Here is a 67,144-nt window from a genome sequence, read left to right on the forward strand (position 1 = left end):
CTTTGATCATCCTGGAGGTGATCATTGGCTGAGCCTTTGCCATTCTGGTTATTCTTCTATCCATTTTGATGGTTGTCTTCCGTTTTCTTCCACGTCTCTCTGGTTTTGCTCTCCATTTTAAGGCATTGGAGATCATTTTAGCTGAACAGCCTATCATTTTTTGCACATCTTTATAGGTTTTCCCCTCTCTAATCAACTTTTTAATCAAAGTACGCTGTTCTTCTGAACAATGTCTTGAACGACCCATTTTCCTCAGCTTTCAAATGCATGTTCAACAAGTGTTGGCTTCATCCTTAAATAGGGGCCACCTGATTCACACCTGTTTCTTCACAAAATTGATGACCTCAGTGATTGAATGCCACACTGCTATTTTTTTTGAACACACCCCTTTCAACTAATTGCCCAATTGCACAGCCTTAAGAGCGTGCATATCATGAATGCTGGGTCTTGTTTGTTTTCTGAGAATCTACTGAACCTACTGGTAACTTGTTTGCCACGTAGCAATAAAAAAATATACGAAAAACCTTGATTATTCTGGTTAGTCACATTGTACTGCTATTATTTTGAACAATACTGTATATATATATAACTACTGCTATTAGTAGAAGTATACATATTGGTATGTATGTGAATACATTTACATATGCATATACTCTAAAAACTTTTACTATGATTTACTTTTTTTTGGTGAAACATTTTAGCTCTTAAAAATATTGATTAAATTTACAAGCAATGAAATCAATTGCATACACCATGTGAAATAAGTAAATGTAAGTAAAATAAAGTTGATCTGAGTTAAATAGGCATAACAAACTTGTAGCCAATCAGCAGGTAAGGGGCGTGTCTATGGTGAGAAGAGAGGCCCAATGCACGTCATTATTCAAAACACACGAGTCACACAGGACGGACATTAGCCAAGAAAGAACGACTATATGCTGCTTTTGCTTGAATATGCTCATGTGTCATGTTCGCTTGTTTGTCCATTTGCGATCGTATTGTCGCTCACTTCAACGATGATAAAGACCCGTTCATTTCCACACCAGATGGAGCATCTAAATCCCTTCAGTGTTTCAAGGTTTCAAGCGTCAGCTCACAAAATTTGTTCGACAGGTAAGATACTATACTCCTTACATACCGGTATGTTTGTTTCCTCTTTACATCTATATTGCCCATCCGGTCATAATTGTAATATATGTCGTTAGCTGGACTATCAAGCTTATATAGCCTACTAACTTTATCGAGTTGTTCATGAGAACTGTTTGTGTTTTTCTGATCGCTATAACTCTAATCTTGTCATAATTGTAATATGTCGTTAGTTGGACTGTCGGCTTGTGTTCTATCGAGTTGTTCATGAGAACTGTTTGTGTTTTGTGATCGCTATAACTCTAATCTTGTCATAATTGTAATATGTCGTTAGTTGGACTGTCGCTTCGTGTTCTATCGAGTTGTTCATGAGAACGGTTTGTGTTTTGTGATCGCTACAACTCTAATCGTGTCATAATTGTAATATGTCGTTAGTTGGACTGTTGGCTCGTGTTCTATCAAGTTGTTCATGAGAACGGTTTGTGTTTTTGTGATGGAAGGGGTTAGCCCGACAAGCCAGACCCACATCAAGATGTTTGGTCTGGAAACTCACCATAGACAGGGCTCAATCCGAGGGGCGGGATAAATGGTTGTCTTTCAAACTCCCTCTGCACGCAATTGGATAGCGCTACCACCAACCAGAGCAACGAAGGTGAAACAGAGCTTGTTGATAGATTAAACATTCACCGTATCCGGTCCGTGAATGACTTCAGTGCCGTTCTTTGTTCTTTTCTCAGAGAAAAACTTAACTCCAAGTCTTCCAGAGTGGTGGTCAAAGCTGATTCGAAAGACCTCCGCAGTTCGCCAGTTTCTGTGTTTACTAGAAGCACCCAAGCGCAACTCGGCCTTCGTCATTATGGCCCCGCCCACCGACTCTATACACATGTGATTGGTCCGGCAAGAGTTAGGCGAATACAGCTCAGAAGGGTATTGAGTTGCTAGACGACACTTGCGGGCAGATTAAATTTTCTGCCGCTAGGGTATGTCTAGATTTCTAGGCTAGGAAGGGGTGACTTTTTCATTGAATATTCGATCTGGATTAGTAACACAGATTCTGCCATAGTCGTTGCCTGAGTTACGTTATGTGTGAGGCGGAGCTATCAATATAGGGCCGAGACCCGGGGGTAGGGGCGTTTGTTTTGGTGATTTGAAATAACAACAACGGTTACCAGATATCACTTATCCCACCTTTAAAGGAACTGTATGTAAGAAATGTATTTCAATTAATCATAAAATGGCCCTGATATGTCACTCTAGAGATTAAGAAATCATGTTAATTTCAAATACTTATATCACTGACAACAGTAGTCCGGCCAGGATATTGTCATTTAAAAGTAGTTTTTGCAGCCCTCAACTGATGTTGATGTTGACATGTGTTTTGGCCTGAAGCTCCGCCCTCCACATATCGACCAATCACGAAGTCAGTAGGTTTTCGGCATCCGGGTTGCCAGCTCTGCTCTATTTACCATAGCTGCAGCTACAAACGTTCCTGCTGATCATGCAGCCTATCTGGCAACCTCGAGTCAGGGGGAGAGGGAATAGTGATTGTAGTACCAGTTTTGGCCAAAAACTTCCTTTAATCTGATCTGATTATAGATCTGATTAAGTAAAACTGCATTTGCTACATTAACAAAATAAAAAATAATTGTGGCGAAACATTAAAAAAACTAAATAATTATGAGTTATATTAACCGTTTTTATTTAAGTAATATTAACTTTTAGAGTATTTTAAACCTTTGTGAAATACTCCACGCAACCACAGGCATACATGACATTGCTCTTTATTGTCGATGAGTACAGCAATACAGCATATTTTATACTGTTTTAACATGTATACAATATTTCCTACATTTAAACTCATGTAAAATCATATTACATGTAAAAAGGAAATATTTAAATGTAGTAATCAATCTGAATCATGGTCAAGTGCCTTCCACGTCACATTGAAGGTACCCCTATAAAGGTACCTACACTAAAGGTACCCCTATAGGCGTCATTTTTCGACGGACAGGGTGCTCCATTGATTTTAATGAGAAACCTTTGAAGAAATGTTATATCATATTTCATAGTGAAATGCTATTGGCTCTCATGTCTTGTGACCAAATTCATCATGCTAGAGAGTCGTGTATCATTTGAATGAAATATGAACGATTGACTGCGTGTGTGTACACGCGTTCACGGAGCGGCGGGATCATCATTTCAGTGTTTAAAACAAAGATCAACTCTGTTCTTTACATGAAGATATCGTATGACTTCAGAAGACTTGGAATGCAACACGAGTTAATACTTTTATACTGTTTTTGGTCAGTTTTTTCAATAAATACCTACGACTGTATTTTTCGTATTTGCCTGTTACGTGTTTTATATTGTTTAGAAGTGGGTAGGTTTAGGGTAGGAGTCGGGTTAGTTGCTCCAAAATATAAAAGTAGCCTATAAATATTCATAAAATCATGTCTGCTTTTACAAATGCAAAGAATTAAATGTGTCTTGATTTGACGTATTAAGCAAACAACTGAAATCAACGGAGTACCCTGCGCGTCGATATAGTGACACCTAAGGGTACCTTTAGTGTCTTCATTATGACGGAGAAGGCACTTTCTTCAGATTTTGACATCTTGGGAATGAGAATGGGTTGAGTAAACTTACTAAATTCTTAAGTGTGTGTTAAAGATTAATAATGTTGATTTAAATTAAGTTATATTTTTGATTCTTGAAACATATCTGTTTAATTAACCATTCTAGAATATTTTGATATAATTTTCACAAATAAGTATATAAAAAATTGCTACTCAAATACTAAATAGTGGGGAAAAAATGGTCAATTATGGTAGTGAGTTGGTATGTTCAACTAAAACAATCAATTAAATGATATTCAGAGATTGTATTAAGTTAATAAAGTTAATTATTACAGTGATATTTACTAAGCCACTGAATTCTTTTTTAGAGTATCGGTATTGAATCTATATAGAGATGGGAATTAAATGGCATTTGAATACCAGGTAAACGGGGGGTTGAAGGGAAAAATACAATGTCAGTTCTCATCGAGCTGACCTCCCTCTGTGGTTCTATTTAGAGCTCTGCGGTTTCATCTTGCTTTTGCAAAAACCCACACCTGCTTATGCACAAGTCAGAGAGATTTGACTTTAATCATATACATTTATCTATTTATCTATCAATATATCAGTCTAGGTAGATTGTTGATCTTTTTAAATATATCATTTGCATCATAACCTGTATGTTATATTGTAAACTATATATTTATGCCCTAAGCTGTGTGGCCCATTTAGAAACTGGTTATAAGGAAAACAAGTAAAACACTGTAAATTAACACTTTTAATTGTTTAACTATTATTTTCTGTCAGACAGGAAATGTGACTTTTTGTGAAATGATGATGATGATGATGATGATGATGATGTTTTTGTGTGTATTCCACTTTTTGATTTATATTATATTTAAAGTCATGTTCTTTTTGCAGAGGTTTAATTTCCAATGTCATAGCGCTCCATAGTTCACCATAAAAAGTACTCACCATCATGTTGTTCCAAACCTGGGTGGAACTTTCGATGTGGAACATGGAAAAAATAACAGTTTTTTTTTTTTTTTTTTTGCAATACGGTTATTATTGTAAACTAAAACGTTTAAAAACATTTCTGTTCATTGAAATAAAGCTGAAATAAGTAAAAACAATAAAAATAAAGTAAACCTAAACAGCAATATTTTAAAAGAAAATGTTCATGTTGTCAGAATCCACTGTCTATTAAACATTTTACTGGACTATAAAATGTCCTAAGAATTTGTTTAATTCTGTTGGTACTTTTGAAAAGGTTAAAGTGAAAATTTAAATTCAGTGGGGTCCTGTAAGTAAAGTCCCTTATAAGTAAGTAAAGAGGTTTGTAACGACATGAAGGTGAGTAAAAGATTACAGAATTTTGATTTGACTGTCACTTTAAAAAGAAGCATACATATTTGAGTAGGCCTTTACAGAGACAGGTAGTCAAATGAGCTCCAAAGTGTATGCATTAAACACCAAAAACACTAAGAACAATGATCCTGAATCAATATGACTTGTTTAGCAAAATGAGTCACTAGATATCCTTCAAAACTGACTACGTAGTGTTTAATATTGTTGTTTGAAACCCACTATATAACTAATTAGTACTTTGTATTTCCATCTTAGATTTCATGCAGAGAAATATTTAATTGTGAAGGCGTTATGTGAGACTTAATGGAAATATAGACATCAGTCATTTTTGGAATATCTCACTTCATGATTATGCTTGATTTAAACTGGTCTACAAAAAGAAAAAGTGCAAGAGTATTCAAGGAGGTGATAAATGTTCGGACAATTAAAAGCGAGTTTAAAAAAAGAGACATTCTGCCCAGAATAGGATGTGTGAGAAGAAAAAAAGGTATGAGAAACAAACAATTTGTAAAAACATAGTAAGAAATAAACAATATTTAGAAAGAAAAATTGTACTCTGTGGTCTTTTTCTTATGTCTGTGGTTTAAGTGATCACAAAAATGATAACACATCGTGATAAAGCATTATGTGGTGTGAACCAAGTGAGTAACTGCTGATATTAAGTGTTCAGATCACACTGTGTGCAGATCTGTTAACCACACTAAACACTTTCAGTACAACCACTTTTCCACCTTCACCGACAAGTAGAGCTCACTATTTCCTGTATTGAGCCCCAGACTCATTTTACACCATGCATGCGTTTGCAAAAAGGGACTTTTTTTGCATTGCACAGCACTTTAGAAAGTTCCTGAGAAGATGCAACATTAAATTGCACATGTAAGACAGGTAATCTGTACATGGGGGGTCCTTATGAGGGTCCTTCGTATGCCAAGACATTTTCTATGGTTTCGATGGAAAAGAAAGAAGAAGGAAAAAATATGATAAACTCAAAACAGCTTAATTTCATAGGTTTCCTTCGTCAGCGATATAGACTACATTCACAGAATTGGGGAAGGGGTACAACAGAAAGTACTACCTCTGCAGACCACACCACGGTTTTCCCCCGTGCATGTGATGTCACTTGTTCCTTGTCAGCTGGAACCTATAGTGGAAAGTACGATCTCACCCCTATATAAAGCAGATAACATCAGTGAGATTATCATCTCCGAGACGATCAGCCACTGATAAAGCGACCAGCGCAGCATCTGACCATCGACCGACCGCTGACCAAACATGAAGCCGCACTGCATCTCCATCGCCTGTCTTGTGCTCTTCGCTTTCTGCTCACTGGCTCGCAGTGAATGTATGTCTTTTTCTTTAATTCTCTCTTTTTTTAAGTTAAACGATAGATTAACAATTGTATGCATATTTGTGATGAATTATCTTAATATCTAAATTTATCCCATTCATATTTTGAACACAGTTTTAATTGAATGTCTTTTTCTTTCATCTCTATTTTTTCCTGCAGTCAGTCAAGGTCCCGATAAGTGCTGCTTTTCTTTTTCGAATGTAAAAATCCCTGTAAAGCAGGTTGAGAGTTATCATATCACACATCTTGAGTGCCACAGGAGTGGTATCATGTAAGTATTTTATAGTAATGTCTTCATTTAATTAAAATGAATGCTATTGTACATGGAAAATAATTAACCATCTTCTCTTTAACATTTCAGTTTCATCACAAAAGCTCAAAGGGAGATCTGTGCTGACCTGACTGAGAAATGGGTTCAGAGACTGAAGGATTTGGTGGACAGGCGCACACTGAAAGACAACGCGTTAGAGATGAGCTCTGGGCAGAGCGCCTGAGATGTGAACGCTCTTCTCTTTTCAAACTGTTGCTCTAAACGGTTTCTAAGCTGTTTTTTATGCACCTTAACAATACTTTTAATCAGTTATTAAGATTGTGATAAATATTCAAAACATATTTAAACTAACATTTTATTATGAATCTGTTTTATTTTTCTAACATTATACACAAATAAAGAATATTGAAAAAAAAGGATATTTTGGTCTCTTTTTTTGGAAGAAAATAATGTGCAAAAGTCTGTAAGCTACTGTAAAATGTTAAAATGTAGGCTACTTATGCTTGTTGTAGTTTTTCTACCTGATCTAATCCTTAAAAATGACATGGACTCTAGTGTGAAAATGTATTTTGGTATAATTATTTTGCCTTATTTACTGGTTATTTATGAAACCAGTTTTATTGTACAGATTCAGTAAAGAGGTGTTGGACTTTAAGAAGAGATATTTTCACAAAAACTGCACCATAAAAAGGTGGTACAGCTAAATTATGAATGATAGTTTTGTTACTGCACTTGTTTTATGACCTGCTTCACGCATCAATTATGTGACCCAAAACGTTTTTGTAGCAACGATGTGTATTTTTGATAGTGTTGCAGTACCTTTAAATAGATTTAACATGTAATGGCTAAAGCACATTTATTCACGTGTTGTAGTTTACTGAAAATGTATCTGTCCACTGCAGTACATGGGCACCATGCATTAATTGTTGTTGTTGTTATTATTAAGAATATTAAGACTAGTGCAAACTTTTTTTAACCTAAACCACTATTGTATGGAAACTTACTGTAGCAATAAGGAGCTATTTTAATTATTATATTATATTATATTATTATTGGCTAGGGATTTATATTTTAGACACAAATACACCTGTGTGTGTGTGTGTGTGTGTGTGTGTGTGTGTGTGTGTGTGTGTGTGTGTGTGTGTGTGTGTGTGTGTGTGTGTGTGTGTGTGTGTGTGTGTGTGTGTGTGTGTGTGTGTGTGAGTGTGAGTGAGAGCTTGTTTATGTGGTTTATGAGGACACAAATTTGTATAACTACATAACACTGGTATTACACTATAAATGTGGTTTATGAGGACATATCAAATGTCCTCATAATTCAAATGGCCTTAAAAACATATTAAATGATGTTTTTTTTTTTGTTGAGAAAGTAAAAATGCAGAATGTTTCCTGTGATGGGTAGGTTTAGGGGCAGGGGCAGTGTAAGGGGATAGAAAATACAGTTTGTACAGTATAAAAACCATTACGCCTATGGAGAGTCCCTGTAAACCATATAGACCAACGTGTGTGTGTGTGTGTGTGTGTGTGTGTGTGTGTGTGTGTGTGTGTGTGTGTGTGTGTGTGTGTGTGTGTGTGTGTGTGTGTGTGTGTGTGTGTGTGTGTGTGTGTGTGTGTGTGTGTGTGTGTGTGTGTGTGTGTGGGGTCTACTTCTTCATGTAAACAAAATAATATAAAGCAAGAAATCTAGACCAATCATATATAATAAGTTCACTTTTAAAGATAAGTTTCATGTTGACTCTTTTGAATCACTGATCATTGCTATTTCATGAACAACCTGTTGGCAGCATTTGTGTGATTGTTTTTTACCACTGTGTGAAACTGTGGGTGTTAAATCTTAGATGCAGGCTTTTGACAAACTATTTTCCTCTCCTTACTGATTCATTATGAATGTATAGTTTATACTATATTATATAAACTGTCATTTTTGGTATTTAAATCTTATTCTATATAAGTACAATTATTCTTGACATCATATCCTTCTTCTTGGCTTGCCGTGCTTCTGTTTGTCTTTTCATCTCCCTCTCTCTCTTTATTACTCTCAGCTTTTGTTTATCTGTCTATATACCGTTTTTATTTTTTTTTATTTTTTTTTGCTGTTCATTTACCAGTTCTGTTTCAATGAAAACATTTTCTGTTAATCTCTTGCAAACTCTTAATCTCTCCTTAATGCTCCTCATTATTTCATTCATTTATTTTATTTTTTTCATGTGCAAGCTCATATGTTCCTCTAGCCTGACGTGGTCATACTCAATTCTAGTCAGAATATGAGTCTGAAACTGCTCCATTGGGCTGTGATTATGGGGCGTTTTTCAACCGAACCAGGAAAGACATCAATTGGATAGAGCTACAAACAATCAGAGCAACGAAGGGACGCATTGTCAAATGTCAACAGAGCTCAACTGCACTGAGTTGCCAAGTCCGCGTTAGTTTTTGCGGGCTGTTTTCTATGTCCGCGGGTTTACGCAACTATTATGTGATATATAGACCCAGTGCGAATTTTAGCAGGCAAACTTGCCAAAATAACACACATTTTACCCGCCAAACACCATTTTTTTCCGGAGAACTTTTTTTCCCTAAAGCCCGCCCTGATTATTTCATTGGTCCGAACAGTTTCTGAGTTAATTACTCCTCTATGGATCGAGGCCAGACCGACCCACCCGAGCTAAAATAAAAATAAAAAGTGGGCGGGGCTAAATTCGGCTGGCATCCAGGCTAATGTTCCTCACCTTTCTCTTCTTCATTTGAATTTCAGACACTAGGCCAAACGACCAGTCGCTCCTCCTCACCACTAGAGGCCGCCATTATATCACAATATATCAAGCACCTTTAGGTCAAAATTTGGAATAATTAAGATTTTTGCTGACCAAGGATGAAATTATTTAATAAAATAAAATAAAAGGTTAATTAAGTATTATTAGTCTGGGGCTCAATGCAGGAAATAGTGAGCTCTACTTGTCGGTGAAGGTGGAAAAGGAGTTGTACTGAAAGTGTTTTGTGTGGTTAACAGATCTGCACACATGTGAAATGAACACAGTTAAAATCAGCAGTTACTCAATACTTATAATTTGTATAAAGTATTATATTATGATATTTGAAATTGAGTTTTCAGCAGTCAAAACAGCCCCTGCGTTCAGCCCCGACAAAACGTTGCAAAACATTTTTAAAAGGCAACAGTGGTGCATTGAACACCCTTCTTCTTACGGGTTGAGTTCAAGACTCAGGCCAGTCAAGTTCCTCCACACCAAACTCGCTCATCAATGTCTTTTTGAGCCTTACTTTGGTCATGTTGGAAGAGGAAAGGTCAGTCACTTGAACTGTTTCCACAAAGTTGGGAGCATGAGATCATCCTAAATGTCTTGGTATGCTGAAGCATTAAAAGAGTTACTTTCACTGGAATTAAGGGGCCAAGCTCAACCCCTGAAAAACAACCCACACCAAAATCCTCACTCCACCAAACTTTACCCTTGGCAGGCAAACCCAGACTCATTCATCGGATTGGCAGACAGAGAATTGTGATTTATCACTTCAGAAAACACATCTCCACTGCTCTAGAGTCCAGTGGTGGTGTGCTTTACAAGTTTGATTCCACTTTGTTATAATACAGTTGACCGTGGAATATTTAGTATTCTTTCACAAATGTTTGTAGAAGCAGTCTGTATGCCTAGGTGCTTGATTGTATACACATGTGGTCTTGGAAGTGATTGCAACAACTTAATTTGATGATTTGGAGGTGTCTCTCAATACGTTTGGCAATATAGTGTAATGTATGCTTTAACAATTAAATTACAGTATGGCTTTTTAGTGCTTTATGGATCTTAGTTGGCACATTCTTGTTGTATGGATTGTAATGAGTGAACTAAAAAAAATATTTCTTACAATAAATGGGATATTATAATTTTTTTTATTTGTTTGTGATTTAGAGTTTGGTGATCAAGTGGTCATTGTTACAAAATCTAATAGAAGAAAAGGCAATTGTAAGAAAGATTTCTCCTGTCTGGCAATAATCTTTAAACTAGCACAAAGGGGGGAGAGCTTCATGAGGCTTTCATCTATATAAGCCTACTCTAACAAAATATGGCATTAGCTCTCATTTAACCTGATTCTTCCAAACCTAAAAAGAAAAATGTGGCCCTATTCAAAATACAAAACCTACAAGGAGTGGCAACTTATAGTGTGATAAAAGATTTAAGTACAGAGGAGCTGCATGGGCAACTAAAGACATACCAACCCCTTTTGATCAATAGAGTTCACTATTTCCATGCATTGAGCCACAGATTCATTTTCCACCATGCATCTGACCTGAAAATGCACACTGTGTGTTAATGGAACTTAGGAACTTTTCAGATTTTGATTAAAGATTACCACAGCAAACTTGCACGGATTAATTGTTCACCTTTATTATTTGTAAAAGACCTTTAATATGTAATAACAAAGTAAATATAGATCAACTTTCTCTAAAGATGCAGTGTAATATTTATGGATATCTATGGACAGAAATGCAACTATGTTTTCAATAGTTTATGAAGAATTTACATAATGTACATTCCACGATACACTCGTAGTATTTATACACATTTTTCGTGAGATCCGGCTGGTTTTTAGAATGAGCCATTTCTACCTCCATACACCGCAGATCCCCTTACAGTGAAATTGACATTTTGTATCTCTAAATGGACAATCTTCTCTACTTCTCCTTTTTGTCCTGTGTCGGTCACCGTAGCTTCTAATGTGCTTTGAAAGGGAGGGGTGTGCGGTGTGTGATTGCAATTCACAACCTCACCACTATAGTAGTGCCGCTATTCTACTAGATAATCTGCGTAAGCACAGGTGTGATTTATATTTATACACACATTTCGTATAATTACAAGCAAGTAGATCCCACACTTTGCCTGAAACTGTTCTTACGCACTCATTACATTCAAATCTGTGCATACACACTGTTGATAAATGAGAGCTGAGGAAACCAGAAACAAAAGCATCTAAAGTGAGATATCTGGGGAAGACTATCAAGAAGAAAACTACAAAGAACTACAAAACATGGCCAAGACAGGACATAACAAAAGTCCTCACACAAGACAATGGAACACAGGCTGGGATCATGACAAAATTAACCAAATCACATTTTCCTGTCCTATAGTCTCTTATAAACTATTAGTACTTTGTAAATGTTTTATATATATATATATATATATATATATATATATATATATATATATATATATATATATATATATATATATATATATATATATATATATATATATATATATATTTATTTATATATATTTATTTATTTATTTATTTATATATATATATATATATATATATATATATATATATATATATATATATATATATATATATATATATATATATATAATTTTTTTTTTTTTTTCAACTAAAGCATATTAGTCGAAAATGTTGGCCGGGCACCTGAAAATTATCCAAAGTCTTCGTGACCGTGGTTAAAATGACATCTATTTTCCTTTCCTACAGAATGGCACTCGGCACAAGAGGAAGAAAAAGACTCCAAACAGCAGATGAATCAGCTGTAGTAGTCCATCTAAAAGAGTAACGGCTTTGACATTTGTGACATTTGAAAAGTATATAGAAAGATGAGGCACTTTGAGAACAAGGGCTTCCCTATTGAATAAAAATAAATACATATCTTCATTATATATTATTAATGACCTTTCTTTTCTCTGTTCCTCATAGGTCAGCTTACTTCTGCATGCAGCCAGAAGGAGAATAACTTATGAACTTCGTATCAACACAGTATAATGAGACATAAAAGACCATGTACTATTTTACCCTGTATCAGCAGGTAACATTTCCATGGATAAATATGTTATAAATTATATTATGTAAATATATAATTACAGTTTTTGTGCACCTGAATTTTTATGACATTTCCTAATTAGAACTGTAAGGAATTTCCGCAACTGAAGCATGCGCCCTCTAGTAGGACACTGAAGTATTGCATTTTAAAACTGCAGTAAGATATTTTAAAGGGATACTTCACTGCTTTTTTCATATTAAACATGTTAATGCACTATGATAGCACTTCTGAGATTACTTTGACTCAGCGCAATAAAAAAGTCCCGGGTGAAAAATCCTCCCTAACATCTCCACCTCCCTCTCTCATTTCTGTCAATAGGGGGGAAGGGGAGATGTGAGGGATGATGTTTCAGCCGAGACTTTTTACTGTGCCAAGCTGAAGGACTCTCAGAAGTGCTATTCCGCCATACATTATAGTTCTCCTTTTTAATCCGCTTGGGAAAGCAGTGCACCACGTTTTATTTTGTATCACAATACTAGGTCATTGAACTATTCGTGTAACTGTATTTAAATAGGGAAAACATGGAGGTGTTTGTTCGCTTCTAACTTAATCTCTGTTTGGTACCATAGTGAATGAACTGGATTTAGTAGGCTAAGTTAAATGCTATCAGATCGTCACCGCGCGTCAGAGAGATTAAGTGCACGCACTCAGACGAGAGAGGGCTGTATCAACTCGTCTTAGTTAAAGGGATAGTTCACTTTAAAATGAAAATTCTGTCATCCTTTACTCACCCTCAAGTTCTTTCAAACCTGTATGAATTTCTTTCTTCAGCTGAACACAAGGGAAGATATTTTGATGAATGTCAGTAACCAAACAGTTAACTGGAGCCATTTTTCCTATGGAAGTCAATGGCTCCAGTTAACTAAAATGAAATATCCCTTTAAATCAACCCAAACAAACAGACCCTTTCCATTGACAAAGAAGGGAAAAAACATGCACTATACAAGAGTATATTTAAAGCTACACTATGTAACTTTTTTAGTTTATTCTTAGCTAAATACACTTAGTTCTTTCAAAAATATATGTGCTCATTAATGTATATTTACTTCTTTCAAGTAATAAAGAATTCTTGTAAGTTTATAATATGCCATTGTAAATACATACGGGTGAGGGGTTCGAATGCAGGTCGCCATGTTGCTCCTCCATCTTGAAAGTACAGTAGCCAAAGAGGGACATACCCATAAATTCAAGCTTCGTCTTTTGCGTTTTAACACTCGATGGCACCGTGTTGAATGTGAAGAGGGGGATTGCCATGTTAATCTTGGACTAATTCGGCCACCGTAGGAGTTAAAACGAAATCAGAATTGAGAGGAACAGAAACTATTATTCACTGGATGGTCATATACCTTTACACCGCTAGATGGGGGAAAATATCACACAGTGTAGCTTTAAGAGTTGGCACACCAGCTCCAGACAACCAATGACACTCAAAACGGTCCTGTTATAATACTGTAGCTATCATAGCAACAACAGCAAATCTTGGCTCTGTGAAACAGAGCTCATTATTCCCGTGTCACACCCTTTTTTTTTATCATTACGATCTTGCATGATCATTCTTTAATTCTGGTTTGCACTGATGTAAAGATTGACAGTGAGTAAAATAATATTTTAATCTGAACGTTGTTTCCAACAAGCATACATTTAAAAGAAAACAATATAAAAATCATATAACATATACAGTATAACAAAAGCATTATGTGATTTAAAAAAAAATATATAATATTATTTCCATGGCAATGTGTCATGCTTGTGACACGATGCACTGCAGCTACAATAGCACTGCATGGCAGAGATTTATCAATTTGATTTAGTTTTTTATTCAAAATATTCTCAAACTTGATGTCATCAACCTGATATCCCGATTCTCAAATACATCAATCAATCAATCAACTTTATTTATATAGCGCTTTTACAATCAAGATTGTGTCAAAGCAGCTTCACAGTGTCAAACAGGACAGTATTGCAACAAAATTAGATTAGAAATTAGAAAACAGTGGTTATCAGCTTTTTTAAATTTATCATAGAGAGACAATGTTGGCAGATCTGTATTATAGTTTATAGAATTAATTAAAACCTAATTCATACATTTTATTTGTATAATTAGTTGAATAACTTTGATCATAGTTTTAGTGTCCCCAACTGAGCAAGCCAAGCCAAAGGCGACAGTGACAAGGAACCAAAACTCCATCAGGGCATGATGGAGAAAAATAAACCTTGGGAGAAACCAGACTCAGTCAGGGGGCTAGTTCTCCTCTGGCCTATTAACACACCGTGTATGATTATGTCACGTTACAGACAAAGGAAATGGTGCGAGGACTCAAGTGCAGAAAAGGATATATATTTATAACAAATAAAACATAAATACAAAACAAACACCCACGAGGGGGCAAAACACATTATAGAACATAAACTAAAACTCAAAACATACCAACAGAAGTCACTGGGGGAACGGGAGACGCAGACATTACACAAGGATCCAACACAGACTGACAAACACAAGGAGCTTATAAAGGGAAGAAATCAAGAGGGAACAGGTGGGAGAAATCAACACTAATCAGATAACAAGGGGGAGGGATCAGACAATGACAGGAGCACATGCAAGACATGACAAAACCCACATGTGCACACAAGACAGGACAGGCATGTGACATTACCCCCTCCTTAAGGAGCAGCTACCAGACGCTCCACTAGGGACGGGCGGGACAGACCAGGGCGGGACGGGAGGGACAGACCAGGGCGGGACGGGAGGGACAGACCAGGGCGGGACGGGAGGGACAGACCAGGGCGGGACGGGAGGGACAGACCAGGGCGGGACGGGAGGGACAGACCAGGGGGGCACGGGAGGGACAGACCAGGGGGGCACGGGAGGGACAGACCAGGGGGGCACGGGAGGGACAGACCAGGGGGGCACGGGAGGGACAGACCAGGGGGGCACGGGAGGGACAGACCAGGGCGGCACGGGAGGGACAGGGCGGCACGGGAGGGACAGGGCGGCACGGGAGGGACAGACCAGGGCGGCACGGGAGGGACAGACCAGGGCGGCACGGGAGGGACAGACCAGGGCGGCACGGGAGGGACAGACCAGGGCGGGACAGGGGAAACAAACAAGGAAGGAACAGACAAGGGAGGGGTCAACAAGGGAAACATGGGGAAAACAAAAAGTTCAGGAGGCCATGGTGGCACACAAAGTTCGAATGACCAGGGCGGCCCGCCGAAGTCGGGAGGCCCACCGAGTTCAGGTGGCCGGGGCGGCCCGCAGAGTTCAGGCGGCCGGGGCGGCATGGGTAGAGCAGGGCGCCAGGGAGGCGCGGTGAGAGCAGGACTCCTGGGTGGTGCGGTCAGTGCAGGGAGCGCCAGGGAGGCGCGGTGAGAGCAGGACGCCTCAGCGTCGCACGGAGAGCAGGACGCCTCAGCGTCGCACGGAGAGCAGGACGCCTCAGCGGCGCACGGAGAGCAGGACGCCTCAGCGGCGCACGGAGAGCAGGACGCCTCAGCGGCGCACGGAGAGCAGGACGCCTCAGCGGCGCACGGAGAGCAGGACGCCTCAGCGGCGCACGGAGAGCAGGACGCCTCAGCGGCGCACGGAGAGCAGGACGCCTCAGCGGCGCACGGAGAGCAGGACGCCTCAGCGGCGCACGGAGAGCAGGACGCCTCAGCGGCGCACGGAGAGCAGGACGCCTCAGGGGCGCACGGAGAGCAGGACGCCTCAGGGGCGCACGGAGAGCAGGACGCCTCAGCGGCGCACGGAGAGCAGGGCGCCTCAGCGGCGCACGGAGAGCAGGGCGCCTCAGCGGCGCACGGAGAGCAGGGCGCCTCAGCGGCGCACGGAGAGCAGGGCGCCTCAGCGGCGCACGGAGAGCAGGGCGCCTCAGCGGCGCACGGAGAGCAGGGCGCCTCAGCGGCGCACGGAGAGCAGGGCGCCTCAGCGGCGCACGGAGAGCAGGACGCCTCAGCGGCGCACGGAGAGCAGGACGCCTCAGGGGCGCAGGGAGAGCAGGACGCCTCAGCGGCGCAGGGAGAGCAGGACGCCTCAGCGGCGCAGGCAGGGCGTTTGGGAAACTTCTCCAGTCCAGCAGTATCCACCAGCACTGGGACCACCGGAATACGATCTGCTGGCATTGGGACCACCGGAACATGATCTGCCGGAACTGGGACCACCGGAACACGATCCACCCGCACAGGGACCACCGGAACACGATCCACCGGCACAGGGACCACCGGAACACGATCCGCCGGAACTGGGACCACCGGAACTGCCTCCGGGGCTTCGGATACAGCCCTGTGCTCCTTCCACGCATGCAGGACTGCCACCACAAAGCATCCCATCACAGCCCTCCAGGCCGTTTCCGGACTCGGGACCACCGGAACGGAGTCCACCGGCACAGGGACCACCGGAAAACGATCCACCGGCACAGGGACCACCGGAACACGATCCACCGGCACAGGGACCACCGGAACACGATCCACCGGCACAGGGACCACCGGAACACGATCCACCGGAACACGATCCACCGGCACAGGGACCACCGGAACTGGGACCACCGGAACACGATCCACCGGAACTGGGACCACCGGAGTTGTGGATGACACCCTGTGCTTCTCCCAAGCATGCAGGACTGCCACCACAAAGCCTCCCATAACAGCCCTCCAGGCCATGTCTGGACTCGGGATTCCCGGACTCGGGACCCCCGGGACTGGCACCGAGGGAGAACTTCTCTGCTGAGTCCTCATTGTATGGTTGGATCCTTCTGTCACGTTACAGACAAAGGAAATGGTGCGAGGACTCAAGTGCAGAAAAGGATATATATTTATAACAAATAAAACATAAATACAAAACAAACACCCACGAGGGGGCAAAACACATTATAGAACATAAACTAAAACTCAAAACATACCAACAGAAGTCACTGGGGGAACGGGAGACGCAGACATTACACAAGGATCCAACACAGACTGACAAACACAAGGAGCTTATAAAGGGAAGAAATCAAGAGGGAACAGGTGGGAGAAATCAACACTAATCAGATAACAAGGGGGAGGGATCAGACAATGACAGGAGCACATGCAAGACATGACAAAACCCACATGTGCACACAAGACAGGACAGGCATGTGACAGATTATTATTCTGGCAACCTTACAGGTCAGAAATCATATTAGATCGTATTACGCAAGAGACAGGTTTATTTAGGATAGTGCGTCGATTACACAAGACATGTAAGTAAATGTGTTTTGTTGTTAAAAAACGTAATAATTAGATTCGATTTATAAAATGTTAGTTAAAGCATGATGGGTGCCGCCATGTTAGTTTGCACCACAGTTCAGAGATTCAGATAGATCTGTCAGATTTATAACACATTAATTCATCATTAAAGTGTGTGACCAGCGAAGAGGGAAAAGAAAAGAGTTAACTTTATGGTTACTACACAATGTGTATGATATAATAAAAACAACTCATCAATTTATATTTTAATGGATCGTTATTGTCACTTCTTTAGACATCACTGTGTATTTTACAATCTCTAAATGTATTGTTTTGCTAGTATTTATGTATTTAAATGTCTGAAACCTAAAATAAATCTCATGTAGTGGAAAACACTGAATAGTTGTGACACTGTCTGTCTCTGGCTCAGCGCCAGACAAAGCCCGATAGTACATTTGAATTTAGCAGTTTGAACGTGATGCACTACACATTATAATCACACTGGTGTGATTGTACACATCAAAGGGTTAACGGAGTACATGTGCCAGCCAGGTACCAAAACAACCTGAACATTATGCACACGCACCAGTGAAATACAGTACCATATAAAAAATACAAACAGTATGAGTATAGGGAAGCAAATGTACTTAAAATCAATAAATAAAACACAAATGAAGAGGCCAACGTCAAAGTGCCAGGAATGTCTAATTTAGGCCTGTTGGTCAATTTATAATAACAGCACTGTTCTTTTTCGTTCCTTGCATTTTTCTTGCATATATATTAACATTTTCTTTCTTCTTCTTTTTTTCCCAAAAAGGGTTTTAAGCCTTTGCTGGCCATTTCAATGTGACATTCTGTGTAATATTTAATAAAAGCTACAAACTATATCCAGCACTGTGCATCAGACAAAGCAAAGATACATTACTAAACGGCTCTTTTGATTCACTAATGATAGCTAATTCAGTAGCACACTGAGGCTGTCAGCAACATTTGTGAGGTTGATTGTTACTACTGTGTGAAACGGTGGGTGTCTGACATGTTAACCCATCCCTTTTATTTCATCTTTTCTTCAGGCATGCTCAAGAAATAGTTCGGATTTTTTTTCTCATACTATCCTTCTCGACTTTTATTTAGTCAAAATGTATTCTTCAATCCCTATAGCAGCATAGACTAGAATATTTGATCATTTAATTGTAACTTCTTTTTTTTTAAAGAAATGAACCACATCATTATTTTGTTCCTTGCCTTTGTTTTCTCTTAATGCTAGCTTGTTTTTTTTTTCATATCAGTCTTAGTTTCTCTCTTCTAATTTCTTCCAATATTTTTCTTTATGTTTTATTTTAAATTTCTTTCTCAGTTTTCCTCAAGCCAGCTTCAAGGGTTCGGTGAGTTAGCATGGTCTTGTTTGCCCCTGCTGTTAGATGCTGTAACTGCACCATCTGGAACCAAAAAAAACAAAAAAAAAACCACACATTTTTGACAGCCTGTCAATTTAAAATTAGACATGTAGGCCTATTCTTTTTTTCTTTTCTTTGTGCAAACAAGCAAGCAAATCGTGAATAATATATAGTCTTTTAAATAAAGGATATATACTGTAAGTCTTTGTCATCCTTCAAAAGTGAGTCATCCTCTAAATCGGCTCTTTTTGATTCCTCATTGTGTAGTTGAAGCTCTTGGATTTCTCTATTCCCCCAGTCCTCTCAAATAACTTCTGGAGCTTCCAGACAGATCGTTCTTCTCTCATGATTATGACATGCTCATTCAGCCTTCAGTCTTCATTTCCCAAAATCTTATTGGATCTGGTCCTCTCTGACCACTAGTGGTCGCCATTACATGATCATTCTTTTGCAATTTTTTTTTTTTTTTTTTTTTGAAGACCTTTTATGTGAAGACAAAACAATTATATAGTCACCCCTTATATAATAGTTAATATTAAGGTTTTCATTTTAACAGTAAAACTCTCTTGTGCAGCACTTTGTTTGACAAAAAAGGTTTGTTTAATTTCATATGATTTAAAGATAAATTAATATTGCATGCCTTCATTTGAAAAAATAAAATACACAACAGAATTTAATATAATTAATATAATTTTTTAATCAATAAATTGTTGTCTTTATGAATTCAGTTAAAATGGAATCCAGAAAACTTAAAACAGAAAACAATTGGTAAAAAGTCAAACAAAATTTGAAAAAAATAAATAAACATATAAACTTAATTTTTGCAAACGTGTAATTATTGTCAAACTTTTAACAAATTGTCAATCAATTTTGTCATGATTTTAATTAATTAGACATTAAATTAATTAGAAAAAATTAAATTTAACCACCAATGAAGTCTTAAAATAATAATCCAGAAAAAAATATTTTAAAAAAACAGAAATTGGAAAAATAAATAAAGCCCCTATTATTATATTATATTATATTATATTATATTATATTATATTATATTATATTATATTATATTATATTATATTATATTATATTAATTATATTATTTTACCCTTGGTTGGTTTTGCAATTTTTGCCTATTATAAGCTTCAATGTGTTTTTTTCACTGAGCAACTGAAAAGGAGACATGTGCTTTTTTATTTGTCTGTCGCAGAGCTGTAAATTGAATATTTCATTCCAGAATAATCAGCAGCCAAGAGCTGAGTTGAGCAGAAGACTGCAAGCAAGCGTCCAACTGAAGGAGACAGCTTTGATGTAGCAGATAAGACATGAGACCAGACAGGTGGTCACAAGCTCTGATGCCAGCCAGTGTCTTTTTTCTATTGCAGATTGTGGACAAAAGGATTTGAAATGTGTTGTATTCAGACTTGACAGTCAAAAAATTACACCAAATAAAATCCTGGATTAATTATCCAGCTTATTCTTCATCCATCATATCTCATAATTCAGAATTGGTGGTGCATTATCGCAATACAATTGAAAAATGAGCATTAAGGGCATTAAGTCAACAGACATTGTGACAAAAGGACAGACTATCATCTAAAAACATAAACAGTTGTTTGTTCCTTTTGCTGGACAAAAGCTAGCCGCAATATATTTTGTGCATGATCTCCACTTTCCCCTTCCCTTTTGCCAGAAGGACCAGAGAAGTATTAAAAATGAGATATGAAGTAATCATTAATATTTAGCCCACAGCCACTCCTGTCCCTTTAGATGGAAGACTATAACATGTTGTCCCATTATTACAATGCATTTGATATTTCTTGTGTCCTGATTTCTAAAACCATGTGGAATACAGAATGCACTTCAACAGACATGCATGACTTTTTACCATGCATTTCATGTTACACTTTTACAGCTGACGTCATAAAAGAAAGATTTTATATTAACCCTGTTCGCCTAGAATACCCTGTTGCTAGGTGACCTGACTTTGGGATGGGGTGGGGGTCAAACTTATGAATATTTATAGCGAAATGTCGAAGGACTAGTTCCCCTTTAAGCTAAAAAATGGAGCATCTAAATCTCACTTTTTCTTGTGGAAATGCTTCAGCCTCCAACGACTGACAGGATATCATTACACAAAGAGTGCATGTGTACTTAAAATGTCAAAACAGCCTGAAGACGATTGGCTGTTGTCATTTGGCTGTTTTTTCACCCTCAGGGACAAGAAATAAAGCAGGAACACATATCCACAGTGCAGGCTATACATTACCTTATGCACCTCACAGCCCTTTTTTAGAACTCTTTACGCTTCAGTGGTTGGGTTGTCATGGTCATGACCACCCTGACAAAAGTCTACTGCAAATAAAAGAGTCTTAGCAGCATACATTCAAATAGTTTCCTTTAGGGTAAAAATCAGGAGAAAGGAATCACAAGCGTAATTCCCGGGGTTTATGGAGTGATTTGGAGATAAATAAATAAAAATCTAGAGACTTCTTATTTTATATTATTGCCTTTACTAAAGTCATAATTTTCAAATTCGGCATTCAATAAAATTATTCTTTATAAAATTAAAAAATATCGCAAATCTGTTAGTCTTGACCAACTTTTTGCCTCAGCCAAACGCGGGCAGCACTCGATGATGCGGCAGGTCAAGGGGAGGAGGAAAGGAAAAAGAAAAAGAAAAAGAAAAAGAAAGCACTCAGCACATTCTCATGACCAGAAAAGAAAAAATGGTGCCGGCGAGTGTGTCCCGTCATAATAAAAGTCCTGCTGCCCGTGAACCATGTGTTTGTGTAACAATCACTCCAGCGGCCTTGCTCAGCTCCTTCAACACTCTGTCCTGCTCTGCTTCATACTATAGTAAAATTAATAATCACATTCACGGACATGATTTCTGCCTGAGTCCTATCCCGATTATTTTTCACTGGTTGTGAGGTGAAAACCATATGTCCCAAGATTCTGCGCTCAAACCTGGCATCATCAAACTACGCCTTTGTTTTAAATAGGCACCCTCTAGCACAGTGGTTCCCAAACCTGTCCTGGAGGATCTGTCTCCCTCATCAGACACACCCACTTCAGGTCTTGCCATCTCTGCTAATGAGCTGATGAGTTTGATCGGGTGAGTCTGATGAGGGAAAAATACAAAATGTGCAGTGCTGGGAGTCCTCCAGGACAGGTTTTGGGAACCACTGCTCTAGCAGACGGAAAAGTTAAATAGTGAAGCTTTAAAGGGTCTTTGGTGTTTCCATGGTTTCTACAAAATACAACCGGAAATCGATGGTAATGTGGGTATGATGTCATTGATAGGCGACACATGGTTGGACACAGTCTATGTCCCGGTTAAAATTGCTTCTGTCTCTGGATTTAAACATTCTTGGAAACATTTGGGATACTGTAACAAGTCAACAAAATATATAACAGGTGGTGCTTGGGTATTTTAATCCAAAAATCTTACATATTGTGCCTTTAAATAAAGGTTCCAAAAGAGGTTTTTGCTGGGATATCATAGAAGAGCCACTTTTAGGTTCCCCTAAAATAACCTTTTTTCCTATTGTATTTTAAATAAACTAAAGAACCCCTTTTCCCACTATAACGAACCTTTTAATGGTAAGGCTCTATAAACGTTTAAGGTACTTCATGGAACCATCAATGTCTGAGAGAGAGATATTCTGAAATAGACTTACCAATGGTAATTTGAATACTTTATGAAATTACATTAAAATGAATCAAAATATCTTCATAATATCATTTTCTCACTTTTTTAAGCCAAAACATCAAGTTGTCTGCATATTCAAATAATGGCACAAGAAAAATCCACTGAACTGATGTACTGCATATATTATGCAGACTGGCGACAGTCTGCGGGCTGGGAAATGGCAAGTGTTCTAGTGTGAGCCACTGCTTCAGATCCACAGCTGTTGACACAACAGGCCCAGATGGTTTTGATTTGCTGTTTGGTTCATTGTGACAGCTCTGGCTTTGGATGGCCTTTTCAGTCAAGTTGCAACCCATCAGCATGTTCAAAGACTGCAATGGCCATGGCTCACCTCGGAGTATCCTGATATAAATACAGCAGGTGCATTTTCCCAGAGGCTAAACAAATCTGAAAAAATACATAAATTATATTTTGAAATATATTATCTAATAATGCCTAGTAATACTGTTCAAGATTAATAAAGTTTCCGATGGTCTATTTGCCCTCTCTGAGATCATTGTGTTCTCAACTGACCTCTTACCATAAATTTGAGACTTGTTGACTAAGGTTTCAAAAAAGGTGACTATGTATTGTATTTATAGTTACTAATTATTTTAAGAAACATGTTAAAAAATGCAAGAGAAATTCAAGCATATAAAGGTATGTATAGAAAAGGGATAGTTCACCAAAACTGATGTTGATGAATGTTGATATGTGAATAAAAGCCTAAATTAAATCTGTTCATCATATAAAGTGAGCATACCTCTTCAGAAAATTAAGACTAAACGGTTCAATTAATATGGATTAGTTTCACAATCTCTTCATTAGAATGGTAGGAGAACGCTCTCAGATTTCAAAAAGAAAAGATCTTCATTTGTTTTCCGAAGATGGACGAAAATCGTATGTGTTTGGAAAGACATGAGGGTGAGGAATTAATGACAGAATTTACATTTTTTGTGAACTATCCCTTTAAGGCTTTGTTCGTTATTATTATTTATTTATCGTCGTGGAAAAGCCTTTCTTTAAAAGTTCACCTTTTACGTTTATGAAAAGGACAAAAGTCACAGCCTAGGTTGAATTAATTAGCTAATTTTGTTAAATTTGTGATGAACAAACAATGCTTTTAAATTGATTTGAAATACTGACAACAAAACAATCGTGATAATCCATCAATAATCGGTCGTTTAGACTCCTAAAAGTCACCACTGTGACTTTAAATCTATTTTGTAACGACCTTCTCATCTACTATGGCTCACTGACACAGTAGTAAGTGTGACGCCTACCGTTCACTGCGCGCACTCGCTTCAACATAAAGCTTACGCTCGCGCTGGAGCTGCGCCTGTTAGTTTCCAGTACACACCAAAACAAGGATTTCGAGGTTTGTAATTAATTTAAAATTTGGGAAATGGACCAGAAAGACACAGAAATGAACGAAAAAGGAGTTTCTTCTTCTACCAGCGGAGTTGTTGTTCAAGTCAGGGAGAAGAAAGGAGCTTTACGCGCTGCAATCCCATATATGCCTTTCCCAGTAGCTGTCATCTGCTTGTTTCTCAACACATTTGTGCCCGGACTGGGTGAGTACGAGTGGATGATTCGCTCCATTCACCACAACCACCTGTGAGAAATTCCGTATTTACACCCGAACAAAACTATCCATTTTATCAACAAGTACTTTACAATGTGCACTTGAAGTCATTTAAATTTGCTTTTCATCTTACATACATATACAGCATAAGTACCTATAAGGTATATTGTATTGTTTATACTTCAAAACTATTGCAATTGGAATGTCTACATACTTTGAGCAACGCTTATTTTCTATTATCTTAGTTTCTATATATATATATATATATATATATATATATATATATATATATATATATATATATATATATATATATATATATACAGATCTATTACTTGGCACCACAAAACGTAATATGCAGTTCATACAGGGTACACCTACAATGAACATGTTTTTAATTTTCTGAATTAAAAGCTATTTTTATGTTTTTGTGGGGCATGAAGTCAAACGTGGGTGGTACAATGATGATGAAGAAGAAAAGTCTCATCAAAAGGCTGAAATTCTCAAAAAGATAACCCCTTGAGTAGGTTGGTTAAACTTGTGTTTTTATTATTTCTTAGGACAATAAATAGTGAATCATTTTTGTTTGTATAAAAGTGATAAAAGTAACATAAAGAAAGCCATTTTGTTGTCATGTGACACAAACAATAAACAGGAAATGGTTAGTTCAAGTTGTCTGGTAAAACCCAAATAAAATACTATATTATGCTTGTAATTAAAAAAATGCATGGTATTTGAAAAATAAGCGGACATCCTTAATTTCATTTATAAAGCACCATGCACTTGGGGTATCTGGACACAGATTAGATCAAGTTTCTTGCTGACATTTAGTTCAAAATTCAACCAGAGCTGTTTTTATTTCAGCTCATGTATATTTTTTTACTGTGTTGTAACAGATCCATCATGTGCATCCGCAATCATACCAGAACACATAATCAAAACGATCATAAATAATTGCATCCAGTCCATTACCCTGATTGATAACTTGACCTTTTCTCCTTCCTAGCTGGTCCATTTATCCATCTCGGCATTGCCATTTCGGACTTGATTCTCAGTCATGTTCTATTGGTCTAAGTAATTGTTAGTCTTTGGTATTTGGTCATGTGTGTAATCTGCCTGCGACCATCTCCTTTCATCCTGTTTTAATTGTCTATAGATTGTGCTTTGATGCCATCTTCAAAGAGCAAATGGATTGTCTTATTTCTTTTTAAGGATTCTAGTAGCACTGCATTTGACACATTAAAAGCATAACCTGTTTTGTAGGATACTTTACAAAGCATAAAAGCATACATGGCAGAAGAATATTGATCTCCTTTGTGTCTAATAAGGCTGGGAAGCATGGCCTCAGGGAGAAGACACACAGTATCTTTAAAATATACTATATAGTAACAAAATAAATACTCTTGGTTATTTTTCAGCAATGTATGGAAGCTTCGTTCTGAAGCTTCACATAATAAAAAATAAAAAAGGTAAATGAGAGTTTCTCACAATTCTACCTTTTTTGCAGAATTGCAAGTTATAGTCAGAAGTGCAAGTTATAAAGTCAGAGCTGCAAGATATGAACAATTCTGAGAAAAAATGTTGTATTTTTTCCCTCAGAATACAGTTATAAAGTCAGAATTGTTATTTATAATCTTGCAATTGCGATTAAAGTCAGAATTGCGAGTTGTATATATAATTCCATGATATACTAAACTACGAATTGCAAGAAAAAAGGTCTATTGCAAGTTTATATCTTTATTTCGCACAGTTGCGAGTTTATATTACATAACAGAAACAAGCTCCGATAGCAAAGTCTTTGGTAACACTTTATAATAACGTTTTAATTTGTTAACATTAGAAAACGTAGCCAGACCTTCGGACTGACGGCAGAATGTCTGGACTCCAGCACAGCTTTCATTGGCCAACGACCGCCCAAGAAGACTTCTGACAGACATGTAAAGCAACCAATCACAGTTCATTTTATTCCTCGTCATGTTTAAGGGTGTGAAAATGTAAAGTCGATGTCCCTACGAAAAAAGGACTGGCCTAAATACAATAACTTATGAATTCAAGAACATTGTGCAAGTTTACTGTAACAATGGCGCAGTGAACTTCACATACTTTTGAAATTCCGGCGTTTAGATGATCCTGATTATCATTTGTCACAGTTGTAAAAAAGATGAGGGGGTTTCTTTTTCCATGAGGGGGTTTGCCATCATTATGGCTTTGTTTCCAGACAAACCGTTGAAGAACGCATTACACACGTCTTCCAGAAATCTTCCAGAATTAAAGCAATCAGATGACAACTTAAAAATTCCTTAAAGCTGCACTATGCAACTTTCCGTCTGCTAGAGGGCGCCTATTCTAAACAAAGTCGTAGTTTGATGACGCCAAGTTTCTTCACCTCAGAACCGGTGGAAAAGAATCAGGATAGGATTTAGGCAGATATCGTTTTAATGGATGCGGTATTAACGTGACTGTAGTATGAAGCAGAGCAGGACAGTGTGTTGTGGAGCTGAGCAAGGCCGCTAAAGCAATTGTTACACAAACACTTTTATTATGATAGGACGCAGTCGCCAGGAGCTATTTCTGCTTTTCCGGTCCTGAGTTTGAGGTAATACAGCTCTGTTCATAATATTAGATACATTTAAGTTTGTTTAAAATGATGTTATGATGATACTCTGAGTTCGCTCAGCGGCTGCTGTGATACTTGTTCACACTGCTAAGAGTAAAGCGTTTCTACCAAATAAAACCAAAAACCGAGGGTAACGCAGATATGACGCAATTGACAGGCGACTCCTCCCAATGCTGAGATGTCTGAGTCCTTGGTTAAAATAGCAATTTTCTCACATTTTACAAATAGTTGGAAACATTTGGCATATTGTAAGAACTCAACTGAACAAAATATATAACACTGGTTTAGTGGTTTTGGGATATTTTACTGCAAAAATACTACATAGTGCACCTTTAAGTGTTTCCCATTTTGTGTGACTTTTGTGTGATATGTTTGTTGTCTGCGCCGACTCGCGCATATTATCCATGCTGCGGTCTGTAGTCTAAATTTAGACCAGAGCCGTTGGTGTGTGTGCACCGCTGTGGTGCGTGAAACTAATGTGAAAACAGACTTCATTCGCCTCAACTGAAAGCTCTTTACACTGAATCGTTTTCTATCGCATATATAGTGTGCTATGTGCCTTTCAGCATGTAGAAATGTGTGTTAACAACTGACCGATTTCAGCCGCAGCTTCAGCAGCGTAGGGGGCGGGCTTTAGATTCTAGAGAGCATTTTGATTGGACAGAAGATTTGACGAGAAAGTGAAGTCTGCGATGATGTCACCAAAATCTGAGATTCGTTTTAACGGAAGTGAGAGACTGAATGCTCATATCTCCTAAATGCAAATTTTGTCATTTTTTTGGAACAACATACCAGCTTATTCATAACTTTAAGGCTAACACAGTCATACTAAAAGCTAAAAAACTTCAATTTTGATTTCAGTGGACCTTTAAAAACTTAATTTTTTTTGCAACTGAAGAAAGCAAGACATGAACATCTTGGATGAGATGTGGGTGAGTAAATTATCAGGAAATTGTCGTTCTGACATGAACTAATCCTTTAACAATGTATTAACTAATGTTAAAGGAACTGTAAGAAATGTTTTTCAATTAATCATAAAATGGCCCTGATATGTCACTAGACATTAAGAAATCATGTTAATTTCAAATACTTATATCACTGTCAACAGTAGTCTGGCCAGGATATTGTCATTTAAAAGCTGTTGTTGCAGCCCTCAACTGATGATGATGTTGACATGTTGATGTTTTGGCGTGAAACTCCGCCCCTCCACATATCTACCAATCACGAAGTCAGTAGTGTTTCGGCATTCGGATTGTCAACTCTGCTCCATTGTTACAGCTGTTACCACGCCTGTTCCTGCTGGATACTGCCGCCTATCTGGCAACCTTGAGTCAGAGGGGAGGGGGAGAGGGGATACACCGCTCTACAGTCATTTGAAAGTGATTGCAGTACCAGTTTTAGCCACAATCTTACATATACTTCATTTTAACTAATGAAGTGTTACGAAGTCTTTTAATACAAAAACTGAAACTTTACCCTGAATGCTTCTAATGTGTGCCAAGTTTATTGTCTTGGCAGGTCTGTGAGCTGGTTTTGGCTCCCTCGTCTTCTATGGATCATGCTGATATCTCTCCTTTTTAACCCCAGCCATAGGGATATTTACTCCCTTTTGTGTGCTGATACCACGGCATCAGGAATACGCCGTTCCTCTATGGCAACTTAGTCCAGACTCTTGCAGAGCTTGGAATACATCTCTAACAGTAGCCGTTAGATTGAACATACAGTAATCAACCCTGTGACCGCATCACTCAGCCACTCGTGGCCCTCTGGTGTTTATGTCAATATTGGTTTCATCCATCAGGATACCCCCACTGGACCTGTGCCTCAAGTCATCTAATCTTGCAGTCCACTTCAGCATAGCATTTCCTCCTCAAGTTTCAGCCAGTCCCTTTGGCGTCTGGAGGTCACGGAGTGCTTTTGGAGAATGCATTCCTTGGGTCCGCATGCATTCAGCATAAATCAGTGCATACACTATATAAATACTTACAGAACGATGATGCATTTTACAGGCAGTAATGTGCCTGTCTCATATCATCTCTGCATGTGGGCACGGTTTGCCGAACACCTGTCTGCTGCGGAGTTGCTCATACATAAACTACAGCAGAATATTATGACAAGAGAGCCTATGTTTGGATGACGACGATACAAGGGAAAATGCCATGAGCCAAATGGGGCTCTCTTGAGCTCACAGTCTGTGCTCAGGTTGTCAGAGACCATTACCACTCTAGTTAGTGAGTCATGCTTGACAACCTGCTCTCCTCACCTTTAATTGCAGATACTTTGCAGGGCATGTGCTGGGTGCCAGATCTAATCAAATCATGCCCATTTGGATGTGCACCAATTGAGGGTCTTATTAGTAGATTTAATTTAAAATCAAATGACAAAGAGCTTGGTACCTGAGTGCTTGCTTATGTAGGGATGTTGAAATGGTTGTTTGACACTAATAGTAAGCACATTTTTTATCTCTTTCCCCGCCAGCATTTACTCAAAAAGCTGCCAGCTAACACCACCAAAGCTTGCACAGTCCTATACCTCTTTGTGGGTTCAATATTTTTCTCTGTAACGTTAGGCAGTTTTGATTGATATGCTGTTGAATATTAGATGATCATTTTAGCTTTTTTGTGCATAAGCTTCTATTCGCTCCTTTTGGTTTTCACAGATCTTATTTGCTTTTTTGGGGGGATCTGGTAAAACTGTACTATTTCAGAAGATCCGTAACAGCGCTCCCGTACAACAGTGAAGGCATGAATTGCACAAAAACTCATCAATGGCATGGGAGTATTGTTCCATAAATGATGGAAAATGGCAGGGAAAAAAGAGTTAAGTTTCTTCAGAAGCTGTGATTACTTTTAATCTTCAATTCAGTTCCTGAATTTAAATTGAGGTAGCAAAAACAAGATGGAATGGAATGGATGGAATTTAAATGATTTGTTGAAGTGAAACTAGAAATTTAAAGGTACACTATGTAACTTGTGGCCTTCTAGTGTTTAAAAACAAAACTGCATGCATTTTGCAGAAGAACATTGCTTTGGTTGTGCTTCAGATCAGCGTGACTGTACAGATGAATATGGTTATGCTTATAAAACAAATGACCCTTCACAATAGATAATGCATTACAATGAATTATTAGAGAGTTATAATTGACAATTTATCTTTTCAATCAAATTACTCACCTGTAGAGTATTAAAAACACCATATTCACGTCACTTTTAAAACATTTCAAATCCCTTAGTTTTCACCATCTCAGAAAACCCGCAGCTATGTTGATTCACATTTTATTACGAGCTCTGTCGTGTTCTCTTTTTGCAGCAGATTCTCCTCTGTTCTGCGTTTGTTTAAAATGAGTGATTTCCCCGGAGGTTGGAGATTTAGAGTTCCCCAGGGCAGTAACCACCATAGACATTGAGGGGGATAAGTCCCCCCCAATAATTAGAAATGGCCAAATTGTGGCCAGAATTTTCTCTCAGCAACCCCCCCACTTTTACATGAACAAATACGTGAACACGACACCCGTGGCATCATAAAGTAATGATGCGTAGGGCATCGATGCGGCCAGCGGTGGTACTGCTGGTTTGCATCAGGTCTATCGTCGCTAGTCAATGTCAAAGTGACTGAGATTGCCTATCAAGTAGGTAAGTAGGCGGGGTTTACGTTCAATTTTGGCTCGTGCACACAGTCTTCACACACAGACGAGCGTGTCAATCTATTGCTTAATGCCATTGCGGAGAGAGACGTGATGAACATGTTTGATTTTAACGACGAAAACAGAAAAGTATATGAGAGCGGATTAGAACCCGGAACCTTTGTTTATGAAAATTCCACCACCAGACCCCTAGGGAATTTAAATGTCAACAGAAGATTTATCTATTTATTCTATTAATGTGAAGAATCTTGGAATGCGGAACCTCTCTCTCTCTCTCTCTCTCTCTCTCTCTCTCTCTCTCTCTCTCTCTCTCTCTCTCTCCCTCCCTCTCTCTCTCTCTCTCTCTCTCTCTCTCTCTCTCTCTCTCTCTCTCTCTCCCTCCCTCCCTCCCTCCCCCCTCTTAGTTTATTGTACCTTAAACTAAAACCGCAATGTTTGAATGTTGGCCTGTTTGAACGTTTTGATAGATAGATGGATTGATAAATGAACACTTCTCAGAATTCAGGAAATCCCACTTTCTGTCAACCCTGTTCCAATCAGTTTTTCCTATATCCAACACTGAAGATTAAATTCAATTGTGATATTGGACTCAAGTCTTCTGACTAAATCTGTGGCATCAAAATGATTCTGACAGTTGGATATACAGCTGATTTTAATTATTTTAGACTTGCATTCTCATTTGCATAATTTGTTCAGGCATACTGGAAAAATATGTTTCTTTCCTGAACTTTTCCTGAATTTGCATTCAGGCTTTGTGTAAACCAAGAATGTAGCCTTTTCAAAAATATATTTGGTTTAGATGTAATCAGATATGGATGGAATTTCATCTCAAGAAAATTCTCAAGGGCTAAAAGTGGAAAACTGATCTGAATCGAAACGGGAAGTCATTTCACATGGGAAAATTACAATTTTGAGGTAAACATGCAGAGATTAGGCATTTAATACCTCCAAATGAAAAATAACAAAATATTCTAATAAAATATCCAATTTAATCTCAGTAATAGAGGGAATATAGTGAATAGCATATAAAACCCTTTGTTAGAAACGGACTGTAAGCTAAAATTAGAGTTTCATTTAAAATGTGAGGGTTGAAGAACACAGAAAAGACAGAGGTCGACCACTTCAGATGCATTTAGCTTAAAAATCAAAGCTGAGAAGCACTGTTTTATTAAAATGCTAAAACTGTGCTAAATGTCCTGAATAATTTATTTTATAGTGAAATGCTTCTTGCTATACTTTTCCCATTTCCACAAGATTTCCCCAACCAGGAATGTGAACCAGTAAATCACAGTGAACAGAGATTTTAAAATGACTGAAATATTTACATTGAGTAATTTACAGTGAATAACAAAACAGCAAACATCTTATATGTTTCTTATACTGGTTTAGCTGGTCAGCCAGCTGGTTTAGGTGCAGACCACCTTATGCGGGTTTAAACAATTTTTTCAGAAGGGCAATTTGAGAGATTTGCATTCCTCATGCTGATGCTATCCCAACACTCTTTGAATTGAACCTATTGCTCTAGCCCTGCTCTTCTAGTTTCCATGACAGCAGATGCTAGCAGAAGCTTCCCTGCCTGTCTCCACTAAGATTGAAAGAGGTAGATAAGCCAGCACATGAATTCATTCGAAAGGGGTCCTTCAAAGTGCACTTAAAGGGGGGAAATTAAGCCTTGTTATCATTTTAGATTACATTACTTCTTTTCGACCTTTAATAAAATGTTAAAAGCTTCTTGTCAGCCTTTTTCAAAGTAAAAAAAATGATAGACATGCTGAAGACCCTGTGACTGTCAGGTAGAGGACGCTTGTGTGTGACCTTAACTCAACTCTCTTGTGGATTCAAGCTAAAAATAGACTGACTGCAGAGGTCAACAATACACTGGTGCTGGAATGGGATGTTTTTATGATACTCTTTACATATTCAGAGCTTTCAATGCAAATTTGAGCTATGTCCTTAATCCCTTATGTAGATATTAAATGAATATGCTGAAAAATTTTTCAGTTTTTTTCAAGAATAAATGACATTTTAAAATATATATTCAAAATTGTATGAATAAATAAATAAATAAAAATGCAGCCTTGGTGGGCATGAGTCTTAAAAACTTCCCCAAAAAATTCCCAACCCAGTCTTTTGTATGGCAGTGTAAATTTCAGCAGCCATATGCAGATTTGTATACATTATTTTATACTATATTGCTGTTCGCATACATTATTTTGCAACATCGTGCATTTTTGGACATGGATATTCATATTACTGTAACAAAATGTCACTTGACATATTGCACTGTAAGTTTACTGTATAAAAAATAAATTTAAAAAAATGAGACATTGTCTCTTCGCCTAGCTGGGTCTGACCAGAGATTTTCATCAACTTTGCAGGAAATTTTGTCATTAGCAAGACAACTTGGAAAGAAACATCTTGAATGACGAATCCATCTTTACATTGCTCCTGGTCTTATTCTTTCTCTGACTCTTTCTATTGTGCTTAAAAACCGATGAACTCACCTGCTGCTTATACACCTGATCGGTGTGTCTAAGCAAACAAGTGTTTGCACACCTGATGGCTGTGTTGAACCAATTGGTTGGAAGGTGCGGTAATTTGACAGTCAGTGCTTTGGTATTGCAAGGAAGTGACTTCATGATAGATTTTTGTGTGTAATGTATGTTGTGTTAAGTGTTTTGCAAATCACTGTGTGTAGAGTTTTGCAACAAGTATGAGGTTGACAGTGGGCTGAATATGGGCTGATGTTTTGTTTCTTGAGTGTAAGGTTTTGCTAATAGTGTACTACTTTTAATTTTAGTGTGTAAGCAATCCAAAAAAACTATTAGGCGAAGACCAAAAAAAAAAGCATCCCAAGTCTGTGTAAAATATGCATGCATCAGAGAGTCCGGTGAACTGACTGTACAATAGGTATGGGTGGACATGCCTTACAAAGCTGAGACCCAACTCAAAAGTAAGGGAAAAAACAAACAGGAAACCAGTGTCTCAAACATACATTGAAAGAAACCACAGAGGATATCAGACAAAAATATGAGATTGCTTTTATTAAACTAGAGCTGATAGATTTTGCATAGTTCAGTTACAATATTATACATTATTACTGGAATGAGGCTATTTGGTGTTTTTGTGACAATAGTTACCACTGAGAGCAGAAAAATGGCTTTCAGCGCAATGTTTTTGGCAGCAGATAGAGGACCACCGAGCACTGTAACTTCCTAATTTTATGCAGACGGTCCCTTCCCTCTCAAAATGAGATGAATGGGATAACATCATCCAGAGACTGTTATTGCTCTGGTCTCATTTTCAATACAGCTGCACTGTGGCAATCAGCAGAGACACCCGATAACAAATTACACTGATGCTCTTGCTTCAGATTACATAAGATTTGCAATGTGGTTAATGAACGAGTATATAAACAGAGCTTCAAACTCTGTGGACTAAAAATCGTATTGTAATATTTGGCAATAAAGCATGTTAATCCCATAGTTTAACATTTGGGGTAATGAAAATGACTATAGTTGTTCCCCTTGGGGGGGTTTTCATATAGCAAAATGTTCTAGCACACTTTTTAATAATTTCTGATCTTCTTAAGGCCCAGTCATTCCACGTGAAATTGTCCCTTAAAATTCTGCATTAAATGAGCAGTACTGGTGCTGTGAGCCTCATGAAAGACAGTGTTAACCCAAATGATTCTCTCTTTGGAAAGGATTGAACAGCCAGTAAATGACTGATGAGTAATCAGCTCCACACAGAATGGCTGAAAACTGCGATGACTGCAGGCAGTCAGACTGACTTTTTCGTGTCTCCTCACAAGCTGTCTTGGCTCTCATCCTTGAGCTGTTATAAATAGAGGCCACAGAGCTGTTGTGGAATTTTCAATTTCCGGTACCGTCGCTGTGCTTGTTTTCTAGGCCTACCTTGAGGCTAATCCTTCACCTCGCTTTCAAAATGCCTCTGTTATACATCAATCTCTCAGGTTTATTTTAATTGCCACCTGTGTACCAAACACAATGTACAGTGTTGTAATTTAAAGGGTCAGTATGTACACTAGCTATCTATAATTCTTAATCTGTAGGGTTCGCACCTTCACACCAAACTTGCTCATTCATGTCTTTATGGACCTTGCTCTGTGCTTTTTTGTCAGTCATGTTGGAACAAGAAGGGGCCATTCCAAAACTGTTCCCACAAAGTGGGGAGCATGAAATTGTCCAAAATGTCTTGGTATGCTGAAGAATTAAGAGTTCCTTTCACTGGAATTAAGGGGCCAGTCCCAACCCCTGAAAAGCAATCCCACACCATAACCCCCCATTCACCAAACTTTACACTTGGCACAATGCAGTCAGTCAAGTTACTCTGTTACTCCAGTCTTCAATGTCACTTCAGAAATCATTCAAATATGCTAATTTGCATCTTAAGAAACATTTATTCTTATTAGCAATGTTGAAAACAGTTGTGCTGCTTAATAAATTAGTGAAAAACATGATAATATTGTTTTAGGTTTCTTTTATAAACAAAATGTTCAAATGAACACTTTACTTGAAATATAAATCTTTTGTAACAACATACATGTCTTTACTGTCACTTTTGATCAATTTAATGTCCTTGCTGAATAAAAGTATTTATTTTGCAACACTTTTGAAAGAAAATGTACCTCGAAAGGGAATTTTGTTAATTTAGTCTTAAAGTAACAAAGTAATTTGTGACAGTAGTGTTAACCACAGACCTTATATTACTCATAAATATAAATAAAAATGTATTTTATTAATTTTCAAAAGCAGGTTTACCTCCATATCCTCCTATTATGCTCTATTTACATGTTAAAATTTGTCTAGTTAATCTTGTTAAACTGAAAGGCATTCCTCTTTATCTGTTAAGTTTTATACAATGGTTTGACAAATCACGCACTATGCCTTGAAGAAACTCAATTAATGTGTGCAGTCAACAAGTGAGAAGTCCTCTGAATGACTTCCTGAAAAATCCTTACTGCATTGTGCATCCACAAGCTTCCATTCTGAAGAGACACAGGGTCAGCGATGGGGAGAGAAGATAAGTGATTTTCATTTCTTGGAGCTAAACCAAAGGTCACAGCAACTATTTATACCAAATGTGCTTACATAACAGAGATGTTTAAAACATCCTAGAGTGCAAAAAAAAAAAAAAAAGACAGCGGCACATGAAAACCTTCAGAAGGAGTCCACACACGCTCCCCTAGCAACATTGTCTCTCTCAGAAGAAAAGGAACTCAACGGGATAATTAACCTCCCACACTGGCAATCGGGCACATGTGAGGAAGTCTAGGGAAAATTATAGTGATTGTGAGCCTAATGTGCGTGGACTAGGACCCCTACTGTATCTTATCTTCTTGAAACCTTCTTCATATTAGAAAATAAAATGTGAATGTGTGCATGTCTAAATTACATGCGTGGCATATGCAAGCATAGATTTGATTGTTTGACAGGCATTGTTGACAGCCTGATGCGAGATCACACAAATTATTTGCTGTGTGTGTGTGTGTGTGTGTTCCTTGTTTGGCAATACACAAATGTCCTCACTTATACAGTAAAACATGAAAATGACCCACTAGTGAGGACATTGGATTGGTCCTCACTAGTTTAAAAGGCTTATAAATCAGCCATAACATGTTTTTATTTAAATCTGTTGATCTGCACATGTTTCTGTGATGGGTAGGTTTAGGGATAGGGGTTGGGTTAGGGGATAGAAAATCTCATTAACCTGATATAAAATCAATGGAAGTCTATGTAATGTCCTCACTAATATAGTGAAACAAACCTGTGTGCGTGCGTGCGTGTGCGTGTGTGTCTGTGTGTGAGATAATGGTTGAGTGGGGGTCTTCGTTTCATTCAATTTATTTGGGGGGGGGCATTTTTTTACACAAACATATTGCTAATAATAATAAGAAGAAAGGTTTATTGAGCAGCAAATCAGCATATTAGAATCATTTCTGAAGGATGATGTGACATTGAAGACTGGAGTAGTGATGCTGAAAATTCATCACAGAAATAAATTACATGTTAAAATATATTAAAAGAAGGGAGAAACACCGCTTCTACAGATAGACATTTATGCCTGCTAAACGAGCAATAAACATGCCGAAGATAGCAAGATAATGCTTTGTAAATAAGACACAGGTCGACACTGGATTTACAGACATACTGAGATTATAACACAATGCTGTGCCTTCTATATTGGATCCGACAGGAATGGTGCAAAACACTTATGTGAGTAAAACATGTTTTTTTAATATCTGATTATATTGCATTATTGTAGATCGTAGTATGTGTACGTGTCTAACAGAACATACCTTAGCATGCTGTCACAGGCTGGAGAATCCCTTATTTGTTGATTCATTGCACTTCAGAACAAATCAGATCAGCCAGGGGGCTCGCAAAGCCTAACGCCCGTTTCACACATACTCCGTCTGCAGTGCGTGTGCGGTGCGTGTTGCGTTGCGTGTGCGTTGCAGGAGCCCCACACCCTGTAGTCCTTTCACATATGCTGCGTTTGCAGTCCGCAACTGATCCGCTTTTACATACCACAAACACAGCATTTATTCATTATTTTTTTATTTAAAATCCAGAAGTTGTTACTGATCTTGGCTCATCAGAATTGCAATTCTCTTTGTTTAATCTTTCTGAGTAGACAGGTTAAGGTAGGCTACAAGCCTACATTTAAACAACATTTTTTCAATTCATTAATTCATATTTATATATTAATATACTTTAAATTTAGCTCACACAAAAGGCAAAACATTTAAACATAGGTTATAGCCTAAAATCATAAACATTTTAAATTAAAAACTTAGAATAGGCTACTCAAAAACAGCCGACTCTCGTCTTTTCTTTCGTTTTTAAACCCTTTGAAAAGAAATCATGCAGGTCAAAAATAACTTTGCATTTCACCTCCAAGAAAGTACGAGTGCTCTCCATTATGGCAATTTTTTTACCTAAATGCCAGGTAAGGTGTCGTTTTGTTGCTTTACTTGAGAAAAAAAGCCATGTGTTGACTTTGAAACAAGAGTATATTTTAAATGATATGCATCCGTGTTGAAATTAGATTTTCGCGTCAGTACATGTTTATTTTAATGCGAACAATGTTCTATCACTTTAATGCAGCAACGCAACGCAGCGCAGCGCAGCAAAAAATAGACTCGGTACGAAAACGATCCGTGCACTGCTGCAGACGCAACGCTCCTGGAACGGACTGACGGACTGCATCCGCGTGCAGTGTAAAAGCTGTCATCCGTTAACATGGGTACGGAAAAAAATACGCAACGCACACGCACTGCAGACGGAGTATGTGTGAAACGGGCGTAACATCCCAGGGCTATGTGTTTTCCAGACGGGCAACCAAAACGTAAGCACGTCGGCAGGCCGGTGAATTTGTAATAGTGAAATAATATCTCTGATCTGTTGTTCACTCTCTTGACTTGATATTTGAGTGTATAAGATATATAAGAGCGCGCATCCGTGTGTGTGTGTGCGGTTCACACTTATATCCAAGTAACAAGTAATAATAAAAAATCAATTGCGGGTGGATGAGAGATGAATCATTGCATTTGTTTGATAAATACATTTTGAGAGTCCTGTCAGAGAATTATTCCGTTTGCCGCTTTCAAAATGATCCCTCCTGTGAACTGACAGCAGGAGCTGAAGCTCATTAAATATGCAAATCTTCTCCAATCCTAGCCGTGGCTGTTTACTTCCAAGTCTCCAGTGCGTCACGCCTACCCAGTGTTCAAGAGAAAGCCTTAAAACCAGTGTAGAAAATAGCCTATTACTTATTAGTTATGATGTTTCTGAATGTAAAAACTATGCAAACGTCATTAAGTTATAACTCAGACAACAGTATAAACATTTTTTTAAAGCCAGTTCATGACACCTTTAAACAAATAGATGAATGATAATGTTGGTGCATATCTCCAAAAGGATGGAGAGAGAAAGATTCCATCATTTCCTACATTGGTTCTTTGTGTCTTTGTTGTCTATTGTAAGCCATCTGCTTTTTGGGACAGTAAGTGTATTGTTTGTATAACGGCCGTGGGAATAATAACATTGTGAAAGTTTTTTTTTTTCCACCCTCAGCTTAGAAAATCATTCCAAAAGACAAACTTAAGAGGTTCTGTCCCTGTTCCTCATGGCCAAACATTTCATAGCGCCAGACCATACTTATGACTAAAGGACAGGCTGTATCCGGGGTGAAGAAAGTACGTTTCTCACAATCAGGAGACTCATTTTGCAGGCTATGCTAATGTTCAACCACTGCCTTCCGCATTAGAATCTATAATTGTGATAACACTAATGAGATGCTGAACTGCGCATGGCAGCATAGTACAGCTCGCTTAAACCCTATCAGTGTAAAATATGCTTATCGGCCTTACAAATATGAAAAGCTCCTCATAACCTAATTGCCCTGGATTGAAGGGGATAGAAGAAAACTATATGACAAGATGTCTTGACGAGTTACAGAGTCATGCTAGTTAAAGGTGTTGTATGTACATTTTTTGGACTGTACATGTATAAAATCATAGAGCTTGCACAGACAAGATCACTCTGGTCAACATTGTCCATAGCAACAACAAAAACATCTCTTGAATTTATCTAGTGGTTGTTTTGTGAAAATAGTAGGGGGTTTACCCCATGGGTGCATTTTCCCTTACTCTACCCTACAATGCTTTTGGGGAAAGCAACCCTGGTCTGTTATTGTCATGTTCAGCAAAAGTTATGCATTTTACATTGCACTAGTGTAAATGCCGTTAATCTAGTTGAATGTGTGTTTTTTGTTTTGTGTTGGAATGTCTGTTTTTGTTTTGGTCTGTGTGATCCCGCCCACCGGCAATTTACCCAATGGTATTTAGACACCCTGGGTTGCCAGTTGGCGTAAAACACAGCATATTGCAGCCATTGAAGCCAACGAACGAACTGGGTCAGAGATTGCAAATTCTACCCAACCTAAAAAGCCTCAACGTTTATCTAAAAAGCTCTATGTCCAGAGGCATATTAAAACACAGGTAAACCAACTCATCAACGTGCAGTGTACTTGCAGTCTATTGTCGGTTGCGCTCGTTACTATTGGATGTCCTCAATCTGGCAACCTGCGTGAGCATCAAGTTTGAGGAGGGGGAACAGGGAAACAACTCTCTCTCCAATATTTTGAATTTGGATTGCAGTACCAATTTCAACCATTAGCTGTCAATATTACATACTGCACCTTTAAAGGGATAGTTCACCCAGAAATTTTAAATTCGATGTTTATCTGCTTACCCCCAACGAAGACATGTGTTTGTTTCATTGTAAAAGCACTATATAAATAAAGTTGACTTGACTTGACTTTCATCAGTAGACAGATAAACATAAAATGTTAATTTTTTGGGTAAAGGGTTCCCAAGGGACTCTTAAGACTGGTCCTGCAGATCAGTGGAAAGACCCCATCAGTTATATTTATATTGACTTTTTATATATTACTGAAGTATAAAGTTTATGACATAAACTTTGACATAATTATGCATGTTTAATTGTTATTAAAGACAATTTGAACCATTCAATCAATTAAAAACAAGTATCAAGTACCTTGTTATTAAATTTCTTGTTTTATGTTTGATTGTGTAAGTAAAAAAGGTTGAGAATTCAAATTTTCTGTAAAAAAAATAAATATCTTGTTGTTCCAGACTTTTTAAAGATCCTTTACACAGATCTTTTTTTCATACAGCAACAGTTAAAAACATAAAAAGGACCAAAAAGATTCTTAAGTTATCAGACCTGTGAATACAGACCAAAATGTAAGTAGTTATTCAGTGATAATCTTTTATCCTCCACAGAACAAACGTTCATTTAAACCCAGACCACAGATGTAGATGTCTGGCACTGACTGCTATTAAAATCACCGTGCTAATTTATATTCAAGCTCTGTTGTTAATATTTTATGCCATAATTATGTCTCTGTACATAATGTACGGTATAATTCATAACATGATGAATGACATCATTACAGTGTGCGGTTTTAGACTGAGATTAAGACAGAGGTCATTCTGCTCGAGTTAACTATTTTAACCACAGAAGAGGATCATATTGTCCCATGTTGACAGCGTCTCACTGTTTTTTTGTGACAGGTACATTCATCTCAGCCTTCACAGTTCTGTGCGGAGCGAGGACGGACCTGCCCAACAGGCACATGTGCTGCGTGTTCTGGCTGAACATCGCAGCCGCCTTCATTCAGATCGTCACTGCCATTGTCATGGTGGGTTGGATCATGAGCATATTTTGGGGAATGGACATGGTCATTCTCGCAAGTGAGTATGCTTCAGCAATACTAAATCGGTGATATTTAATTCTTCATCTATTTAAATGTGCACTATGTAACTTTTCCGTCCGCTAGGCTAGAGGGCCCCTATTCTAAACCAAGGCGTAGTTTGATGATGCCAAGTTTAAGCGCAGAATCTTGGGACATGTGGTCTTCACCTCACAGCCGGTTGGAAAAGAATCGGGATAGGACTCGGGCAAAAATGATGTTCATAGATGCATTTATTAACGTTACTGCAACATGAAGCAGAGCAGGACTGATTGTTGTGGAGCAAGGCCGTTGGAGCGATTGATAATAAGATGAACGCAACAAACGCCTCGCAAGCAGCGGGACTTTTATTATGCCACAGTCACTGGCGCCATTTCCGCTTTTCGGGTCTAAATATGAAGCAACACAGCTCTGTTTATCATAATACATTTGAGTGTGTTGAAAATTGTTATGACGTTACTCTGTGCATTCGCTCAGTGGCTGCTGTGAAACTTGTTCACACTGCAGTAAGAGTAAAGCATTTCTGCAAAATAAAACCAGAAACTGACGGTAACGCAGATATGACCCAATTGACAGGCGACTCCCTCAGACGTCCTGGTTCATTGGTTAAAATAGAAATTTTCTCACGATTTACAAATAATTGGAAACATTTGGGATATTGTAAGCACTCAATTGAACAAAATATATAACACTGGCCTAGTGGTTTTTGGATTTTTTTTTTTTTTTTAAATGTTTTACATAGTGCACCTTTAATACTTTGGGTTGTTTTTAAAAGAATAGATCCTCCCAAAATTATAATTATGATTCACTTTTGTTCCAAAAATATATTTTTTCTGTGGAACACAAGAGTATTGACCACTTTGATACTTTATGGTAGTTATTTGGTTTCTTTTATGATTATTTATTTTATTAAATATTTTGATAGCAAAGGTCTCAATGAACTATTGTTGTTAAAATAGAATCTAACAGATAATTTTTTTTTTAAATGTGTATATATATATATATATAAAACATACATTTAAAGGGTTAGTTCACACACAAAAATAAAAATTCTGTCCTTTACTGATCCTCATGTTGTTCCGAAACCCATATGATTTTTTTTCTTCTTTCAAACACAAAAGAAGATATTTTTAAAAAAATGTCTCTCTTTTTTGTTCATTAAATTAAAGCAAATGTCTTCAAGGTTTTTTTGGATTTTAATTAAATGGAAAAAAATATCCTTCAAAATAACTTCTTTTCAGTACTGCAGAAGAAAGGAAGTAATAGAGATTTGGAATTACATAAGGGCGAGTAAATGATGACAGAATTTTCATTTTTGTGTGAAGTAACCCTTTAAATGTATGTTCTAGTTTTGTTAGAAAAATAGAAATCATAAAAAATATATAATTTTTGGATGAATATCTACGGAGCCCCGCACATGACATGCAAGGGAATAAAAGGTAAATAGTGCGCACAATTTACTATTTTGTTGATTCGTTCCCTCAATTTATAAATCGTGCGCACATTTTACTTATTTGTTCCCTTGATTTATAAATCGTTCACACAATTTAGCAAATCGAGGGAACAAATTAGTAAATCTTGCAAATTATTTATAAATCGAGGGAACTAAATAGTAAATTGTGCAAATGATTGGGCCTCCTAGTTTTTTGATTTGGCCTCCTAGTTTTTTACTACGTCATGTTCGGGGCTCCATAAATATCCCTTTAACATGCGTAAGAAAAGATGACAGGACTTCAGTAGTCACCCTGCCGTGGGCCATAGTCGACTCCATTCATGTTCAACCTCCTCACTCCTTTTTTCTCACTCCTTTTAATACCATCTCCGCCTTCCAGGGCAGTAGAAGGTGCCAGAATCCTTTAAACAATGACTATTAGAGCGGTCTGAAAGCGCTGCAATAATTGTTCTGTGTAGGCAGACAAAGCAACTCATAGAACTTTGTTTCTCACATCACATATTTTTCCTGTGGCACAATTTTACTGTCATTGAACATTTAAATGGATTTGATTTTGTTGTGCCAATGTTGAATATGATCCAGGATTTCTTTGAACTTGCATTTTTTCTGTATGTATATTTTATAGATTTAATTTAAATATCTAATCTATTATTTATTTATTTATTTTACTACTTCGCAACCTTTTGGATTGAAAGTCTCCGAAGGTAGGTGAACCTAATTTTGACTTTTTTCCCATCACAACTCATACTCTGACCTGTCTCAAATATTATAAAACAGACTGCATGCATTGGCCACATACATACTGCAACTGCAACCACACGGCAAAAAAGCAGCGTTTTGTTGTAAAGGCAATGATTCTTTGTGGCCGATTGTCCAGGAGAGTAAGGGCTTTAACAAAAAAATGTTTTAGTAGGCTACAAATGCTCAAGCAGTTGAGCTACAGTGCAAAAATAAGTTTAGTAACACTGGCTTAGTGATTGACTAATCGTTAAAGGAAAACGGCAACTTTTGGGGACTTTAGCTTATTCACCGTATCCCCCAGAGTTAAGTCCATACATATCATTTTTATCTCCATGGGTGCCCAAACTCTTATTTGATGTAGGAGCTTGCTTACCGAACATTCAAAACAATGCTGTGTGCTGGATTAAACGCCATCATTTTATGCGTGTACATATGGCATTATTTTTAATCCCATCTTTTTAGCGGTCTCGGTCCGCTTGTTTGGTGCGTATGGCAACGTTAAAGGGGGGGTGAAACACTCAGTTTCAGTCAATCTCATGTCAATCTTGAGTACCTATAGAGTAGTATTGCATCCTTCATATCTCCGAAAAGTCTTTAGTTTTATCATATTTATAAAAGAAATATAGGCTGTACCGAGTCTTTCCGGAAAAAACCGAGCGCCTGGAGGCGTATCGTGTGGGCGGAGCTAAAGAATGACAAGCGCGCAAAGCGGTGACGTCCTCAAGCGTGGAGAAACCGGAGAAACCCATCTATCTCAGCTAATACAGATAATGATCCACAATCAAATCTGAGGGAGAAATAAATTGAACAGGAGAAACGGCAACATCAGGACGTCCGTCTCTGTGGTATGTAAGTTACTGTATTTAATGGCCTCTCCACATTTGTGTGTGTTTACTCGCAGTGTATGAGGACATGATTCGGTTTATGGACTATTGTATGCGACTAGACCTTAGAAGTAGCAAGCAAAACGGTTTTGCACGTCAGACTAGTGTAACGTTATACAGAGAACAACAATGGAGTAACCGTTAACAGTTAGCGCATTTGAATGACGAAGCACGCGATCGTGTCGTTTACTGATGTTTAACGTTACTCATGCGTCCGTAGCCAAAAGCAGAGACATTTGAGGCAGTTTAAGTTAACTCACCGGCTGCTTCCAAAGCAGGACCGAAGCTTTAGCGCTGGGACTGCTCCGTCAAAAACACACTTCTTTGGTATGATTTGGTAAAGTCCTGACAGCAGTGGTGTGTAAATCCATTTTGAGACGCAACTGAAACGATGTTTTGAAGCTTCCCGTCATTTCTGCGTTCAAATCGGTTCAAATGCTGCGCTGCCTTCCCGGAATGCTGTGCTGAAGCGTTGAAGTCGCTCGACGTCACGCATAGGAATAAAGAGAAGCGCGGCGCCACATAAGTGTTCACGGACGACTGGATCTGCACCTGAGAGACTGTTTACAGCGTGCTCTAGTCACGCGCACGCGCGCGCGCACCCTACCGGGAGAAGAGCCCGTACAGCCCATACAAGGACCTTCCGCTCTTATTAACGTCAAGTAGACCCATACTCGAAAAAAACTCGCCGAAACTTGTGAGAAACCGGAAGGAGTATTTTTGACACAGAAATACTCCATCAAACGTCCAAAATTAGTTTTTGAAACTTTGTCTATGTTTAGGATGGGAATTCAAGTCTTTAACAGTGTGAAAAGCTCAGTGTGCATGAAACAGCATTTCACCCCCCCTTTAAAATATGTTAAAATTAACTGCACTAAATGAGCAATCGCACCAGGGTTTGTTTTAATCGAACCAAACATGACAAGTGTGAATGCACCCTTATTGCAAAGAAAATACTGCTATTTTATAGGAGTGTCGAAATAAATCATTTCTTCGATGCATCGTGATGCAGACGAGGAAAATTCGGTATTGGTTTAGTAATAGACCATATCCGGGCACATTTCAGCTTTAATAGACAACCAAGCATGACCTGGAGAACCGATATGTGGTTCTATGTGTAAAAATTGATTTATCAAAACCATTTCATTTACACTTGGGCACATAAATGTATCTCCGCAAAATGGGTATAAATGTAATACTGTCACTGAAACTCCATAAACTTTCTCTTTTTTTCCCTTACGCATTACTCGCACTTCCAATACATGCATTATCTCTCCCAGTGCTCATCTCGTCCTCCCTCTGCCGCTATTAATGCACTATACATATAAGAATAAATCTTCTAAAATGCTTTGAACAAGCATACTACTAAAACTAAATGTGATCTGGTGATTTAAATGATGTTGGCACTTTCACTTAGTAATGCTGCTTTAAAGGTGCACTATGCAACTTTCCGTCCACTGGAGGGCGCCTATTCAAAACAAATGCATAGTTTGATGATGCAAAGTTTGAGCGCAGCATCTTGGGACATGTGTTCTTCACCTCACAGCCGGTGGAAAATAGGACTCGCGCAGAAATCACGTTCGTGCATGCGATTATTAACGTTACTTTAGTGTAAAGCAGAGCAGGACCGAGTGTTGTGGAGCTGAGCACGGCTGCTTGAGCGATTGTTAAACAAATACGTTATTATGACGGGACACAGTCACCGGGTGCCTGCACTGATCCGCTCTTCCGGTTATGATTATGAGGTAATGCAGCTCTGTTTATATTCATATTAGATACATGTAAGTGGGTTGAAAATAATGTTATGACTTTACTCCGTGCGTTCACTTGTTCACACTGCTAAGAGTAAAGCGCTCCTGCCAAATAAAACCCGAAACCAAGGTGAGCGCAGATATGATGCAATTGACAGGCAACTCCCTCAAACGCTATGCTGAAATGTCCCTGTCCTTAGTTAAAATAGCAATTTTCTCACAATTTACAAATAGTTGGAAACATTTGGGATATTGTAGGTACTCAACTGAACAAAATATATAACACCGGCCTTGTGGTTTTTGGATATTTTACTGCAAAAATACTACATAGTGCACCTTTAAATGTTGTTTGCACTTTGACTTTGAGGAGCGCCATTCCGTCACCGCATGCGCTTCAGTTTATCAATGCAATCCACAGTTTTAATCGCAAAGCATGTCAAAATGACCGCTCTCAAACCGTAAATGTTTAGCTCATCCAAGCATTTTAATTCTGCGTTTACTCACTTCCTGTCATACTCATGTTGTTTCCGCGCATCACGCAATCATTTGAACGTCTGTGTTTACTACTGTATGTGCGTCGTTGTAAATCAGATCATCATAAGCCATCATTCTGGTGACTTTTTTTAGGATCTTTTAAGTTTTGTTTGATACATTCAAGTAGCATGTTTTCTTTGTCACCGAATCGATGACATGATAATCGTAATCGAACCATGAGACCAGTGTAGGTTCACACCCCTACTATTTTAGTGTAAATAGAATCGATTGCTATTTTCGATTGCTAAAAAAAATATAGACCCACTTTATTGGTATTTATATTATATAAGCTTACGTTCTTCTTGAACTCGATAAAATACATGTTATTTTGTAAATTAGATTTAGAGACATGAGATGCCAAATCTCTCTATTGTTATCACTGTTAACTATTCCTTTTTTTAAAGGGATCCCATGGTGTTGAGACTTGTATGGCTTAATATAACATAAATGATGTCTCTTACTGAATTATGTGGTAGAAAACCCATGAAAGATCTACGTTATTTAAAAAATCGATTTTATATTTGGACCATGGGCGGCGCCATTTTGTTTGCGTTCTAGGTTGATGACGTAGAGTGGTTGAACTCCTCAATCAGCTGGCGTTACCCGTTGCTATTTTTACCACAACGCAACTCGAAAATTGTTTCAGAGTTAAACAAAACAAATGAATTGCTTTGTAATTGTACTTAAAACACACTCAAACATACATGTGCACACAAACTCACCTACACAAGTCACAAACAGATCGGCGGGCGCGCACACACACACCTGACTGCTCTGTCTCAATCGCATGCATCATCACCAAAACATCCTGCCTCTCTTCCTCACGTTACTTTATCCCATCGTCCTACCTAGATATTTCCCTCTGCTGGTCACATTAGGCATTATAGTTAATCTACTATCAACAGTCTATCTAGGGAACAGGATGTGTTGAACAGGATATCAACACAGGGAATAGATTGAGGGTTATGTATGCGCGCGCAGTGCGTGCGTGTGTGTGTGTGTTCGCGCCGATCTGTTGGGGTGTGTGTGTGTGTGTGTGTTCGCGCCGATCTGTTGGGGTGTGTGTGAGAGTCTGTGTGAGAGAGAGAGAGTTTGTGTGCACATGTATGTTTGAGTGCGTGAAGTCGGACAGCTGTTTGTAAATCGGCTTTACTCGTTATTGCGGTGGAACGTGAGACTGATGACTGCACTCGAACTATCCACTATGGTGTCGGACAACACTATATGTCCGTCCCTTCAAATAATGCCCTATTTAAGGGTATAGGGTCGATTTCAGATTCAGCCCCTGTCGTGGAGACTGAGCAGCCCAACATCTCGATTGAGACAGATCCTGTCGTGTGCGCGCCCGCCGATCTGTTTGTGACTTGTGTAGGTGAGTTTGTGTGCACATGTATGTTTGAGTGTGTTTTAAGTATAATTACAAAGGAATTCATTGGTTTTGTTTAACTCTGAAACAATTTTCGAGTTGCGTTGTGGTAAAAATAGCTACGGGTAATGCCAGCTGATTGAGGAGTTCAACCACTCTACGTCATCAACCTAGAACGCAAACAAAATGGCGCCGCCCATGGTCCAAATATAAAATCGATTTTTAAAATAACGTAGATCTTTCATGGGTTTTCTACTACATAATTCAGTAAGAAACATAATTTATGTTATATTAAGCCATACAAGTCTCAACACCAGGGGATCCCTTTAACAGAAGGGTAATTTAGAGGATTCACTCTTGCATTTAAATGTAAAAATGTTAAACCTTGCAGTGTGTATGTGAGCACACTCAGTCTAAATGCAATGGGGAAAAACATAATACTATATTTGATACAGGTCTGCTGTCATCACAGTTTGCTCACTCATTTCAGCCCATTATCACTACACATGCTGCAAGCTCGGCTTCTCCCATTCTGTTTATTCTGATGCATCTCAAATAATGTGCCTCCCACCACCTGCCATCTGCCAGTCTCCTCAGTTTGTTTGATCCACTTTTTGTCCATTAAATGCCAGTAGAACCATAGTGCTCATTATAAAAGAAGCTTTGCAAAAGTGAGACTTCATACAGAGACTGCTACGATGTGCCACTATAACTCCTTCAGTAGCACGCTGAGGCCTTTGACAAAATCTTTCTGCAGCCTTGCCTTTGTGGCACAGCAGCTTTGGAAGACTTAATACAATTATTATTTAAAGTAATAATTCATCTCCAAACCTGTATGATTTTCTTTCTTTTATGAAACACTAAAGGATATTTTAAACAATATTATAGTGACAGGATATAATGAGGAAAAGGGCTAATATAATAAAACTGAATGAGAAATCGGGCGGACATATCATGAAAATCTGACTTTTTCTATTTTTCAAAGGGATAGTTCCCCCCAAAATGAAAATTTTATGTTTATCTGCCGACCTTCAGGGCATCCAAGATGTAAGTGTGTTTATTTCTTCAGTAGAACACAAATGAAGATTTTTAACTCCAACCGTTGTTTGTATAATGCATGTCAATGGGGTGTTTGTCTATGAGTCCCACTATGAGAGTAAAAAATACATAGACATATGAATTCATATTAAACACTGCGACTTGTGGCGACACATTCATGTATTAAAACAGGAAACGGTTCCTGATAAATATATATATATATATATATATATATATATATATATATATATATATATATATATATATATATATATATATATATATATATATATATATATATATAGATATATATATATATAGATATATATATAGATAGATATCTAGATATATATTCCCCATTAGTGCCTTCACGGATCGATTGAATGAGGCATCTATGTACACATTTCTATGACCGCGCCGTTATTTTGACCTTCTCCGGCAGAAGTAATAGCATTGGGAATACTGGATGAGATTCATCTTATATGAGGTTTAAAAAAATACCATAAATACGATCGTTTCATGTCTTAAGACATCAATGTGTCGCCATGAGCCACAGGGTTTAATATGGATTCGTATGTGTTTTTTACTCTCATAGTGGCTCTCATAGAAAGAAAAAAAACATTGGCATGCATTATTCGAGCAACGGCTGGAGTTAAAAATATTAATTTGTGTTCTACTGAAGAAACAAACGCACCTACATCTTAGATCAGATAATTCATTTTTGGGTGAACTATCCCTTTAAAGGTGGGGGTGAGTGTTATTTCGAAACCGTTTTACAAAACGGACTCGGGCCGTAATTTCCGCCCTCAGTCAGTTACACACTGTCCGCCATTTTCTCCATGCTCGAGCAGCTATACCAACAGTGTCTTGTAAGCAAGTCAAGGCAGGTTTTGCTAAAAAGTTAAAGCTCAATTATAGATCAGTACCAACTCTTCGTGATCCAGCTTATAGTCTCTGTAGCGATACTGGTCATGCAGTCACGAGTCATTTATCTGAGTTGTTTTATGGATATAAAGATAAAGCACCCCCTGAAAATGTATACAGTCTGTATATATTTGTTTACTGTTATTTTTAAGGAGTTCTTTATGTAATTCGCTGTGTATGCTGATGATAATGCAAGGGAGATAGTGTGTTTATGGATAAGACTTTACTGCACTCTTCTTTTACTGCGTATAATTCAGCGCTTACAGTGATTTTCTGGAGTGAAAACAGACGCTTCATCTTTTGTGTGATGAACAATAAACGTAATAAAACTTAATAAATCATTCGGACAGGGTCTGCTTCTGCTACAACAGGCTTGTGCTAATAGTTGATAAAAGCAAGATGACAACATAAGTTATAACTGTAATTAAACTAAACTATACATGTTCTCCCGCCATGCAGCACATACTCTCTGGCTCTGTAGGCGTTATTGACCAAGTCTGGTTTGAACTGAACACCGTTAGTTTCTGACATGTTCTGCTGTTGCTGCTATTGAAGCTTCACCTTCCTCTTGAAAGAACAGACAGGGAGCAGCAGCTCATTTGCATTTAAAGGGACATACACAAAACCGGTGTGGGGAAAACAGGAATTTTAACAGACTATAAAACATCATCTGTGGGGTATTTTGAGCTCAAACTTCACATACACACTCTGGGGACATTGGAGACTTATTTTACATCTAGTAAAGTCCCCTTTAAAAAGGGGAGGCAAAAGCTCCATAAAAATTATAATAAAAGTAGTTTATATGAATAGTATATATGTGACTAGACATGAAGTAGCTTTGTTTCATTGAGTCAGTGAGAACCAGATCAGTTTCATGAACAAATCATTTTTGTGAACTGGATCAACTGAATAATTGAAAAAAATCTGAATGAAAAAAGGATCACGTTCATGATACTTGTATGGGGCTTTTTGGTCTTTGTCAGCTTGACAGCCCCAATCCTCATTCATTTTCATCACGCTGGAAAAAGTGGCCAAAATTATTCTTAAAGAAAGGCATACAGGTTTAGAATGCCAATATTAACAGTTCCAGTTGTTCACTTTTGTGTGTGCTGTCCCTTTAACTAATACGTTTGCCTTAAGGTGTGCAGCACAGATTACTAAATGGCTTGCATGCAAAAAAAAAAAGCCTTGTTATTTGAAGCTTTGGTCTTGATCTTTTGAAAGCTTTAATGCATTGAGTCATCTGTGTTTAAACCTGTTATAATGCAATGCTTTAAGAAGGTCATCATGAGTCATTCATCTATTCCCTTTCTAAATCGCATTATTAACACTTAAAGATAAAGCCAAAACCTGTGATATGTAAATGCACAGATAAGACTGTTGCCCCAGCTGAACCAGTGCTGTAAAATACGAACCCCAGTGAAGCACTTTAGATGAGATATGTAAGAAAACTGAACTGTCACTCCTCCAGACCTCTTGGATTGACGTGTCAAGTGCCACTCATATGAGGTGGTAGCATTGAGCACTGTTGGCAAGGAGCAGTTTTTACATTTTTAGGTATGCTGAGGATGGTTTCAAACCTTCTGTAGGCCTTCTGTGAGAAATTGTTGTTTGGTCATTCAGCTTAAATATCCTGATTTGACATCACAAAAAGGATTCAATGTAATAAAATAATATATAACAGTGTTATTTATTAATTATATACTTCAGTTTTAATTGTCATAATTTTAACACTTTCTCACTTTTCACAATTTTTGCACTTTCATTTAGTAGCCAAGGAATTTTCTAATAATAAATAAATCATATAATAAATATTTTTACTTTATTTCAGCTTTATTTGATGCACATTTTAACTAGTATAATTATGCTAATAGCTCTCACAAAAATGAGGAACAGACCAAATTTTAGCTATTATGACATGTATTGTGACATAAACAGAATGAGTGTGACATAAGGCAGAATAAAAAAAATTTAAAAAAAAAAGTCTTTATGGTTTTTTTGTGTAACCATTAAGTTACACAATCCATTTATTCTGTTTATTGGAGCTAAATCTAATACTTTACGCGACTGACTTGTTTTGGTCCCGGGGAATTTAGGTTGACTCACTTTATTGCTTTGGTGTTACGTTTTTTACTTCATCTATAAGAAACTAGAAGACCAATCTTCCGTACCATCACCATACACATTTTATTGGCTCCACAAACACCACTGTGCAATTGAAAATTCAATACATTCAAGTAAAGTTTTACATATGTTCACCGCTGTTGTGTTCAAAACCTTTTTGTCCTTCTGGGACAAAACACCTACATTACAGCATAAGGAGGGCTACCTATATAAATTGATATCTTGGTAATATTCACAGCGCCACTCAGTGGTCAAAATGAGAATAACACATTACCCTTCTAACAGATTTTGGCTCCTGCACTGTTTAAAAGTTTGGGGTCAGTACCTTTTTTTTTTTTTTTTTTTTTGAAATCAATACATTAATTAAGCAAGGAGACATTAATTTGATGAAAAGTGATCGTTTATATACTAAGTAATTTATATACTGTTTCAACAGATTTATATATTTAATAAATGCTTTTTTCAAAAAACGGTTTCCCCCAAAAAATATTAAGCAGCACAAATATTTTCAACATCGATAATAATTTAAAAAAAAAGTACCATAGCACCACGAATCCTTTATTTGTGGTGTTTGTTGGTTCATTACGATTCGGGATCAAACTCAGACATATATGGCCTAGGGCTCGTAAAGCCCAACTACCCAGGACTATGTGTTTTCCAGACGGGCTACCAAAGCATAAACCTGGCCTGCTGACGGGCTATCTTAAATAGTCAAATAACAATTCTTTGCTTGATGTGCATTGTTCACTCTATTGACTTGATATTTGAAGGAAAAAGACAATCGCTGAAGTTTTGATCATGCTTTCTGCAACGTACATTGAGCGTGTGTGTGTGTGTGCTAGTGATGCACGGTTCGCATTTATATCCACCGATCGATCGTGGCGGGCCAAGTAATAAATAAATAGCATTCCAATCAGTCGCGGGATCATTATGTTAAGCCCCGCCCACTGACTCTATACGCGATGTGATTGGCGTGACCAGAGTTTGTTTCTAGGCTATCGTTTCTCCACATGCTTTCAAAACAATCCCTCGAGTCATGTGTTTGCAAATCTTATCCAATCCTAGCCGTAAACGTTTAGTTCCAAGTCTCCAGTGTGGCACGTTCTTCAAAAACCCAGCGTTCAGGAGAGAGAGCCTCAAAACCAGTGTAGAAAATAGCCTATTAATTATTCGCTCTGTTTTTGAATGTAAAAACATGCAAACGTCATAAGTTGACCTCAGACAACAGTAAACTTTTTTTTTTAAAGCCAGTTCATGCCACCTTTAAAAACATTATACAAATCTTACTGACCCCAAACTTTTGAATTGTTGTGTATACATACAGTACAGTTTTGTGATATCTTCTGTTCTTATACTTACAGGCTACAGGGAGCAGGCCGCCCCTCAGCAGCTCTGATTGCTGTCCTCCAAATCTAATCTTGAATGTGCACCTTTCTCCGTCTGGCCAACATATATGGGAGCTTTGAGGCGGTCCCCACGTGGCCTGGGAGACCTAGGGTTGATCACATGCAGATTTTCAGCCCAACTCCTGCTACTTTCTGTCCAGTCAGGTACTGCAATTAAGGGGACCTGACTGTTAAGGGACAGCAGAAAAGAATGAACATTCTGTAAATATCTGTAAAAATTGTGCAAACGTGCAAAACGTCTATGTGCCGAACACATCATATTCCTGTCAGGGCAAACCAATCTTAATCATATTTTTCTCTGTATTCTTAATGTATGTTTTAAATTGACCAGTATACACTATAAACATTTTCAGTTTGTAAAAAAAAAAAAATTGTTAGAGCTTTGAGGTGTCCAATGAAGTAGTCTAGCTGAAAGAATCTTAAAGGAACAGTTCACCCAAAATTACTCAACCTCATCTTTGTTCAGACAAAATAACAGTTTTATAAATTTTGGGTGAACTAACCCCTATTATGTTTCTCACAGAACACTATGAACATATATTACACTGAGTATTTTTTATGTCATGTGTATTACAGTGTCTACAGTATTTCTTTATAGCGTGCTTTGTATTAATACTTAAATTAAGCCTTATAAGGGAGACAGTGTGTATTTATCTGTTTGTTTTTATAAAATATAACTTGTATCCTGCAAGAACATCACCCGTTATTGTTAATCTCTATTAGTCCTAATAACCGAAGACCACCAGCCAGAAACATAACCTTTTCCTTCAGTAATTATCTGTTGTTAAGTAAAACAGCCAAGTATTGGTGAATCACGGTACGCCAGTTTCCATAGTGACTGGCCACTTTAATCAACCCGTGCGTAGGGTATGAAATAACGTAATTAAGTGTGAGTTATTTTTAGTGACAGACATAGGAGAAAGGCATGTCACAAATTGAAATAGGCAAAATATTGTGATTTAAGACTGACATTGAAAAATTAATTTTTAAATGGCGGCAGCAACTGAGCAAGCAGAATTTGTGCTGTCGCTGAGTATGCGATACATTTGGATGGAAGATTCAAGACCGGGGGGGTATAAATATAAATATATACATGCTGGTCTCTGGTGTGAATGTGTGCTGTAAATGTATTTGAGGATTTGTTGTAAATATGGACAGAAAGTGTATTAGTGTGCTGTTCTGTTTAGTGGTGCCTTTTTAAATACAAACATTATATTCCTGTGCTAAGTCCATTGGTCTAAATATATTACAGCCAAACATGTTACTCAGCAGACTCACACAATGACAGTCACATCTCTAGAAATGTCAAAGGTACTATATCTAATAAATCCTGCCTTTAAAAAGTTACATTTTGGTGTCTTGTTTCATTTTCGAATTGCAAACTGCGGTCAATAGCGGTCAACCGATATCAATGCCATTTTTTAAATATCAGCTTTGGCTGATACGGTTTTTCTGTTTCGCATGATCAAAACTTGAAACAATGTTTCGTATTCCGCAATGGTGCTGATCAAAATCTTGCTTATTTGAGCAAAAGGTGTGTAGATATTTATTCTGTTTAATTGTAATCCGTTTTAAAATCTTTTTTAAAAGGGGGTCTAATGCTATTTCATGCATTCTGACTCGTTTACACTGTTAAAGAGTTAGATTCTTATGCTAAACATGGCCAAAATTTCAAAATACGAGTTTGACGTATGATGGAGTATTTCTGTGCTAAATACACTCCTTCGGGATTCTAACAAGTTTCTGGGTGTTTTTTATGAGTATGGCCCTGTATGACATCATTGCTTGCAAGGGCACTTACGTATGGGCACTTTTTTGCGGGCACATCAACCAGAGCAAGAGCAAGAGCTTGCACATCAACATGCTTTGTTCAGGTTATGGAAGCCATCGGCAGTGCTTTCATTTTGTTTTAGACCACAGAAGAATCAATAAAGCAGTGTGTTTCTGGTTGTTCACCTTGATAATTGATAACCTTTTTCAGCTTCCCAAATAACCTAGCATTAAGGAAACAGTGGATGCAGTTTTTTTTTCCCGAGCAGCAACAGAGTTCTGCAAGTGTGTTTGTTTGAGTCAAAACTGCAGGTGGTGAGTGAAACTGCATCAAATATCTGTTTTGTGTGTGTGTGTGTGCGTGCGTGCGTGCGTGCGTGCGTGCGTGCGTGCGTGCGTGCGTGCGTGTGTTTGTGTGTGTGTGTTCATGTTTCTTTAGCTCTGCCCACTGCAAGCCTGTACAAGCTCAGCCGTTTTCGGAAAGAAGCAGTACAGCATATCTGTCTTTAATAAATATGACTCTTCTGAGAAGAAATATTAAGGATGCAATACTCTGGGTATTCAAGATTAACATGAGACTGGCAGAAACTCTGTGTGTTATGTACCCTTTAACTACTATTGGCATGCCAGCATGAGAAACAGAAAGCCCATAAAAAATATAAAAAATAAAACATAAATAAAATTAATCAGGCTATCATCTAATGATAACAGGAACTGAAGCTGCTCCTTCTTGTTCACAATGGCTGACAAATGAGTTAGAGATGTGACTTAAAGGCATTTACCCAACTTACTGAAATTAACTAAATTAAAAGGAGATGAAAGGCTTCCTCTCTTGGGGAAAGATCATGATTCACAAACAAATACGGATGTACTTTGTTACCAAATCGATACCTAAACAGAACAAAAAAAAATATATTTAGATCAGTCTTTCTACTGTACTTGTGACTTAAACTGACAGGCTTGGTTTGTCAGGAGTGTATTCACACTCATAAACAGATTGATTCTCACATTAATGTAAACTGGTGGGTCTTGAATTTAATTATGTGTAAAAGCATGAAGCATGATAACCATCAGAACAGACTGCAATGCTTTCCCCTAATATTTGTTTGCTTAGTTTAATTCCTGCTTTGCATTGGGAGAGCATATGACTGAGTGCACAATTACTTCCTAGCTTAAGGGTCGGTTTTAATGAAAGCTGTGAAAGACTGGGATTTAGTCCGTCTGTCAGAAATAATCAGGTGAGCTGGCATTTTAGTTTTCTTCAAGCTGCCCAAAAATCCACAAACCTCCCCAATTCTGTACAGAGGAAAGAAAAATAATCCTGTCCCACTTTCCAAATGACAATGATCACCATAAAAGTTTCTCTTCGATAATACAATGGTGTTTTTATCACTTTTATGATCTCAGCAAATGTCAATACTGTTTTACTATAATGGCTTCATAAAACTTATTGGAATTAACTGGAATTGACTTGACATCTATTTTCCTTCTTAACTAATATTTTTGTTATATTTTTCAATTAAATATTAAAAGGTATGTTTACTTGAGCATGAGAAATGTACTGCATGAGATTAAGAGAAAGAAAGAATACATTTATAAGTGTTTTACTGCACTGACAGATTTGTTTGAACTTTAATTTTAAGTATATTTAAAGGGTTAGTTCAACCAAAAAATGAAAATTCTCTCATTAATTACTCACCCTCATGTCGTTCGACACCCGTAAGACCTCGTTCATCTTCGGAACACAAATGAAGATATTAGTGTTGAAATCCAATGGCTCAGAAAGGCCTTTATTGACACCAATTCATTTCCTCTCTTAAGACCCATAAAGGCGCTAAAGACGTTTTTAAAAAGCCCATCTCACTACAGTGGCTCTACAATCATTTGATGAAGCGACGAGATGAGAAAAGTTTTTGTGCACAAAACAACAACAACAACTAAATAAAAACTTGTATAGCTATGGTCAATTTCAAAACACATAACCTATTCTCATCGCTATGTTTTATGTTTTTACTGAAAGATTTTTTTCACTTAATAAATACAGCCTTAAGCATAAGATGATTCTTTCAAAAACATTAAAAAATGTAATGTTTTTGTAATGTAATGTCAAACTGGAAATAAAAAAAAATTTTTAAAAAAAACACAAGTTTATTTTTAGCTGTGTAAGACATTATTTGGATACATACCAAATGTTGTGCAGTAGAGTTTACATAATATAGCACATAAAATCTGTGTCAAAATTCATTTTTGCTTCAGTTTTTCTCCCTTTTATTGTGTTTTTGAGTCTAGGGTTATCCATCTCAGACTGTTTCCAAAGCATTATCATTTGCCTCCTTTTCCAAATAAGGCTGTTCGTCGTGCAGTTGGGCATGTATTCTATCATCGCAGGCCTTTTCCCTGCATTCCTCTAGTCTCGCTGTTTTCTCTCGCTCATGATCAAACCAACCAAAGGCACTGTGAATAGTTTTAGTAAACAATTGAATGTTATGTGTACAGCCGTGCTTGTAAAACCAAACACTTTCATGATGTATATGCCAAACAAACTCTTCTGTACCATGAAGACTTTTATGAACCGCTGGTTTACAGCTGAGGTAAATAAAGAGATTCTGAGGTTTAAACTCATGCACCAAGTTCTGCACAACTGGCCCCCTATTACACAGACATCTTTAATCACTCTCTGTCCACATCCTCCGTTCCGAGAAAACTACTGTGCCCTCCAAAAAAGGTGTCAAGTCGAAATAAGCAACCAGTTGCATTAAGACGAGGCTGATTTTATATGACCAGACCACCTCACGTAGTAGACAAGAGTAGGTAGTTAGAGCCAAAGGGAAGAATACTTCTACCCATACAAACGGGGTTCAATAATGCTCAATTTGTTAACACTTCTCATTGCCAGAAATGAGACAATAATATAAATGAAAGTCAATAAACTACTTTCCCCTCCGAGGGCCTGACAAAAGATGTGCCATTACATTATAAAAGCACTAAAAACCACTAGTCGAAATGGAAGTTACTCTTTTCTTCCCCATTGTGACGTATTGATTTTATTGACAGTCCATGGAACTATCACTTTGATGCTTCAAGAAGTTAGTAAAGAGATTGTAAAATTAATTCATATGAATCAAGCCATTTAGTCTGAATTCTCTAAAGAGACACGATCGTTTTTGTATAATGTACATTTAGAAGATTTAGGCTTTTATTAACCTTAATACATTGATCAGCAAACATAAACAGAAGCTCAATCAAACCTGCCTGATGCGGAAAAAAACTTAATTGGTTCTTGTGGAAGCTCAATCGAATGAACCTCATTGGTTCTTGAGGAAGCTCAAACGTGATGCGTAACACGAGAATGAACCTCATTGGTTCTTGAGGAAGCTCAAACGTGATGCGTTACACGAGAATAAACCTCATTGGTTCTTGAGGAAGCTCAAACGTGATGTGTAACACGAGAATGAACCTCATTGGTTCTTGCGGAAGCTCAAACGTGATGCGTAACACGAGAATAAACCTCATTGGTTCTTGCGGAAGCTCAAACGTGATGCGTAACACGAGAATGAACCTCATTGGTTCTTGCGGAAGCTCAAACGTGATGCGTAACACGAGAATAAACCTCATTGGTTCTTGCGGAAGCTCAAACGTGATGCGTAACACGAGAATGAACCTCATTGGTTCTTGCGGAAGCTCAAACGTGATGCGTAACACGAGAATAAACCTCATTGGTTCTTGCGGAAGCTCAAACGTGATGCGTAACACGAGAATGAACCTCATTGGTTCTTGCGGAAGCTCAAACATGATGCGTAACACGAGAATGAACCTCATTGGTTCTTGAGGAAGCTCAAACGTGATGCGTAACACGAGAATGAACCTCATTGGTTCTTGAGGAAGCTCAAACGTGCTGCGTAACACGAGAATAAACCTCATTGGTTCTTGCGGAAGCTCAAACGTGATGCGTAACACGAGAATGAACCTCATTGGTTCTTGCGGAAGCTCAAACATGATGCGTAACACGAGAATAAACCTCATTGGTTTTTGCGGAAGCTCAAACGTGATGCGTAACACGAGAATGAACCTCATTGGTTCTTGAGGAAGCTCAAACGTGATGCGTAACACGAGAATGAACCTCATTGGTTCTTGCGGAAGCTCAAACGTGATGCGTAACACGAGAATGAACCTCATTGGTTCTTGCGGAAGCTCAAACGTGATGCGTAACACGAGAATGAACCTCATTGGTTCTTGCGGAAGCTCAAACGTGATGCGTAACACGAGAATGAACCTCATTGGTTCTTGCGGAAGCTCAAACGTGATGCGTAACACGAGAATGAACCTCATTGGTTCTTGCAGAAGCTCAAACGTGATGCGTGACACGAAAATGAACCTCATTGGTTCTTGCGGAAGCTCAAACGTGATGCGTAACACGAGAATGAACCTCATTGGTTTTTGCGGAAGCTCAAACGTGATGCGTGACACAAGAATGAACCTCATTGGTTCTTGCAGAAGCTCAAACGTGATGCGTGACAAGAGAATGAACCTCATTGGTTCTTGCGGAAGCTCAAACGTGATGCGTAACACGACAATGAACCTCATTGGTTCATGCGGAAGCTCAAACGTGATGCGTGACACAAGAATGAACCTCATTGGTTTATGCGAAAGCTCAAACGTGATGCGTAACAAGAGAATGAACCTCATTGGTTCTTGCGGAAGCTCAAACGTGATGCGTAACACGAGAGTGAACCTCATTGGTTCATGCAGAAGCTCAAACGTGATGCGTAACACGAGAATGAACCTCATTGGTTCATGCAGAAGCTCAAACGTGATGCGTAACACGAGAATGAACCTCATTGGTTCATGCAGAAGCTCAAACGTGATGCGTAACACGAGAATAAACCTCATTGGTTCATGCAGAAGCTCAAACGTGATGTGTAACACGAGAATGAACCTCATTGGTTCATGCAGAAGCTCAAACGTGATGCGTAACACGAGAATGAACCTCATTGGTTCATGCAGAAGCTCAAACGTGATGCGTAACACGAGAATGAACCTCATTGGAGCTGATGTCTGAGTTGATTAATGTTGTTATGTGAAATTGTTAATACAATTCTAAATTTAATCTGTTTATCATATAAAGAGATTGTGCACTTTTTCTCCAGCTGCTCACTACAGGAACAAAAATGAAATGAAAAACTGAAAGCAGCTTTAATATTATTTGATGTATAATAATGTATTATAAGTCATTAAAAAGATCTTTGATTGATTATGAAGATGAACAAAGGTTTTACAGGTTTAGAATAAAATAAGGGTGAGTAATTTATGACAGAAATTACCTTTTTGAGATAACTAACCTTTTAATTTGATTAAAGATTATGAAAATGTATTTAAAATTTTATTTAAAATCTACTGCTTGTGAATGTATATTCATATGTGTAAAATACACATTTAATAAACATATGTTTTGTCTTTTAATTGCTGTATACAGTATATTCCTGCTATTGTTGAAAGAAAAACTTTCCTTGAAGACCCAGCAGATGGCACTCATTCTCCAGCTGCTCACTACATGAAAGGAAAAACAGCTGTAAAATATTTTATGTATGATATTATAAGTATAATATGGATCAGTCCTTTCAGTTTCTTTCAGTTTTCTGTTACACACACACAATTTCAATCACTCGTGTCCACTGAGTACCATTATTCGCTAACATTTACGAACAGTTGTTTATGTATTTCATATTTTCGCAGCTATTTCGATATTTGCTCATGATATTAGGCTTCTAAAATAAAACATGACATCATAGATACATCACAGTCAGAAAGGATGTATGTTGACAGAAACTAACATCCCGACTACTAAAACCTCTTTCATTCCCAGACTGTCTTGGCTGCCAAGGAAAGCGGGAGATGCAGTTCCCACTGTATCCATGTATGATATCACAAACATAAACAGTTGGTGCCATAGCTTCTCTTCAGAACATTCCACTGAAGTCCATAGGGAATTACTAAACTAATCATAACCCCCAGTTTCATAGGGCGGTGAACAGCGTCGCCCAATGGTAATCAGGCGCTGCACTGTTTACATTAACGTGACATCAACAGAGTCTGACGAAGAAATTGCTGAATAAAGTCATTATTTCTGTTAGTTTTTTGCACACAAAAAGTATTCTCGTCTCTTCATAACATTAAGGTTGAACCACTGGAGTCACATAGACTTTAAATGTCTTTAAAGGGGTGGTTCGGTTGCATGCGATTTCACTTTTTTAACTTTAGTGTGTAATGTTGCTGCTTGAGCATAAACAGTATCTGCAAAGTTACAGCGCTGAAAGTTCAATGCAAACTGAGATATTGTCTTTTAAAGTTATGGCAGTTTATTACCTACAAAAACAACTGGACTACAACGAGCTTCTTCCCGGGTTGGTGACATCAAAAACCCTTGCTATTAACATAAACACTGCCCCAGATGTGACTTCTGCCATAGACAGTAAAAGAAATGGACACAGCGACCCAATAGACTTCAACGGCGAATTGTGAAGTCAATAGAAGCACTCACTTCCTGATGGCTGAGCGTACTGCGCAGGCGTAGATGTAGATGTGACGTGAGCAACCTGTCTGACAGTTATTAGTCTTCTAGTAGTTGTGGAAAGTGAAATCTGAATCACGTTGTTTAAATGTTTTGTCCCGTTGCTTTTGGCTCACTATCGGCTTCTCCCCATTCTTTTCCCTTGAGTTTATTGGACTTTATGTCTCCACGTCCCCCCGACTGTCTGATAGACAGTAAAAGATTACCTGCGAGCGTCTCCTCAGGTCTATACGGTAATTTCTCAACTGTGCGACAGGGTCGCGTTGGTTATGACGCAATCGTTAGCCTATTTTTACAAAAACAGCTTCTACGGGGCGATAGTGTAGATACAAGGTAATGGAGCCTTTTATACATTGTCGTGTTTCTTTAGAAATAAACAATGGACAAATGGAGTCTAAAGGTGCCATCTGTAAAAATGTAGGTAAAAATATCCAAAAAATATCCATAAAAATATCCATCGAAATGAGGGTGATGATGTCATTAAAAAAATGTCAAGTAGTGCTGCAGAGATATCAACCTTAATTAGCAGTAGCATTACTAGCCCTGGCCTGACAGGTATAGTAATACCAGTCTCGGCAATGGGAGGCGGTATGCGGGGAACATAACTACTTGAACCTGATGTCAATCGTGTGGAAAGTACAGCCCACTACTTCATTTCAGTTCAGGGAAGAGAGTGGACGGATGGCCGAAGCCCTTGGCCCCTTAAGCAGGGTTGCCAACTTTTAAGTTTAGGTTGGAGTGAGATTTTTTGAGGGCCGGGGGGGGGTAATGCTTTTGATCTTGATTCAGTATCAGTTTATATCTAGTATATATACTGTACATAATAATATGTTTGTTTTGGCACTAGTTTAAACATTTCTTGGGTCAAATTATATGTGCCATTCCTTAATATTCACTTGTGACTGCTTATATAAGTATCATTCTTCATTAAAAAGATTAGGATGCAAGTTATTTAAGTTTTGAAATTTCACATTTAAAGAAATCTAGTGTTTGATCATCATATCTAAATATTTATTAGAATGCAAAGACTGCAATATATTTTTGAGCAACTAGATTAGATACATGTATATTTATTAAAGAGCCATAAGGCACCTAATGGCATTACAAATAAACATTAATATTTTTTAGCCACAAAATGACTCTAATTTGCCTCTTTGAATTGGAATTCTCTATTTTAATATTAATTACTACACTAATTGTAATATAAATTTTAGAAGAAATACAAATATTAGAAGAAAAATATTTTAAGTGGTCATTTATTGACAATAATTGTTGGACAAATAGTATTTAGTACCAAAAGATCTCCTCAAAATATTCAATAAATATAATTTAATGAGTATGAGTGTGACCTATTAGTAAGGAATACCTGAGGGCTAAATACAAGAATAACATTAATGTTTACAATGCTGCATCTCTATCACTCTCCATAATAAAACGATCCTGTAAATATGGCTGACTTAATAATCAATAAACACTAACACTATGCTGTACTGTTTACCAAAACTTGCAGCAAACATCTGTATAGTGAAACTTGTGTATCCGCTTAAGCCATTTTAATGCATTGGCACAGCGCTAGACTATTGAGCGCTCATGGGCCACGTGACCAGCGCGCACCGCAGGGAGACGAGAGCATGAGCAACTCCGCTTTTCAACGCCTCTGGCTTTAACATTATGCCACATTAGCGCCAAAACGCTATTTATTGTTTGAATTTCATTAAAACACATTTAAAAAAATTAAAGCTTATAGCTTTGTTTAATATCAAAAGCAGGTTTGGCAATTTGGCGTGAGATTGTGTTGGGCGGAGTGAGAGCGTGAGACAGAGCCTGAAAGCGTGAGTATCACGCCAGATGCGTGAGAGTTGGCAACCCTGCTTAAATGTATCTGATATGATAAAAATAGCTTTTTTACCTGATGTTTTTAGCTGTTTTTAAGTGCGGGCACCCGGCGACTGTGTCCCGTCCCGTCATTAAAAAAATGTACCGGTACTCGCGAGCCGTTTAGAATAGGCACCCTCCAGTGGACGAAAAGTTGCATAGTGCACCTTTAAACGCCTCAGATGTAAAGTTATTCACTGTCAAAGTGACGCAAAAATGAATGGTAGTCAAGGATGCTATAACAGCAGGTGATGGCTTGGTTAGCAATGGCCGCCCCCCCCTATGGGTGGAACGCTTTCCGAGTGCTAGATTACCCCCTTGACTTCTGCCCGTAATGGTAAGGGGCGTGGCGTTTCCGGCAACCTGTGCTTGGCACATCAGCCAACAATAATACAATAATATGGAGGGATGGGCTTCATAAAAGCAGGAAGCAAATGAGCCGTTCAAATTACGGTGGTGTGAAATAAAGGTCAAATATAAGAAAAATACGTTTTTTTTAAAAAGAAGTATTAAGACATGTTATACTGCGCGCCCCATAAACACAGCCAAGACTAGAAGGAAAAAAAACATGGAACCACCCCTTTAATACCTTTCTGGACCTTGAAAATGGTAATTAAATCGCTGTCTATGGAGGGGCACATAGATTTTTTTCATCAAAAATATCTTCACTCGTGCTCCGAAGATGAACAAAGGTCTTGCGGGTTTAGAACTACATGAGGGTGAGTAATTAATGACAGAATTTTCCATTTTTGGGGGTGAATCAATTGACAGAAGTTAAAAGAACTAAATAGCGCCATCTATGGCCTCATACGGAAACTGATCGGATTAAAAATGTCCTCCGATTGTTATGGACAACGTGATCTTTTTGATTGATGGCTAACGCAGGAGTCACCAAGACAATGAAAAACATCAGAAGAACATGGTACAGGTAAGGCGAGAGAAAAGATATTGGTGATTATTACATTAATAATAATATTGTGATATTGTCGCAGCATTGGTCTTATCACCAGGCAGGTTTCTAAGGGGTTAGTTTTAGTAATGTTAGCTGCCATTCCAATCTGATTATTATTTACATATTAGTGTAATATTAAAACTTGTATTACCATACATAACGCCAATAATGTCTGCATGGGTGTGTAGTGCATTTCTATTGATTATTCCAACGTGTAGAATTAATGAAAGCTAGCTATATTGATTTGCTTAATGTTCTGTGTATCAATCATGATTCAGTGCAACAGGTGAATGCACATTTGATCTATAGATAAAACATACATTTCAATATATCATTTGCCTCTTAAAGGGATAGGTTTTCATATTACTGAAATGTTTTCATCATTTACACACCCTCATTTCCAGATCTGTGTGAGTTTATTTCTTCTGTTGAACACCAAAAGGTGATATTTTAAAGAATGCTGGTAATGTTTGACAGAAGTCATTGACTTTCATAGTAGGGGAAATAAATAAAAATACACGTCACAAGAAAGAAACTCGTACAAGTTTGTAACAACTTGAAAATAAGTGACAAAATTTTCAATCTTAGGTGAACTATCCCTTTAAGTTAAACCTAAAGGCCTTATCAGTAAGACAGTATTCTTCCATGCAGAGAATAGATACTCTCTCTGAATTATGACTTAAGATTTGCCAAACTTCTGGTGTCTTCTAATCTTTTTCTCTCCTGAGTTCTGCCTATTTCTCAGAGCTGCTGCTTTGAAGTTTGACTTGTATGACTTAATTTATTTTTTAGCACCATGCTTTCTGATGTAAGTGCTTTGTGGGAAGAGTACCGATGAGGGTCAAGGGCTTCATACATATTTGAATGTTTTTTCTGTATTTTCCTTTTATTAGTAAAGTTGTGTGAGGCTGGTGGGCGGTTGGCTTCCTGACTCTTAAACATGGCCTTACTCCAAGCTCCCTGCTCCCCAGGCTAATATTTCTGAGGCTCACTGCCAACGGTGTGACTCAGTCCAAGTATGACTAAATAAGGTAGTCCAGTTTATTCAAGAGAAGAAATTGCTAAATACGCTGCTTAACCCTCCACTATTAATACCATCAGATAAAAATAGTTTTACTTGTGCACACTCTGCTGCGCCATAGACTAATAGCTTATCGGTTCTGATCAGGTTAGAATAGATGGATGCCAAAAATATTTAACCACTGCACTGCAACCATTGATTGAACAAGAATTTTGACTGAGTGCATACGTACAGTCATTTTGAATGGGATTTAGACCATGTCAGTGCATTAAACAAAAGAGACACTAGGTGGCAACTATTCACTTGGAGAGGAAAAAAACTTGCTTTAATCTCTTTGGGCTTAGTGGCCACATACGTGGACAACACATTTTAGCTCTTATGTCCACAATTGTGTTCACTGCTGAATTGGTGGTGTTATGGACATGTATGTAAAAAAACAGCTTGGGCCTCTTCAAACTAGTTTTCTAGCATATCAGTTTATTTAAAGGGCTCCTGTGTGTGTGTGTGTGTGTGTGTGTGTGTGTGTGTGTATGTCCCCACAAAGATGGCAATATCCGAAATCCTTGTAGGGGATAGAAAATACGGTTTGTATGGTATAAAATCCATTAGGCCTATGGAAAGTCTCCATAAAACATGGAAACACTACGTGTGTGTGTGTGTGTGTGTGTGTGTGTGTGTGTGTGTGTGTGTGTGTGTGTGTGTGTGTGTGTGTGTGTGTGTGTGTGTGTGTGTGTGTGTGTGTGTGTGTGTGTGTGTACACAAAGTCCAGTTTGCTTATTCTCTATATCAGTAAGCACTGTTTCTGAACTTACAATTCCTTGAATGTAGTCCTGAGTTTTCTTCCATGAATGTCCATGTCACAATATTCCTCATTTAAAAAAGGGTCTGGTTGAGTTGTGTTAGTAGTGTGTTGAAACACACTGTTAAGGTAAGAGGTGTGACATTTGCTAAACTTGTGACATTTGCTATTTTTGGACTTTAGTTCAGCATCCAACACGATCATCTCCCTATAGCCTGACAAGCCAGACCCACATCAAGATGTTTGGTCTGGACCTCTCTGTGATCGTTAAAAATCCCAGGATGTCCTTCGATAAAGAGTAGGGGTGTAACCCCGGCATCCTGGCCAAATTTGCCCACTGGCCTCTGTCCTTCATGGCCTCCTAATCATTCCCCTCTCCTGATTGGCTTCATCACTCGGTCTCCTCTCGACCAATCAGCTGGTGTGTGGTGAGCGTTCTGGCGCAATATGGCTGCCGTCGCATCATCCAGGTGGATGCTACACACTGGTGGTGGTTGGGGAGATTCCCCCTTCTATGTAAAGCGCTTTGAGTGCCTAGAAAAGCGCTATATAAAAGTAATGAATTAACAACACTGCGGTGGGATTAGTCAGTAGCACCAAGTTCCTGGGGGTGCAGATCACAGACAGTCTTACATGGAGCCTCAACACCGCCTCTCTTGTGAAGTAGGCACAGCAGCGTCTTTATTTTATGTGCCGGATGAGAAGAGCCCACCTTTCACCTCCCCTCCTCAGGACTTTATACAGAGGTAGTATAAGAGCATATTGACCAGCTGCATCTCTGTCTGGTTTGGAGACTCCAAAGCCTCAGACTAGAAAGTCTGTATGGAGAGTGGTGAGGACAGCAGACAAAGATCATTCATCACTGCCTTCCATCCAGGATCTCACACACAAATGCTGTCTGACCCATCACAAAACATTATAAAAGACACCACCCATCCTCATCACAGACTCTTTTCTCTCTTGTCCTCTGGTAAGAGGTTTCGCAGCATTCGCCAGAATCTGAACAGCCAGATTGTTTTTCTGGAAATTGCAATAAC

The 67,144-nt window shown here is 38.1% G+C and overlaps 2 protein-coding genes across 2 annotated transcripts; both read left to right on the forward strand.

Moving 5' to 3' along the window:
- The first annotated feature begins 6,183 nt into the window (after positions 1-6,183).
- Positions 6,184-7,034, forward strand: LOC137041976 (C-C motif chemokine 13-like). Its single transcript, XM_067418659.1, has 3 exons — positions 6,184-6,348; positions 6,514-6,625; positions 6,716-7,034. Exons 1-3 carry the CDS (start codon positions 6,279-6,281, stop codon positions 6,846-6,848), a joined length of 315 nt encoding a protein of 104 aa, XP_067274760.1. The 5' UTR covers positions 6,184-6,278; the 3' UTR covers positions 6,849-7,034.
- Positions 7,035-24,040: 17,006 nt separating this feature from the next.
- stum (stum, mechanosensory transduction mediator homolog) lies at positions 24,041-54,202 on the forward strand. Its single transcript, XM_067418660.1, has 3 exons — positions 24,041-24,325; positions 40,723-40,902; positions 53,078-54,202. Exons 1-3 carry the CDS (start codon positions 24,157-24,159, stop codon positions 53,110-53,112), a joined length of 384 nt encoding a protein of 127 aa, XP_067274761.1. The 5' UTR covers positions 24,041-24,156; the 3' UTR covers positions 53,113-54,202.
- The last annotated feature ends 12,942 nt before the right edge of the window (positions 54,203-67,144 follow it).

This window comes from Pseudorasbora parva, chromosome 15 (assembly GCF_024679245.1).
Source record: "Pseudorasbora parva isolate DD20220531a chromosome 15, ASM2467924v1, whole genome shotgun sequence".
Lineage (NCBI taxonomy): Eukaryota > Metazoa > Chordata > Actinopteri > Cypriniformes > Gobionidae > Pseudorasbora > Pseudorasbora parva.

Excerpts from the sequence above, each read along its gene's own strand:
- stum (XM_067418660.1), top strand. The coding sequence starts at position 24,157 with ATGGACCAGAAAGACACAGAAATGAACGAAAAAGGAGTTTCTTCTTCT. Across the intron at positions 24,326-40,722 it reads CACATTTGTGCCCGGACTGG|GTACATTCATCTCAGCCTTC; the intron begins GTGAGTACGAGT and ends TTTTTGTGACAG. Across the intron at positions 40,903-53,077 it reads GGACATGGTCATTCTCGCAA|GCTACAGGGAGCAGGCCGCC; the intron begins GTGAGTATGCTT and ends TTATACTTACAG.
- LOC137041976 (XM_067418659.1), top strand. The coding sequence starts at position 6,279 with ATGAAGCCGCACTGCATCTCCATCGCCTGTCTTGTGCTCTTCGCTTTC. Across the intron at positions 6,349-6,513 it reads CTCACTGGCTCGCAGTGAAT|TCAGTCAAGGTCCCGATAAG; the intron begins GTATGTCTTTTT and ends TTTTTCCTGCAG. Across the intron at positions 6,626-6,715 it reads TGCCACAGGAGTGGTATCAT|TTTCATCACAAAAGCTCAAA; the intron begins GTAAGTATTTTA and ends TTAACATTTCAG.